Below are 72,089 nucleotides of genomic sequence, written 5' to 3'. Positions count from 1 at the left end.
TGCTCCCTGTAATTAAATAAGCAATAAATGAATTAAATGATATTCACTATGCATAACGAACTAACTACCTCATTCCAAAATATAAAAAAAAACTGAAAATTCAGGAAGCATCACTAAATAAAATACCTCAGAGTCATCCCTCTGTTGTGATGCATTTACCTCCGCCACTGCACGAGCTAGCTCCTCAGGATCTAGAGCTCCCAGATGGCCTCCTAGTATACGAAGAAGCCACGGATCTCGACATATAGCCCCCACACAGTCAACCGGAGTATGAATCGATGGATGGCTCGATGACTGTGTGCTAAATGAGGAGCCATAGATGGATATGCATCATCATTGTCCTTGACCTCTAGCATAATTCTTTTTCACTTTATCTGCCTTGTCCCACAAATCCTGATCAAAATATGGACGCTCAGTACCCTCAGGATAGCGCTCATCAAATAAACGTCGATAATCACCATGTCATCATTTTATCAATTAAAAAAAACTAAATTAGTCCCAAATTAAACATGAATGATGCTAATATTCCTCTACTATAAAATATAAACTAATTAACACATTGTTACTGTAATGAGTAGTTAAAAATAATATTTTTTAGACCTAGAATGAAAAAGGAAATTTACTAAGATTTTTTTAGTTGGTAGGATTCTTGTGTTTTTATATCTGTGTGCACAGAAAATTAAAAAATAACCTATAATGCTTCCTAAGATCACGGTTTCGTAGTTGCTAAGATAGTGGTTTCGTAGTTTCTAAGATAGTCTATATGTCAAAATTTAATTCTTAGTAAGGACAAGTGAAAGGTAACATCCTAAGTTAGAATTATATTTAAGTTACCTAATTTGATTTCAGGCTTTTAGTTTTAGTCTAAACCATACTACTTTACATTACTATTGAATACAATAATTGAAAAAAATAATTCGATTTAGATACAATATAATTAAATTAATTAAAGCTTATTACCGCTATAGTAACGACTTCAGGAATTCCATCACGAGTTGTCACGTACACATCCACCCAATTGACATGACCTTGAGACTCAGACTCCTACACAAGATATATTTCCAAAAATACAATGTAATAAATATGTGATATTCTAGAATTTATGATTATAATATATTTAAACTATTCATTCATACCCTGATAGCAATATGTTGCAACTTGGAGATATTGTCGCACTTGTAGGTACCTTTGACCTTCTCGACGCTTGCAACTCTGTTACTTGAAGCAATCTTTCCTTTCTTCGGCCATTTTTCGTCTTTCCATTGGTTACACATTGCCTTCCATATATCAGCGGTGCACCACCAGGGGCTATACTTTTGCATGTGTTCCATTACATCCTCGTCTTCATAGTCAATTGCAGCATTATGCAAGGATTTCCCACGATCTTTGGCAAGGTTATCTTTCGTCCGAACGACACATTTCTGCCAAAAAAAAGTAGATATAACATCCCCCTGTTCGTCCTCCTGAAAGAGATGTGTCCTAATTCCAATCATGTATGATAATTTAGGAATAACTTTTATGCAATCTATTTTAATTTCAGTTATATTAATAAAAGACTTATTTTGTTTTATTACGGGCTTTATCTTTTTAAGTGTTTAAATAAGATATACCATAGTTTAGAGTAAAGTTTTTTATGGATTATGATGAGATCATAATAATGAGACTTAAAAGATGATAACTCTGAACTTAAATAGTTCCTGGTTGTAGGATTACTAACCGGTAATTAGTAATCTGCAAAGATTGGTACATACTATGCTTGCTTTATTATGAAGGATGTCTGTTCTCATAAATATTTGTGTGGTGACACTATAGCTAGTATGTAGGTGCTTATTATAGAATAAGTTTACTGAACATGACTCACACAGCTGAACAACTGATGGAGTTCACTCACGTGTCAACAGTTGATCACATAGTGATAGTTGTACAAGTGTCCTTAGACTTGAGGTCATCATAGTCATCTTGGGTACACCGAACTATACTTTGGTTTAGTTCTTAGTCTCCAGGGACAATAATAAGGGCTCTTCTGGGTGTAGGAATTTGTACACGAAGATAGTGAATGACCAATAAAGGATCTGCTCCTTCTAGTGAAAGAATAGAATGTCCTATGCCATTCCACTTATGCTAGTTCAGGAATATCTGACCAGAGTGAATGAAATTAGAAAGAAGTTTCTAATTTGCATTAAACAAAACTAGGCATATTGAAGAGGAAAATATATGATTAAATTAGATAGGCTTGACACGCGATCTATGTCTTATTTTTTAATCGGGACATTATAGGACAAAAGGAATTTATTGTATGGTAACTATTTACTGAATAAGTTCTTGGTATTCTAAGCAGTGAATTCATATTATCCGGATAGTCGCGATATGTTGAGAAGTATCCCTCACGATGTAGAATAAATATGATTAATTTATTAATTATATTTAATAAATTAAAGAACTCATATAAATAATAATAAAATGGTTTTATTATTATTTATTTCTACTACTGGCTTTAATATTGAGCCTACAAGGTCATACCATAAAGAGAATAATTTATTGGTGGAGGAGTTAAATTAATAATAGCTGGTCATTATTTATTTATGAAATAAATAAAATAATTGATTAGCAATTTTTTATAATTAATTAATGTGATTTAATTTATTATAAAATAATTAAGATGCTTTCTTAATACTATTAATTAAAAATTTAATTTGTGAAATTAAATTATGGAGAGAATTATTTTTCTAAATAGTTTAGAAAAAGAATTAATGATTAAAAGAGTTTTAATTATTAATTAATGGATTAATCAAAACATGGAGTTAATAATAATAATTTCATGGAAAAAAAATTCAGCTGAAATTTTCTCTATAAATACATTATTAAAAACCATATGTGCCTAACCCTAATTTCACAAAGAAAATAAAGAAGGAGGCAACTCTAAAATTCTCTCTCGGCCTCTTCCTCCCTCAATTCCTTCGTTCTCTTGGTGAATACAGATAGAGTACTTCACACTTGAGGAGCAGCTGCTAGGAGTCTCTATACTTCATCCTTGGATCAGTTTTAAAGGTTAGTAATCCATCCATAACTATATTCACGAATTGTTTGTGTATTATATTGGTTTTATGTGATTTAATAGTTAACCATGCTTCCGTGTATGTTATAAAACTCAACACCTCCCACCAGTAACGTTTTTGCAAATAGTTTTTCCAAGGGATGTGGTTACAAATTAGTTTACCATTTACAAAGAAATATGACAGCTTATTACATCAAATGATGACATATTCATAACATATTTTATACTTAAAATTCAGCCCAAACTGCATTCTTGTGGACGAGAGGTGTGTTGGCCCACATTATCGCAGGAGTAGGCCAATTTTGAAGGCACGACTGAGAGATGCACTTCACGATTTTATGATCCGCAAAATCCCTGTAATATAAAACATTAAATATAAGATTAATTGTGTACCACAAAGAAAATATGTCAGTCCTTGTAAAAATAAAGTAAAATTTATGAAAATCTGATCATTAATAAATCTGATATAGTTATTAATAAATTTGATTAGAACTCACTTCTGAGTTCTGGAATGAGTTTTTCACGTAAAAAACCAGTGAACTATCTCATTGGTAGCATAAAAACCATTGATGATTTTTTTTGGCACATTAACCCAATCAATTATGTAAAATACTTGTAAAAATATAAAAGATAATCATGATTGAGTTAAACAATCATATGTGCTATTTAAAAATTAAAAAAAATCAATAATATATGCCATATATCCATGTCACCATGTTTTGGCATACACGTGACATGTGACCCGACCCAAAACCTACAACTTCATGTACACAAGACACTATTCTATCTAACACTTTCATAAGTTTACACGAGAGTAAAACCCTAACAAGATTTGTTAATTTATCCTCGAATATCTTGATTGATATAACATCTCTTTTCTTCACTATGGAATCCTGGGGTGAGTCCTTTTCTTGACTTGTTATTGAATTTTTTAAATTCATCTTTTCATTTTTATTGTTTTTATGTTATTAGTATGATTTTGGTTTAATATTTTTGGATTTGTGTATTTGATTTTGTCCTTTTTGTTTGATATTTTGATTTTAAAGATGCACCAAGAAGTGACGATGATGATGATGATGATGATGATGTTAGCATATGTTTTGATGATGATAAGTACAATTCTGAAGACGAGAATAGGATGTGTTGGGATGAGATTGAAGAACTTGGCGAATTTGGTGAGATCACTGTAAGTGCGAGAGAAAGGGATATATATTATATGTCAAAGACACCAGGTGCCCAAATTGAGTTTTGTATTGGGATGAAGTTTGCTGATCATAAAGAGTTGCGGCATGCAGTTAAGTGTCAGGCAATTGCTAATGGTTATTCCATTAATTTTGAAAAAAGTGAGAAAAACAGAGTGTTGGCTATATGTAAACAAAAAGAAATGTGTAAATGGAGGCTTTGGGCTACTTCCATGAAAACTGAGGATAGCTTTCAAATCAAATCATTAGTTAACAATCATACATGTGTAAGGAGTCATGATGCCTACATGGTTGATAGTACGTGGTTGGCAAAAGAATATGGTCAGAGATTTAGCGATAATCCAAAATGGAGGTTAAAAGACATGCAATTGGAAGTTAACGAGAAGCTTGGATTGATGGTAAGCACAAGTCAATGCTGGAGAGCAAAGAAAAAGGCAATTGGAGAGATCAAAGTGGATTTGATCAAACATTATAAATTGCTCTATGACTATGCTGAGGAAATTATGAAGACACATCCTGGTAGTAGAATAGCCATTGATTATACTACGACTGAGGTGGGCGATAAAATTTTTAAGAGGCTTTATGTATGTTTTTCTGGAATTAAAAGAGCGCGGAAAGAGCATTGTAGACATGTTATTGGTCTTGATGGGTGTTTCTTGAAGGGAAGATGCAAAGGGGAATTGCTTAGTGCTATTGGGAGAGATGCCAATAATCAAATATTTCCTATTTGCTGGGCAGTTGTAGAAGGTGAAAATACTAATAGTTGGACATGGTTTGTTGAACATATGATGATGGATATAGGACCTGATGGTGTCTTTAGCACTGGAAAAGGCTGGACAATTATTTCCGACCAGCAAAAGGTAATATTCATTATAAGTTGATCTTTTTAGTTTTAATTTTATCAAAAAGGTAATATGAATGTCTTTTTTTACAGGGATTATTACAAGCAATTAATAGACTTTTACCCGATGCGGAACATAGAAATTGTGCTAGGCATATTTATGCCAATTTTAGCAATAGATTCAAAGGGACATTATATAGAAAATATTTTTGGAAAGCGACAAAGAGTTCTACCAGAGAAGAATTTTCTAAGGTCATGACAAAGGTAAAGAATCTATCTATCACAGCCTATGACTGGTTAATCGCGCATGATCCAAATGTATGGTCTAAAGCGTTCTTCGAGTGTACTACTAAATGCGTGAATGTGGACAATAACATGTCTGAAGTATTTAATGGTAGTATAACTATTGCCAGGGAGAAGTTGATTATTGACATGTTAGAGGATATTAGACAAGCCTTACTGAATAGAATGATGAAAAATGTGCCTAACGTCTTAAAAAACGCGGTTGATCTGTTATGCCCAAATATTAGAAAGAAGTTGGAGGATAACAGAACACAATATAGGTTCTGGTCTGTTAGGCATAATATGCAAAAAAAATATGAAATAAGTCTAGAAAAGGATATCGCGTACATTGTGGATATGCAACAATACACATGTAGTTGCAGGATGTGGCAACTCTCTGGAATCCCTTGTTTGCACTCAATTAGTGCTATTTATCACCTAAATGTAAATCCTGACAATTTCGTTGATAAAGTGTATTTTAAGTACACTTACAAAGCAACATATGAGAATATGTTAGAAACTATGAGTGGTAGACAAATGTGGCCAAGCAGTACAGTGCCTCCTTGTCTCCCACCAGCAGATGTGAGAATGCCCGGAAGACCCAAAAAGGCTAGAAGAAAAGAGTGGCATGAAGAAAAGGCAGGCAGTTCAACAGTATTGTCTAAAAAAGGTGTTCAAATGAAATGTAGTAATTATGGAATAGCAGGACACAACAAGAGAGGTTGTAACGAACCAGTCAAAGAAGTACTCGTTGAAGTTGGAGACAAGCCAAAAAACAAAGGTGGTAGACCTAGAAAAGAAAATTCGGATGCAGCAACACAAGCAAAGCCAAAAAAGAAAAAGAAAAAGATAGGAATGGGAGAAGGATACTATGTTGATCCATCAACCGGAAATGAATACTTGAATGTGATTTTTAAGTTTATATAAACTAAAATTGTTGATGTCTTGTTCTATAATATTGTAACTTGTTTTATTCTGAAAATAGGGATATGCATTACAAAAATATCGACGAGTACATGGAACGCTGAAGCTATGCAGAATGATATGCAAACTGATGAACATCTCATTCAGGATAATATTGCTAAGAGCACTCAGTCGACACAATGTAATACTCCCACAGGAACAAGCTTAACATCACAGGTACTTGCAAATAATTCAGTAGACTATTACTAGGAACCCACTAGTTATAAACACTTAACAAGTTTATTTGTGTTATTACAGCTTATAGACCTATATCAGAGAATTCAAACACCAGTGGGAAAAATGAAGAATCAGCACTCAAGAGCCAAAAATATGATATTTTATGAATAAATTAGAAATATTTTTTTTTGAAAATTTGTTAAATTTGAAAGTACTGTGTTAGAACACATAATGTACCCTGATTTAAATTTGAGTCATTTACATTGATTTTCTCATTAAAATTTTCTTTTAGAAGAAAGTATATTGTTGGCAAAGGTTCATGACCAATATTAGAATTATAGTACAGAGGAACTTCAGTCATTCAAATTATGTCTTGATTAAGTGATTAATCACATATTTTTGGTGCTATCCAGGGAACCTAATTTAATAATGCTAAGATTTATATTTCACGATTTGAGAGAGAAATGTTCATTAGGTATATAGTAGACATATTAAAATAGTTAAAAAATATATATAACTATAACATTTTTCTTATAATTAAAATAAAAACAAATACATGGTAAAAAATGATATTCAGATTGGTTTGACACCTCAATTTCCACATTGGCACATACTTAATATTTTATTATATCTAATGACACATATGATATTATAACTTAATCATGGTTAAATTTTTCATTATTTTCTATATTTTACATAGTTGATTGTGTTAATATGCCAAAAAAATTGATCGATGGCTTTTTTGCTAGCAATAGAATAGTTAGATGGTTTTTTACGTGATTAACTCTTCTGGAATTAATAAATCTTCAGGTAAGTTCATTTATAGAATTTCCTGGAATGCTCAATTATTTAAACTGCTAATTTCAGTTGTTCAAGTATAACTAGAAGCCTATAATAGGGATATCCAAAACTTTGTGCACCCTAGGAGACAATAGTGTATTGTATTAGAGCTAGATAAGACAAGACAAGCTAAGTACTACTTAAGCTATGAACAACCAAAGTGATCTTCCTTCGTTAAAATCATTGAGCTATTCTGTAAATTTAGACCATTAGTTTCTCACACAATCGATATAATACAAATCTTTCTACAACTGTTATTTTTCTATAAAACACTGAATTTCAAATAAACATGCTTAAATTTCCCTAATAAAGCCAATGCATAACTTGAAAATAAGAGGCAAAATCACTTGCCAAAGAATTATGTACCAAAGAGATGATTTATCAAAGATGAAGTTGCATAAGCATTAGTTATCTACCAAATAAAAGAGTGGTACACCCTTCCTTAGCTTCGTAAAAATAAATAGGCATACGACATATAATAATATATTGAAGAAAGCGCAACATAATTTTTTTTTCCAGTTGTATTTTCCAGCTAAAGAACATATACCAAGGGACATCTGTAGAATGCTCAATAAATTTTGTTAATTTAATACTTCCAATCTACAAAAGAACTAGCAGCAAAAAAATTCAGATGCACATTATCAAAGTGAAGAATTTATTTTGGTTATGATTTGGTAGCAAGCAACGGAAGTGAAGAATGCAGAAGGTAGACCAATTTTTATGTTGTTTTTGTATTTCTGTTTAATGGTAAAACTTTTTCCAAGAGGATATACTTGGTCAGCACAAGAGGATATACTTGGTCAGCACAAGAGGATATACTTGGTCGGAAGGATATATCTGTTGATAATGTTTATAACTTGACAAATAGTTGGCAAAATGCTGAGGGTGTCATCAGTCACCAAGTACTACTCCTAGTATGTTGAATAAATTAATACTTGTAATCTTTCATGAATTTGATTATCTATTAATGTAATTTATCATTTGGTGTACGGATGATCTTGGAGAGAAAACATATGTAGATGTGATCCCTCTTCTTTTGGAGAGAAAATATAAATCTGCAACTTGTATTTGTTTGATGCACCCAGACTTCATATCTAAATGATTTTATATGTAGTTGAAAATAATTTACTGATAGATTCGCCACAGTTGGAAGTTAAGAAAGCTAATGATCTAAAAAAGTCAGCTCAGAAAGCTACTTCTGAAGTTGTTGACAATATGAACCAGCTTATAGATGACATAATTGCATATCAGTACCACTATTCATCAACTAAAAGACATAACTATGTAAATACAAACACACACACACACATACTTTCTAGAATGAATCCAGAATTTTACATTAATTCTATGGTTAAGTGGCAATGTTAAGCATACCATTGCAATGCCATGTGTTGGTAGTATTAATGGTAGTTTCTTCATTACAATCATTTTTCTATATAAGAAACTACATTATGATGCAAAAAACTACATCATTATATTTGTAGTGATAGTGATTTGGAACTATATTAAGCAAAATTTGGCCACAAATCTTGCAACTTAGCTTGTTGAAGGAATAATTTAAATCAACGATGTATTTACATACAAGCAATGGAACTTCTATACCCCTTCCTTGAACATCCAGACAGGCTTCCCTCAGAGGAAAAAACTCAAAAAAACTAAAGCATAAAAAGAAGACGGCCAAAGCCAAAACCAGCATTAGCATCACCCCGTCGTCAAATCTCTAGAAATCCAAGAAACACCAGACCTCACCAACAAAATAAAAGCTACCCTCCCCTGCTTGTTCGTCCAAAACCAGAAAAAAATACACCAACACTTACTCAATTTCGAATTCAGCCTATAGAATAAAAACAAGCACTCACCAGAACGACCAAGCTCAAAGAAAAATAACCTTGCTGCAGCAGCAAAGCTTCTAGCATAGACATAATTCCCGAAATGAACACGAAAAAAACAACAGACTGGGGAAATGATGAAAACAACCATATATTTAAACTTACCCTCCTCTAGAGAACGCTGGACCTAAACGAAAACAAACAACCACCACTTCCCTCCTATCCCTACCAATAAAAAGAGATGCCACCTCTGAAGAGATCACTGCCAAACAAGCTAAGACCCAAATTCACTTCACACCAACAAAACATTGGAACTAAAAATAACCCTCCCACAGACACAATCAATAGCTACTGATTTTGCGGTCGCTGATAAACTTGATTGCAAATAGGCATTTTTCTTGTAGTGAGATAATAAGGAAGGACACTCGAAGGCATGAACGTGTAATAATTGGTTTTTGTCGTTGGCCATGGTCAAGATGCTGACTTGCTACTTGGATTGGGAGAGTTACGAAATATTTTATAATCTAGCTTTGATTATCTTTTTCTGTTTTGGGTTTTCCATCAGATATTAAGTTTTATATGGAATAAGTTGGATTTTGTGATTTGAACATTGCACTGTAAAATCTAAATGTTACTTCAATGAATTTTGCAACTTAATTATATGAGTTGTTTGAAATGTTAGATTCCATTTATTAAAAAATGGATATTTGTTTGATCGCTATTTATGTATATAAAAATACATTTTGATTTATTTTTATAGAAAAATGACTACACGGTATGGACGAGGTGGAAACAATAACAACAACAACAACGGAAATAGTGGGGTTGTTGATTAGCTAGCACAATATATGGTTGTTCTATTAGGGAACCAATAGTCGAGGCAACCAAACATAGTTTCGAAGTCAAAAGACTTAACCCTCCTAGTTTTGATGGGCCGATGAATTTGGAGATAGTTAAGAATGGGTTCAAAAGATGGCGAAGGCCTTTGAATTATTTGGCAGAAACGATGAGCAAAAAGTGACACTTGGGGTTTACCAACTTCAAGGGAACGCCTTTGACTGGTGGCTTATTGAAAAAAGGAAAATTATGGCAAATAAGAGGTAAATCAAGAACCATATACATTGAAAATGTTTAAAAAAGCTTTAGAGGATAAGTACTTTCCAGGGAGAGTGCGCTTATAGAAAGAAAAAGACTTTATTAGGCTAGAACAAAGTGGAATGTCAGTTACCGAGTATGAAACAGAGATTGTGAAACTTGTTAAGTACCCAAGTTGAGCATGGATGTTGGAGGAAGGATTTTTGTGGCACCCTCCAAACCCGGGTCAAAAGTTTGGGGTCCATAACACATACACACGCCATATATAAACCTGTTTACGAAAATAATACATATATAATGACCCTACTTACCATAACCACGGATCGCAACAGCTTAAGTTATAACCACAAGCCACAACCCAATTGTTATGGATCAAAAACTAAAATATAATAACTGCTATATTTATTACTAAGGAACGTGAGCTTCGAGGCTTGATTTGACTGCTCTTATGTTTCGTGACTCGATCTGTGTAACACCCCCAAATCCGGGGTCAGGGATCCGGGTTGTCACGAGTTCCATTTTCCTTAATAATACGTAATCGTAATAATCAACCAACTATTGCATACTGTGACCCCACTATACACACACCACAAGTTATAGTCTCAGAGATGAATACCAAAAATAACACAAGTCATTTTATTCCACAATTATAAGTCATTACACCTCAAAAGGGTTTCTGAATAAATTTACATATTCTTTTCCATTATTACAATTCATAATATACATAAGTCTGTTTTAAGGCGGAAATACGCGCTAAAATACACACAAGTATACGCGATCGCAAGTAATATAGAATACTTGTTCGTTCCCACAGAGACTCAGACTAATTATTATTTAATTAAACTCACACACCAATGTATGATTACTTCTCAATGTTAAGACACTAACACTTGAAATTGTTGACTAAATATTAACTACAATTAATTACTTAGTTTATCACTTAAATAACACTTCAATTAACAATATTAAAACACTCATGAGATCATAACTTCATTACTACTTTCTTCAATAGTTATTGTTATTACCTTTAGCATGTGACAGTGATGATATTAATCGAATAACACGAAACTGATAAAAGCCAACTTTCATTGTACTCATACCATTCTACCAAGCATCCATAATTAAGATAGAAGTTGAATAGGCATCAATTATGTTGAGTTCCTATATGTCTACAGAAATTGACAACACAACGAATTAAGCACAAGTTATTCCTTTTGATTACACAGGGCGAATAAAACTGTTAGAGTTACCCACTAATCATGCACATCATACATGAACCTATGCTAGCATGGCAAGTTCTAAATCTCAAGATCCACCGTCGCTTCATAAGAGATTAACACCCTATCTTATATGTTCGCGACGCACATAAGATGAATACGCACAACTAATACTAGATATCATACAATCATCACACACTAAAGTATTAAACAATTAACTAAAGAATTCCATAGTAAATCCGTTGCGACCCCATGATCACGATTAGCCCATAATAGCACTTATCGTCATCATGGGTTCATATGAAATCATGATAAACAAACACAAGAAAATAATAACTAAACTAATTATATTAAATCAGAGTACGTCACAAGAGTAATTAAGTTCAAAGTAAGAAAACTAGCATCCAACGTTATAACGAAATAAGAATTACAAGAAAATATGCTTCCTCTTCGTTGCTGTATGCTAAAACGGTCTTCTTCCTTATCTCCTTCGCTCCTTTCTTAATACCACCATCCAATCTCCTGAAAACATCTCTAAATTTACTTATATAATAGTCCCATAAAACTCAGATTACATAGAAGTGGAAGCCAAACAGAAGTAGAAGTCCTAAAATAATTTATCTTTTTTCCTAACACTGCTCGGCCGCTCAGCTTAGCTAAGAGGGCGCTCAGCTTTCTGCGCGGCCGCTCAGCATAGCTGAGCGGGCGCTCAGGACCCTACTGGAAAAATCCTGAGTTTGCTCCATTTCTTCGCCGTAATCTGCCCCTTTCTTTCCTCTCACAATGGTGAATACATGCCAAGGCTTATTCTTGATGATTACTCCTCCGAAATGCAACTAATACCCTGAAATGCATAAACACTAGAAAAACGCATCAAATACACAAAATACTTGATTTCAAGGTACCAATTTAAGCCATTTTTAGATGTTCTAAGTGGTATAAAATGCCACTTATCACACCCCCAAACTTAAATCGATGTTTGTCCTCAAGCCTCACAGACTCAAAGACAAATAAAAACATGCATGAATGCAATCTATATGAAATGCAGCGATCCCCCTTACTACGAACAAACCAACCAAATTACAACATCTTAACAAATGCAGTTAGGCGACTAAAGATCAATAAACTCATGCAAACGAACATACATCCAGAAACGTGGTGGGTGCAGATGCTTAACAGATATGCTTCGGAACTAGACCAATTATTATGACTCAACTATCATCAAAGCAATCACATGATTATACAAAGAATAAAAATTCTAGGCACAAAGTGACATATAACACTACAACAATTCTGGAGCTTATTACGGAATCATGCTTTTTATTCACGACAACAATGCTTATTTGACCGTGCAATGAGTGAGGTCCACAAAAGACTTATATAATGGTATCCATGTAGCGAGCGTTTGGTTAGCGGATCCCAGACTCTAAAAGCCTTAGGTCACTAGGCATAAAGTCCCCTAAGAACTTAATAACTCGAATACCAAAGAGCCCACTCGTGATCAATTATGCATAAACACAACAAATTTTTTTTCTTTTTTTCTCTTTTTTTTTTCTATTTTTTTTCAAAATTTCTGAGCAAGTGCGTTTCGCTCCATCTTGCTCAACCCTAGACTACTCGCATAACATGCGAGCCGGCTACTAGCCATTTGACGCCTAGCCACAACTAGCAACAAATTCCATTTTTACTCCATTTTTTTTCTTTTTCATGCCTTTACTACTAAGAACCTATTATCAAATTCTAAGCATAATAAATAGATTAACCTCGAAAACAATCAGATCATAACAACAATCTAGCCCTTAAGCATTCTCTAAGACTTAGTGAAAATACAAGTGCTTCTAGCATGCATATCAACCTACACGACTCAATATCACTTTAATGCTATCACTACACTTGCATCAATATTACACATCAATCGATAAATCATCGCAAAAGGGATCATGGTATATGCATGAGCTATATGATATGACAAACAAATAAAGCTATATATAAAAAAACTATATGACAAAAATTATGCAACTATATGAACTAACTAACATGAATATGCAGCTATATGACATACACATATGACAAAAATTATGCAACTATATGAACTAACTAACATGAATATGCAGGTATATGACACACACAAAATATTCCTTAACTACCACCCCCGAACTTAAAATCTTCACTGTCCCCAGTGAAGGTAGTAGAAAGGAACACAGGGTATACCTACTCGGAGTCATCATCATCATCACCCTAAGTGGGTGGAGTATCAGGCGGCGGGTATGCAGAGTCCTCACCAAAAACTGGCCACTGGATATCAGCTCCAAGGCCCCGAAAAGCAGTCCCTAACGCAAGGGTGAGCTCCTGAGCAAACCTGCTCTGTGTCTCGTACATGGCATCCATCCGCCGTGAAAGCCTCCTATACTGGGCATTAGCCATCCCAGCACCCTCCTGAGCTCTCGAAGAACCAGCCTCATCACGCCTAGTCCTAGCCATAGTAGCACCTCGTGTGCATGCGAAGAAGGCAAAATATTAGCACAAATAAACGCATTCCATGCACGGGCATACCTGTTCATAGCAATCGCCGGGAAGTGACGATACTCATTAGTGCCAGTCTTGAAGGTCCAAACTGTGCCCGGCCTACAGAGAGTAGCACAAATCAAATCCAAGTCGAAATCCTCAGCAGTCTTCTCATTCCAGTTCTCCTCCTCGGGCTTCCTCTCTCGCTGCCCAATCACACGGCGAATCGCCGCTGGGTGATAATCAACCGTCAGCCCTCGGACCACAGAAAACCCATTCTTCTCGGCCTTCGCGTTCGCATAGAACTTGCGAACCACGCTCATCGGCACTGCTTCGGGCGACTCACAAAAAGCTATCCACCCCTTCTCTGCAATCATAGGTAGCAACTCACCATCCCTCCCCGATGGTAAAAACCCTCTCTCCTTCAGAATCGGCTTCCCCAAAAGCCTAGTGTACTCCTCCTCCGCAGCTCTGTCATTCAACCGAGGCCTTGCAGCAGTACCCCTCGATGAATCAGCAGTAGGGACTGTGCTGCTGCTATCAATAGTTCGTGCTCTCTTGGGTGCCATTGAATCTTGAATAAAAGTGTTTAAGAACTGAGTTTTTGTGTTTGGGAGAGAGTTTGAGTGTAGAAAGTTTGTGGGGGATGTGTAGGATAGGTGTATGTATATATAGGGTGTGGGTTAGGTTAAAATTAGATAAAGAGTGTGGTTGAGGGATGAAATCATGGGGTATTAGGAAAAGGAGTCGTGGGTTTATGGGCTGTGTTTGGTTTTTTTTAATTTTCTAATGTTTTTGGTTTTTTTTCTTAACTTAAAAATAATTCTGGCAGTTGACCCCTGAGTGGTCGCTCAGCAAAGCCAAGCGGGTGCTCAGTAGAGCTGAGCGGGCGCTCAGGGGGTCACTGGAAAAAAAAAATCCAGTCCCGTTTTTCTGATTTTTTTGTGTTTTTGGATAGGTTATTAACTTCTAAGGGTTCCTGTAACAACAAATCATGGGTTGCCTCCCACGCAACGCTTCTTTTTCGTCATTAGCTTGACGTTGCGTACCTTTCTCAAGTAGTCAATAAAATGGCACTAACCACTTCTCGGTTTTCCATGTCCCCATAGTAGTGCTTCAAACGCTGACCATTAACCTTGAATGCTTGGTCCGGATCATTCTCAAAAATTTCCACCGCTCCATATGGAAACACAGTTTTGACAATAAAAGGTCCAAACCACCTTGATTTCAACTTCCCAGGAAAAAGTCGGAGACAAGAGTTGAATAAGAGAACTTGTTGCCCCGACACGAATAACTTAGGATGTAGCTTCCTACCGTGCCACCTCTTCACCTTTTCCTTCCATATTTTGTTATTCTCGTACGCTTGAAGTCAGAATTCATCAAGTTCATTAAGCTGAAGCATTCTCTTCTTACCAGCTGCATCTAAATCCAGGTTCAACTTTTTCAACGCCCAGTAGGCCTTATGCTCAAGCTCCGCAGGTAAATGACATCCCTTACCGTACACCAACTGAAACGGGGACATACCAAGTGGTGTTTTGTATGTTATTCTGTAAGCCCAAACAGCTTCATCGAGCTTTAAAGATCAATCCTTCCTTGACGGACAAACAACCTTCTCTAGAATGCGCTTGATCTCTCTATTAGATACTTCCACTTGACCATTTGTTTACGGATGATAGGCAGTAGCAATTCGATGATTCACATTATAACGCTGCATCATAGAAGTGAACTTACGGTTGTAGAAATGCGACCCTTCATCACTTATGATTACCCGAGGTGTTCCAAACCTTGTGAAAATCTGCTTATGAAGAAAATTCAGCACTGCCTTTGCATCATTTGTCGGTAGAGCTTTGACTTCTACCCATTTTGAGACATAATCGACTGCCAGCAAGATGTACTGATTATTGCAGGACGAGATAAAAGGCCCCATAAAATCGATTCCCCAAATATCAAACACCTCGACTTCAAACATCACATTTAACGGCATCTCATCCTTTCTCGTCAAATTTCCCACTCTTTGGCAACGATCACACCTTAAAACAAACTGATGAGCATCCTTAAACAAAGTAGGCCAGAAAAAACCTGCTTGCAGAATACGAGCTGCCGTCTTCTCACCACCATAGTGTCCACCATAAACTATGGAGTGGCAGTCTCGTAATATCCCCTCCGTCTCACAGAACGAGATACATCTCCTGATGATCTGGTCAGCTCCCTGTCGAAACAAATATGGTTCATCCCACATATACCACTTCACCTCATGCAGAAACTTCTTCTTTTGATCTGAGGTCAGATTAGGAGGCATTATATTGCTGACAAGATAGTTTACAATATCTGCAAACCATGGCTCTTCCTCCTGAACTGCGAACAACTGCTCATCCGGAAAAGATTCATTGATCAATGTCTTATCTTGTGAAGTAGACTCGGGGTTCTCCAACCTAGAGAGATGGTTAGCTACTTGATTCTCAGTACCTTTTCGATCCTTGATCTCTAACTCAAATTCCTGAAGTAAGAGCACCCAACGAATGAGTCTCGGCTTCGAATCCTTCTTGGAAACCAAATAGCGAATGGCCGCATGATCAGTGAATACTGTCACTTTAGTCCCAAGCAGATAAGATCGAAATTTCTCGAAACCAAAGACTATAGCCAAGAGCTCCTTCTCCGTAGTGGTGTAGTTCATTTGGGCCCCATTTAAGGTCTTACTCGCATAGTAGACCACATGAAAGAGATTAGTCTTGCGCTGCCCTAGGACTGCACCTACCGCATAATCACTCGCATCACACATCATCTCAAATGGCTCTGTCCAATCTGGTGCTGTAATAACTGGTACAGTGATCAAACTCTTCTTGAGAGTCTCGAATGCCGCCAAACATTCATCATCAAATTTGAAATACACATCTTTCTCAAGCAAATTGCACAACGACTTAGATATCTTCGAAAAGTCCTTGATGAACCGCCGATAAAAACCCGCATGACCAAGAAAACTACAGATTCCTTTCACAGAAATAGGTGGTGGAAGATTTTCAGTGACTCCCACCTTGGGCTTGTCCACCTCTAGACCCTTGCTAGAGACCTTATGTCGAAGAATAATGCCTTCACACATCATAAAATGACATTTCTCCCAATTGAGCACCAAATTAGTTTCCACGCACCTTTTGAGTATGGCATGAAGATTATTCAAACATTCATCATACGAATGTCCAAAGACGGAGAAGTCGTCCATGAACACCTCAACATTATTTCCAATCATGTCAGAGAATATAGCCATCATACATCTCTGAAAAGTGGCCGGGGCGCCACATAACCCAAACGAAACTCTGCGAAAAGCAAACGTGCCAAATGGACAAGTGAAGGTAGTCTTTTCCTGATCCTCTGGTGCAATACAAGTATGATTATACCCTGAATAGCCATCCAGAAGACAATAATACTCATGACCAGCCAACCTGTCAAGCATCTGATCAATGAATGGAAGAGGGAAGTGATCCTTCCTCGTGGCTTTGTTCAACTTTTGATAATCCATGCATACTCTCCATCCTGTTACTGTTCGAGTGGGGATGAGCTCGTTCTTCTCATTTGCTACCACAATAATACCTCCTTTCTTAGGCACACATTATACGGGGTTCACCCAAGAACTGTCAGAAATAGGATAAATGATGCCTGCATCTAACCATTTCATAATTTCTTTCTTCACCACTTCCTTCATGATAGGATTAAGTCTGCGCTGCTGCTCAACAGTCGGCTTACTACCTTTCTCTAGCAGAATTTTATGCATACAATATGAAGGGCTGATCCCCTTGATGTATGCTATGGTCCATCCAATAGCTGATTTGAATTCTCTCAAAATCTTTAAGAGCTTGTCTTCCTCACTACCTGAAAGGTTAGATGCAATAATAACAGGTAAAGTAGATGCATCACCTAAAAAAGCATACCTCAAGTGTTCAGGTAATGGCTTGAGCTCCAAGGTAGATGCTTTCTCTATTGATGGTTTGAGCTTTCCTTCAGCATTCTTGAGGTCAGAAGTACCAAGAGATTCAAATGGCATGTCCATCTTTCGCTTCCAGAGAGAAGTATTCAGATATTGTAATTGCTCGTTGCCATCTTCATCATCACTGTCAAAATCCCCCACTAAGGCATTTTCCAATGTATCAGACATTAGCATGCGATCGAGTTCTGAAGTAACCGCAGAATCAATCACATCCACTTTTAAGCACTCCTCATCTTCTGTAGGGAATTTCATTTCCTTGAACACGTTGAAGGTCACATCCTAATCTTGTACCCGCATATTAAGTTCACCTTTCTGCACATCTATCAAGGTACGGCCAGTAGCCAAGAAAGGTCTTCCCAAGATTATGGGAATCTTCTTATCTTCCTCAAAATCCAGGATAACAAAATCTGCAGTAAAGAAGAGCTTATCCACCTTGACTAGCACATCCTCCACTATGCCCCTTGGGTAAGTAATAGAACGATCAGCCAATTGTAGAGACATGTAGGTGGGTTTTGGATCAGTCAAATCCAACTTTTTAAAGATCGACAATGGCATCAGATTGATGCTTGCTCCTAAATCACAAAGGCACTTGTCAAAAGTCAACTTGCCAATGGTGCAAGGAATGGTGAAGCTACCTGGATCTTTAAGCTTTGGAGGTAACTTTTGCTGCAGAATAGTGCTGCATTCTTCCGTTAGAGCAACGGTCTCAAGGTCATCCAGTTTCACCTTCCTTGAAAGAATACTCTTCATAAACTTCGCATAACTAGGCATTTGCTCCAGAGCCTCAGCGAAAGGTATATTGATGTGAAGTTTCTTGAACACCTCCAGAAACTTACCGAACTGTTTATCCAGCTTTTGTTGCTGCAATCTCTTAGGGAAAGGTGGTGGAGGATAGAGCTGTTTCTCCCCTGTATTACCCTCAGGCAGAGTGTGTTCAACAGTAGTCTTCCTTGGTTCTGCCGCTTTCTCCTTTTGCTTAGCTTCTTCATCTCTAACTTCAGCTTCTCCTTCTTTTGCCTTTTCAGCATCAGCAACTTTCCCAGACCTTAAGGTAATAGCCTTGACTTGCTCTTTAGCTTCCTTTCTGCCTGGTACTTCCGTGTTACTGGGAAGTGTGTCAGGTTGATGATTTAGCACTGCATTGGCTATTTGACCGATTTGATTTTCCAAGGTCTTGATAGCAACAGCCTGACTCTTGCATAACAACTTAAGTTCATCAAAATCAGCACTAGTAGGTGCAGCTGCACTTCCCTGTTGAGGATATGATTGCCTTTGAGCATACTGCTGTGGTTGTTGGAATCCAGGTGGATTAAACTGTTTACTCACACCTTGCTGATATGGTGGCTGAATAGCATTCTGATTATTACCCCAGCTGAAATTTGGATGATTTCTGTTGTTAGGATGATAAGTAGCTGGCACAGGCTGCTGTTGTCGCTGATAATTATTCACATACTGAACAGATTCGTTGACAAGAGAACACTGATCCGTAGCATGAGAACCTGCACAAAGCTCACAAACCATAGCTATTTGATTAACTTCATATGTAGCTAGAGAATCAACCTTCATGACAGAGCCTGGAGCTGCGCTGCAATAGCGGTGGCTGCATCGACTTCCAGAATACCTGCTACCTTCCCAGACATCATCCTCTGAGTTGGGTTTTGATGCTCATTTACAGCCATAGTCTCGATAAGATTATAAGCTTCAGTATAGCTTTTGCCCATAAGGCGCCTCCAGCTGCTGCATCGAGCATGGGCCGAGATTGGGCCCCCAAACCATTATAGAAACCAGTGATCACCATCCAATCGGGCATTCCATGATGTGGACACTTTCTCAACATTTCCTTGTAGTGTTCCCAAGCTTCACACATAGATTCTGTAGGTTGCTGCACAAACTGAGTAAGAGCACTCCTCATAGCAGCAGTCTTTGCCACCGGATAAAACTTCACCAGAAACTTGTGCGCAAGATCTTGCCAAGTAGTGATGAACCCAGCTGGTTCAGAATGTAACCAGTCCTTAGCTTTGTCCCTCAGTGAGAATGGGAAAAGCCTCAGCTTAATAGCCTCATCAGTCACGCCATTATACTTGAAAGTGCTGCAGATCTCGACAAAATTCCTTATGTGCATGTTGGGGTCTTCAGTCGCAGCTCCTCCAAAAGAAACAGAATTCTGCACCATCTGAATAGTGCCCGGCTTGATTTCAAAGGTGTTAGCTTGAATAGCCGGATGAAGAATGCTTGACTGAATGTCATCAATTTTAGGCCGAGAAAAGTCCATAAGAGCTGGATCAGCATGAACAATACGATCACCCATGATTACTGGTTCTTTCTGCTCAGTTCCTGAATCCGAATCTTCAAAATCTATCTTCTCCGGAATATCAAGAACTTTGTCTGTCTCCTCAGCTGTATCTAAAGTCCTCTTGCGAGTACGAGAACGAGTTTGCATAAACGCTCGCTAAAGTACCTGAAACACAACCAGAAATAATAAGTAACAACTACGTCCTAATCACTGAGTCCTAATGACCAATGATGGTAAGTACATAAACTAAACAAATATGCCGAGTCCCCGGCAGCGGCGCCAAAAACTTGTTAAGGCGGAAATACGCGCTAAAATACACGCAAGTATACGCGTTCGCAAGTAATATAGAATATTTTCTAGTTCGTTCCCACAGAGACTCAGACTAATTATTGTTTAATTAAACTCACACACCAACGTATGATTACTTCTCAATGTTAAGACACTAACACTTAGAATTGTTGACTAAATATTAACTACAATTAATTACTTAGTTTATCACTTAAATAACACTTCAATTAACAATATTAAAACACTCATGAGATCATAACTTCATTACTACTTACTTCAATAGTTATTGTTATTACCTTTAGCATGTGACAGTGATGATATTAATCGAATAACACGAAACTGATAAAAGCCAACTTTCATTGTACTCATACCATTCTACCAAGCATCCACAATTAAGATAGAAGTTGAATAGACATCAATTATGTTGAGTTCCTATATGTCTACAGAAATTGACAACACAACGAATTAAGCACAAGTTATTCCTTTTGATTACACAGGGCGAATAAAACTGTTAGAGTTACCCACTAATCATGCACATCATACATGAACCTATGCTAGCATGGCAAGTTCTAAATCTCAAGATCCACCGTCGCTTCACAAGAGATTAACACCCCATCTTATATGTTCGCGACGCACATAAGACGAATACGCACAACCAATACTAGATATCATACAATCATCACATACTAAAGTATTAAACAATTAACTAAAAAATTCTATAGTAAATCCGTTGCGACCCCATGATCACGATTAGCCCATAATACACTTATCGTCATCATGGGTTCATATGAAATCATGATAAACAAACACAAGAAAATAATAACTAAACTAATTATATTAAATCAGAGTACGTCACAAGAGTAATTAAGTTCAAAGTAAGAAAACTAGCATCCAACGTTACAACGAAATAAGAATCACAAGAAAATATGCTTCCTCTTCGTTGCTGTGTGCTAAAACGGTCTTCTTCCTTATCTCCTTCGCTCCTTGCTTAATACCACCATCCAACCTCCTGCAAACGTCTATAAATATACTTATATAATAGTCCCACAAAACTCAGATTACATGGAAGTGGAAGCCAAACAGAAGTAGAAGTCTTAAAATAATTTATCTTTTTGCTCGACCCTGCGCGGCCGCTCAGCATAGCTGAGCGGGCGCTCAGCTTTCTGCGCGGCCGCTCAGCATAACTGAGCGGGCGCTCAGGACCCTACTGGAAAAATCCTGAGTTTGCTCCGTTTCTTCGCCGTAATCTGCCCCTTTCTTTCCTCTCGCAATGGTGAACACATGCCAAGGCTTATTCTTAATGATTACTCCTCCGAAATGCAACTAATACCCTGAAATGCATAAACAATAGAAAAACGCATCAAATACACAAAATACTTGATTTCAAGGCACCAATTTAAGCCATTTGAAGATGTTCTAAGTGGTATAAAATGCCACTTATCAGTCTGGTACATCAATAGTTGAAAACCTAGCCTATTGGTAGATCCTACCTCAGCTATAACGGCATCAACACCTACAGGAAACTGCGAAACATTTCCTATCTGCTCACGAATTGGGAGCTTGGTCCTGTTCATCTTGTCTATCTGTTGTTGTGTGATGAAAAAAGAAAGCAAGGGTGAGCAACAAGCCCACCAAAATAATATGGAGAATAATTAACAATATATGAGCATGCTCATAGTACTCATGAAAGTCTTGGTCGAAAGAAATGAACCAAGTTTGATCTCTTATGCGACCAAGTTGCAAAATATTCAGTATATATACATATATACTTTTCACAATCTTTGAAATCCTCTGACCTGTATAGTATACACAGAGTTCCAGTTTATAACTGTATAAAATATCGTTGCAAGGTTATCTCATATATCTAACCTTGTCTTAACATTTTTCTGAAAATCTTTGTCATGCATAAGATAATCAATAACCAGATATAAGTTGAAAAGATGAAGTAACAAGATACCCCAATATACTTATATCTTTTCCGGATACTACTTGAACTACCACCGTTCAAGGTATCATCAGTTTCAAAAGTTCATCACATAGGTGAGACTATAAGAAAAGACTTGAATATATTCAATCTTTGAAATATCATTATAAATAATGAATTTACGAGATACTTCATTAAGTACCGATATATATACACCTATATATATACATTTCATACACTCCTTGAAAACCTCTGTTATGAAAATTATAAACAGAGTTGCAATATCCAATGAATTTGGAAAGGAGAAAAGAATTTTGGCATAAACCCGATATCTTGCTAATTAGGCAAAGATACCAATAAGCAACCTTTTCTACTGTAGATGGATGAATTTCTCACCGGTCATCACCCAGGCCGCATTAGGACCTCGTGCTAGACCATTACCCAGCCACTCACGCGTGGATGGACTGTCACCCAGCCTCTTACACCTTCATAGACCGTACCCCGGCATGTCGCTTATGCCGACTCAATTAGATGGACTTACTTCCCGAACATTGGGCAAGTAATCAAATTGTTTTCTCAAAACAGCAACCTCGTTACGAATATAAAATACACCACAGAGCCGGATCCCTAAGATTTTTGAGCGAATATTCAAGTCTCCTTCGAAAGGAAGATCTTAAATCTGGAAATGAGTTTTTGGGATCCGCTCTAACTTTTAAAATCATTTTGAAGACTCGAAAATATTTTTAAGAATGTTTGGAGTAATGCTGATTTAATGAAATAAATCAGTCCCGATATATTAGAAAATATCTTAATATTATTATTTAAATAATATTCCCATAAGGATAATCCTTATAAAAATAATTGAAGTAAAAGTTTTAAAACTCATACTTGAAATGAATAATAAATAACCAAAGATATACTTATACGAAAGTACGATCTTTATTTGAATAATCGAAAATAAGTTTGATTATGGAAATATTATTCTTTAATAAAATAAAGAATATTATTTAATAAAAGAAGCGGAGTCATAAGTCCTCGAATGAATATTCAAATATAATATTCATTAAATAAAATAAGCGGAGTCATAAGTCCTCGAATGAATATTCAAAATAATATTTATTAAATAAAATAAGCGGAGTCATAAGTCCTCGAATGAATATTCAAAATAATATTCATTAAATAAAATAAGCGGAATCATAAGTCCTCGAATGAATATTCAAAATAATATTCATTAAATAAAATAAGCGGAGTCATAAGTCCTCGAATGAATATTCAAAATAATATTCATTGAATAAAATAAAGTTATCAAATAAACCTTATTCGATTAATAGTTTTGAAAACTATATCTATATATATATAAATAAATAAATAAATAAATATATATATATATATATATATATATATTATACTCGGGAACATCGACTCCCGGTTTAGAAAAATGTTCACCTTTGGGTCCCCTATACTAAGGGTATACGCAACTACTACTTATCTCTAGCATAGGTATTATGCAACTATAAGCATTGAAATTAACAGATAGATAACCAGATTACGAAACAGACATGCATATATATACCATATCAGCATGCTTCAATATATCGCAAAATTTGCTAATTAACCAACATACATCTATCACAAGATAATGCATATACATATATACATCACAACAACAGTATAACGGGTAGAAAACTTGCCTGAGTTTTCCCGGATATACTTAAGCTTAGAGTGGGTCCGATAACCTATGAACAACAACATAAGTCGGAATTAATCCCCGGTCGCTTAAGAAACTAGACTTTAACCAATTAGACCCCTAACGTTCGCTTTCGCGCTTAATGATTCATTTAAGTCACTCGAGTACCCTCGGCTCCACCATTTTTAATAAATTAACTATTAAGAGTTTTAAGGCGATTCTTTCGCGAGTACCTTACCAACTGTCTAATCCACTTAACATAATTGTTTCATACCCTAATTAGTCATTTAAAGTCCTTAACCAAGGTTTCAAAGTAAGGCGAGGGGTAATGGTTCGGTCGCGAAGCGCCGTTACTTAAAACGGTCGTTTCTCCTAAACCGTACATCGGATTCAAACGAACCACATATCAAAATGAAGCTTGTAACATGAACTATATAATCATGGCAATGTTCAAAACCTAATAGTGAGTTCACGGGTCCTGATGTTAAGAAAAAAAACAGTCTAAAGTAAATCGGGTATTACGACGGCTATGTTTACGCGATTACCAAATTTTATACTACTCCAATTCAATCCACAATCAACCCACAGTCATTGTTACAACCAAACTTCATCCATATACTACTACAACAGCCCCAACATCTCAAGGTTTCCACTTTATACTACTTCTCAATCATGAACTAAAAGCTTACTTAAGTTCATTAACTAATTACCAAGATTTACCATTCCAAAAACATCACAAAACCAACCAATCTTTAAATACACAACAACCATGCCTCTCATGAACCATAACAAACAAAACCAAACCTAATGCTCAAAGTAAAGTTAGGGTTTGGAGGGGTTATACCTTCCTTGGAGTGATTAGAGTAGCTAGGAAGCCTTAAGAAGCCTTGATCTAACCTCCTACAAGCTTGATCTTTCAAAGAAATTAAGAACACAAAAATTAATTACAAGAAAGTACTATTCACCATCTTCTTGAATGATTTATAGGAAATGCTAGGAAAGGATTTTGAAGCTAAGATTCCTAGGAAGCATGTAACTTAACTAGGAGAAGCTAGGATAATTACCTTGTAAATTAGCAAGTGGAGGAGCTTGGACTTCCCATTTCTTAAGAAAGAAGCCGAGAGCTTCTTGAAGAAAATGGGAGTCAAATTGTGTTTTTTTGTGTTTTTGATTTGTTTGGCTTGGTTGATCCACTTTTTTTTTTGATTTATTACCTTTTAACCATGGTGAATTTTTGTGTGGTTTATAATCAACCAACATTTCTTCCTTTTTGGTCATGCTTATGTCATCCTCCCATGTCATCCACCCACACTTGTCCTCTTCTTGTTGGTGTGGTGACATCATCATCACTAACCTCTTTGATTAGCTCCTAATTACTTGGCTAATGACCGCTGATCTGTTATACGGTTCGCTTAACTTTCGTTTTCGTTTATCGTTTGAGGGATCATACCCGGGATCTTATTACTTGGGTCTCCTTAACCTTTCTCCATACATTATATTTCTTTTATGATCCTCTCTTATAATCCTTGAATTTTAATCATTTTTATCCTGTTACCTTATACTCAATTCTTTCGGTATCTGGTGGATTTTCGGGAAATATCAAAGTATTCGAATTTGGAATCTGACGATCTTTACATACACTTATATACAATATAGAGTACTAATAAGATCTCAGAATAACAATAAAAGAACCCCTACATAGTGTGGCATGAAAAGTTTTCTTATTCAGCATAATCAGCAAAAACACTATTCATAAGGGTTACAAAAAGTTCAAAATTTTGGGGTTATTACAGTCTCCCCTCCTTAAAAGGATTCCGTTCCGGAATCAGATAGAAAATGAATAGGGATACTCTCTTAGCATTGCACTTTCTAACTCTCACGCAATTTTCCCACATTGTGGTTCTACCATCAAACTCTGACTAGTTTGATAACACTTCTCCTAAGTACTTGTTCTTTGTCGATCTATAACCCTTCCCGGTTGCTCCATATAGGTTATGTCTGGTTGCATGTCTATGCGCTCATATGCCCCTATTTGTCTGGCATCCGGATTACACTTCCTTAACATTGATACATGGGACACGTTCTAGCTCATATCTTAACTTCCCAATACGTCTTAATACCTCAAAGGGTCCAACAATTCGTAGGCTTAGCTTTCCTTTCTTTTTGAACCCCATCCATCCTTTCCAAGGGAATACCTATAACATCACTAGGTCCCCTACTTCCTACTCTTTGTCATTTCATGTCAAATCAACATACTTTGTGTGTCCATATTGGGCTACTACCAGCCATCCTCTGATTAGATCAATTATATCCTTGGTCCTTTGGACTACTGCGGGTCCGAGCATCTTGCGCTCTACAACTTCATCCTAACATAAGGGAGATCAACATTGTCTTCCCTCAAGGATCTCATAAGGCGATACCTCGATAATGACATATGATCTATTATCGTAAGAAAACTCAATCCGCGATAAGTGATCATTCCAAATTCTTTCAAGTCTATTGCACAGACTCTCATCATAGCTTCTAGCATTATAGCTTTTGCTTCTCAATACTTCTTCTTTTGGAATGGTAAATCTTGGTAATTAGTTAATGAACTTAAGTAAGCTTTTAGTTCATGATTGAGAAGTAGTATAAAGTGGAAACCTTGAGATGTTGGGGCTGTTGCAGTAGTATATGGATGAAGTTTGGTTGTAACAATGATTGTGGGTTGATTGTGGATTGAATTGGAGTAGTATAAAATTTGGTAATCGCGTAAATATAGCCGTCGTAATGCCCGATTTACTTTAGACTGTTTTTGTTCTTAACATCAGGACCCGTGAACTCACTGTTAGGTTTTGAACATTGCCATGATTAGATAGTTCATGTTATGAGCTTCGTTTTGATATGTGGTTCGTTTGAATCCGATGTACGGTTTAGGAGAAACGACCGTTTTAAGTAATGGCGCTTCGCGACCGAATCATTACCCCTCGCCTTACTTTGAAACCTTTGTTAAGGACTTTAAATGACTAATTGGGGTACGAAACAATTATGTTAAGTGGATTAGGCAGTTGGAAAGATACTCGCGAAAGAGTCGCCTTAAAAAACTTAATGGTTAATTTATTAAAAATGGTGGAGCCGAGGGTACTCGAGCGACTTAAGTCAATCCTTAAGCGCGAAAGCGAACGTTAGGGGTCTAATTGGTTAAAGTCTAGTTTCTTAAGCGACCGGGGATTAATTCCGACCTATGTTGTTGTTCATTAGTTATCGGACTCACCTAATAATTCTAATGGACCTTCTTAGCGGAACTTCCAGGCCATTTTGGGCCAATATAAAAGGGCTGGGCCGGCGCCACTCGACCACTTACGCCACTCCTAGTTCAGATGAAATCCATGACTCTGAAATGTAAAGCTCGTCCCCCCTTTCCCCAAGTAGAAACTTGTTGATACGGCTCCACCAAGAAGTCGTATCTAGTTGGAAAGGAAAACTCACCGATATTTCCCAGGCGATGCCTGTTAATGGATTAACTTGTTCCAAGAATTTTACTTCCCGAGTATTGGGTAAGTAATCAAAAACTCTTTTATCAAGACAGCAACCTTGTTGCGAATATAAAACACACCACAGAGACGGATCCCTCAAGTCTTGAGTGAGTATTTAAATCTTCTTCGAAAGGAGGATCTTAAATATAAAAATGAGTTTTGGGATCCGCTCTAACTTTTAAAATCATTTTGAAGACTCGCAAAACATTTTTAAGAATGTTCGGAGTGATGCTGATTTGGTAAAATAAATCAGTCCCAATATATTAGAAAATATCTGAATATTATTATTTAAATAATATTCCCATAAAGAATAATCTTTATAAAAATAATTGAAGTAGAAGTTGTAAAACTTATACTTGAAATGAATCTTAAATAATCAAAGATGTACTTATACGAAAGTAATATCTTTATTTGAATAATCAAAAGTAAGTTTGATTATTGACACATTATTCTTTAATAAAATAAAGAATATTAATTAGTAAATAATCGGAGTCATAAGTCCTCGAATGAATATTCAAAATAATATTCATTAATAAAATAAAGTTATCGAATAAACCTTATTTGATTCATAGTTTAAAAAAAACTATTCATATATATATAAATATATATATATATTATACTCGGGAGCCTCGACTCCCGGTTTTAGAAAAAGTTCACCTTTTGATCCCCTATACTAAGGGTAACTCAAATACCGCTTATCTCAAGCATAGGTTTTATGCAACTGATAAGCATTTTAACCAACAGATATATAATTCAAGAATATGAAACAGGCATGCATATATACCATATCACATGCTACAATATATCGCAAAAATTTGCTAATAACCAATATGCATTTATCGCAAGATCATGCATATACACATATACATCACAACAACAGTTATATGGGTAGAAAACTTGCCTGAATGCTCCCGGATAGGCTTAAGCTTAGAGTGGGTCCGATAACCTATGAACAACAACATAAGTCGGAATTAAACCCCCGTCGCTTAAGAAACTAGACTTTAACCATTTAGAGTCCTAACGTTCACTTTCGCGCTTAACAACTTACTTAAGTCGCTCGAGTACCCTCGGCTCCACCATTTTTAATAAATTAACCATTACGAGTTTTAAGACAATTCTTTCGCAAGTGTCTTACCAACTGCCTATTACACCTTACATAAATGTTTCATACTTTAATTAGTCTTTTAAGGTCTTTAACCTATGTTTCAAAGTAAGGTGAGGGGTAATGATTCGTTCGCGAAACGTCGTTACTTAAAACGGCCGTTTCTCCTAAACCGTACATCGGAATCAAACGAACCACATATCAAAACGAAGCTCCTAACATGAACTATCTAAACATGGCAATGGTAAAAACCTAACAGTGAGTTCAAGGGTTCTGATGTTATGAACAAAAGCAGTCTAAAGTAAATCGGACATTACGACGGCTATGTTTACGCGATTTCCCAAATTTAAACCATTCCAAAACAACCACCAATCAATCCCAATTCATAACCCAATCAAAACTCCATCCATACTACATTATAACAGCCCCAATCAACTCAACATTAACAATTTATACTTATTCTTAAACTTGAATTTAAGCTATACTTAAGTTCATTAATCAATACTCCAAGAATTACAACTCCAAAACATTACAAAACCAACTATCCTCTACAACTCAACCAAACTTTAAACAAACAAGCATCATGCTTCACATATCCTATATCAATCATAACCATTCCTAAATACTCAAAACTAAAGCTAGGGTTTGGAGATGATATACCTTCCTTGAAGCTTTTAATCAATGAAAGATCCTTGGAATGCCCATGGAAGTCTTGATCTATGCTTAAGCTACCTTGAACTTTCATAAAAAATCAAGAAAACCAAAGTTATTTCTTGAAGGTTACTATTCACCATCTTCTTCCTTGATTTATTTGAAGAGATTGTGAAGGAATTAGAAGCTTAAACTTATAGGATATCCATATCTATGTACAAGGAACCTTAGATAATTACCTCACTAATTAACAAGCCTTGGATCTTGAATTTTGGAAATTTCTTCTTTGAAAAAGAAGAAAAGCCGAGAGCAAGCTTGGAAGAAAGAGAGATTTTTGTGTTTTTTGCTTTGATTTGTTTTTTGGTTGGTTATTTTTGTTTAGATTTTGGTTAATTACCTTAATAACCTTGAACTTTGTTTGGTTATAATTCGTCCACACCTCCTTCCCTCCTATGTCATGCTTACATCACCTTATTGTGTCATCATCCCTTACTTGTCCTCTCCTTATTGGTTGGATGACCTCATCATCCTTAACCTCCTTGATTAACTTCCTAATTGTTTGCCTAATGACCGCTGATCTATTATACGGTTCGCTTAACTTTCATTTTCGTTTATCGTTTGAGGGATCATACCCGGGATCTTATTACTTGGGTTTCCTTAACCTTTCTCAATACATTATATTCCTTTTATGATCCTCTCTTATAATCCTTTAATTTAAATCCTTTTTATCCTGTTACCTTATACTCAATTCTTTCCGTATCTAGTGGATTTCCGGGAAAAATCAAAGTGTTCGGAATTGGATTCTGACGATCTTTACATACACTTATATACCACATAGAGTACTAATAATATCCCAGAAGATCAATAACAGAACCCCTACATAGTGTGGCATGAAAAGTTTTCTCATTCAGCATAATCTGCAAAATCACTATTCATAAGGGTTTCAAAAATTTTCAAAAATTGGGGTTATTACAGTCTCCCCTCCTTAAAAGGATTCCGTCCCGGAATCAGATAGAAAATGAATAAGGATACTTTCTTAACATTGCAATTTCTAACTCTCGAGTAAATTTTCCCACATTGTGGTTCTTCCATCAAACTCTGAATAGTTTGATAACCCTTCTCCTAAGCACTTGTTCCTTTTCACTCTATAACCCTTCCTGGTTGCTCCATATAGGTTACGTCGGGTTGCATGTCTATGCGCTCATATGCCCCTATTTATCTGGCATCCGAATTACACTTCCTTAACATTGATACATGGAACACGTTATGAACTTGCTACAGGTTCGGGGGTAGGGCTAGCTCGTATGCTAACTTCCCAATATGTTTTAGTATATCCAAGGGTCCGACAAATTGTGGACTTAGCTTTCCTTTCTTTCTGAATCTCATCAATCCTTTCCAAGGGTTTCCAAGGGGGTACCTTTAAAAACACTAGGTCCCCTACTTCCTATTCTTTGTCCTTTCGTGTCAAATCAACATACTTCTTATGTCCATCTTGGGCTACTACCAGCCGTCCTCTGATTAGATCTATTATATCCTTGGTCATTTGGACTACTGCGGGTCCGAGCATCTTGCGCTCTACAACTTCATCCTAACATAAGGGAGATCGACATTGTCTTCCCTCAAGGATCTCATAAGGCGACATCTCGATAATGACATATGATCTATTGTCGTAAGAAAACTCAATCCGTGTTAAGTGATCATTCCAATTTCTTTCAAGTCTATTCCACAGACTCTCATTATAGCTTTTAGCATTAGAGCTTTTGCTTCTCAATACCCATTCTTTTCCAGTTCGTAATCGCTACTACCTTCCGTTCCTAATATTATACTGGTTATACTTTTGCTCGTTAGCGTTCTATAACCTTTTAATAACCACGTCAACCTTAGTATCACGAATGTGTTTCCATTCCGAATACCACCACAACTTTACTACTCCTTTTTCAGCTGTTTCTATTTCCCAAAGTTTGATGAATCATATAGAAGTAAAGAAATTTGTTGAGAGATCACTATGATCATGAACACTTGTTATATCGCATAGTTAGTATAGAAGGTGGCCAGTCTTTAGTACTTGACAAGCAATTAAATAATAGATGGTATCCTACTAGGCTTCTATCACACAGATAGATAGTCATTCGGCAATACCTCCCCTTCTGGAAGGGTTGTTCTTCTCAGCTTACATGAAATGAAAAGAAGAGAAAAGAACGAACTGAAGAGGATTGTATATTCGTAAAAAAAATTTATTGCCATAAAATATCTGGCTTGGAATCTACCTCTGAACTATAGAGGTTTGTCATAGGAGAACAAAACATATATGTATTTATATCAACATCAAGTATTATAGCATCGTATTTCACATGCCTAAATATTTTTTCTATTCCGTCCATCATTCTATGGACCCATGCTCTTCCTCGAGCTTATACACAATCACCTTTGAAACTCCCTCGACATTGAAAATCGAATCTGGGATCTCATTCTAGACATCATCGTTACTAGAATTCTATGCTTGCATCGCAACCTTCCTCGTATAGTCATACGACCCTCTATTGATAAGGAAGAATAAATATTCAATAGGTAAATAATCTACTTAATTAGTCTATTCAATGATAACTTATACATCACCACGACCCGATTAGTGGTACTCAATCTCAACATCCATTCCAATACAACTCTCACGGTTGTAATCAGCTCATTACTCGCAGAATCATTGCTGCACTACTATGGTCCACTACTGACCTACTGTCGTCATTCACTTTCCATGAAATCTTAATATCTAACCATACGGAGTCCATACATGTCGTATAGAATTCTCGTAAGGAGGTAACATAATTACCATTCATGATTCATGAAGAACACTCTAGATCCTGATGTACATACATGACATGAAGCAGATAAAATTATAGAAGAGTTTCAATCAAAGCAACGATAGCAGGTTAATCTCATTCTTAATCATATACCTTCAATAGAAGACTTAACTCGAAGGTTCGTCTAGTCCTTTTTGAAACATGGTCCTGGCTTATCTCAAGATAGTACCTTCTGAGATAGATAGCCCGCTCATGGCGATTACACGAATTAAACCTTTACCAACTACTATTACGGTTGGGTATTGCACAGTCATCAGAAGGAATGTCAATCTTCCAAACAATAATACAACCTTCACAGCTTTAACCATCATCACTGTATTCCTTTGGCATAAGCGCCTATAATTATCCTCTTACCTTTAAAGTGTCGGCCACCTCTTTGGCCTTTCCTGATAGTAAAATTTCCTTACAGTCAATGTCATTTTAACCACCTCCAAATAAATTTTCTACCTCATCTCAATCACTACTTATGTGAAGATGTTTTCCTAAAAATCTGATGAGTTAAAAAAACAATATCACCATTTTTCCATAAGTTATTGCCTCAGTCTTTAGAGGTTAATCACTGTCACGACTGACTCTCAATCATACCTAGAACATCTTTAATCTTAGGCCCTAATTGCCCTGAACAACTTCGACCATTACTGGTTCGATCCATACTTTCTCGGGGTTTAACACGTGCCCCACTTGGCATCATTATAATTACGTCATATTTCCTTTATCAACATTTTTATTCTTGAGAATTTTGAATATTACCTTTCTCCTTGTAAAACCTCTAAGGTTATCCTTGAATCGTTCCTCCTGTATTCCCTAGATACAGGGCATATCAAAATACCATATACTAATACTAGAATCATTGTCTATATACTTTTGAAAAATTTCTCCACTGATTCTTTAAAGGTTGTTGTTACCTTAATCCTTTCCAATTCATACTGTTAAAACTCATGATGTCCCTATTAAGGGTGAAATGCCAACCTTTATGCATTCCCCTAGGATTCATTTTAAGTTACCGATGTTCTATTCTTAATTCCACCTTTAAAAAGGTACATGCATCCTTCCATGGATAAATCAAGTCATATATTCCTGATAAGGGTGTCTTATTCAATCATTTCCACCTCGATAGTATATGCCTAATTTCACAATAACATCTGTATTCAAAATGAGGTCAATTAATATGGCCTCCAAAAGATAACAACGGTTATCCGCTTTTCTTGCCTAATTTGGTAACGATAACAAGGATGTTCTGGAAGATATTGGTCGTGTTCAACGTGAACTTCTTCTTAATAATTCCTTATTTACTTTTGTTGTTTATCTCAACAGTCACCTTGATGCTGGGATATCTTTCATACCTGGCGTCTCCCTTTCTGGGTATCAAGCCACCGGTCTTACACTTCACATTCTCGAAGGTCACTTCCTTCATCCACTTTTCCTAATTTCTTACTTCCTTGCCTCCTCAGTCTATCCGCGTCTCATTATTTATCCTTTGAACTATCTCAAGGTTTCCTTGAATCCTCCCAACTTAAAGGGGGTACAATATATGTATCTCTTATGCCTTCAACCAGCAATTTAACTCATGGTGAATCACCCTCATCCTAACGATTACATACTTCTCTATTTCTATTGCTACGAGTCTTTAGGGTTTCCTCATACCCAACTCCCTTATCATTCCTCAAACTCTATTGCCTTTATATTCCTTTCCACTTCAATTCCTTTTTATTTTCCTTTCTCTTATCATTATTTCATGAACCAACACAACATAAGCATTGATTTCGAACATCCCGTCATTCTGGATTCGTGTCCTCAGAACGAATCTTGACAACTTTTACAACTTAGGTTCATAATTCATCATACTCGTCCGCTTTTGTTCTGGCTTTAAAGCTTTTACACTACCTCCATAACCTTGGGAAGTACTTTCCCGAAAACAATTGTCTGAACTTTAATCAATTTATTATGACCGATGGCTCCGTGCCTTTCTTGGTCTTTCACCAGTGGGTGGTCTCTCTCTTAGGAGGGTAAGTGACAAAAACAGTCTTTTGTGATTCGTCAATCATTTAGAATCTCTAATGATTCCTGTATTTCCTTTAGCCAGGCTCTTGCCTCGACTTGGTCAACCTGTTCCTTGGAACTCTGAGAGCTTAGAGACTTAAAGGTCCTGAAAGAATTTCCTACCGCATTGTTTCCTCAAGGTGGTGGTTGGGGATAATAGTCTAAGTTCTGTCTAGACAGGTCCATAAATTGCCGTATAGGAGTACCGTCTCGGGTCTCCTTTCCTTACTCGACTTTCTGTTTCCTTAGTATGAAATGTTTCAACCTTCTCCCATAATCGGGGTTATCTTATACATTAAAAACCTTGTTTTCCACTCTATTATGTTATGGGTTCTTTCTTTCTTGATGGCAACCTCCCTGACTATCACATTCAGGGTTTGCCCTAATCTTATTCCTCAAACTATGGCTCTCATCTAAGTTCTCATCCTTAAGCTCTTGAACTTTTAGAACCCAATTTCTGTAGGAACACCTCACTATCCCCTTATCATCTTTCTCGGTATCGATCTCTTCTCCAGTCATTGACTCTCTGCCTTCATTCATCACTTTTTCTGGCACAATATGTTCTTTTCCAAAAATTCGGTCTGTATTACAATCTCAAACAGCTTTTCGGTACCGGCTCCGGTTACCTTCACTTCTATTTCCATTTTCTCAAAATCTCTTATAAACTCTCCCAAAGACATTATTATCTTGAGTCTCTCCTTTTTACTAAGGGCATCAGCCACCACATCGGCTTTCCCTGAATGATAAAGAATCTCCCAATCATAATTCTTGATTAGCTCTAACCACCTCATTTGGCGCATGTTGAGCTCTTTCTGCGTGAAAATATACTAGAGCACTTATGGCTTGTGTAAATCTCGCACTTTTCTCCATACAAGTAGTGCCTCCAATCTTTAGGGCAAAACTATTTCCATGAGCCCAAGCTCATGGGTGGGGATATCGAATTTTATATTCCCTTAATTGTCTTGACGCGTACGCGATTACCTTGCTGTGCTGTATAAGAAGCACCCTAATTCCTTATGCGAAGCGTCACTACACTTCACAAAATCTCATTTTCCATCCGGCAACGCCAACATAGGGAACGTCACCAACCTTTGCTTCGGTTCTTAAAAGTTGTTCTCGCATTTCTCTGTCCATTCGAACTTCTCAGTCTTACGAGTAAGCCGCGTTAAAGGGGCTACTATCTTTACAAACTTGAACGAACCTCTGGTAGTGACCGGCCAATCCTACCTCTGGGAGTTGACCTAACCATGATCATCGATTCCTCAGTGGTCCTTTATTCATTCTTGTCAGGATCCTTCACGGAATCCTCCTCAGCAACAATCCCTTCTAGGACAACATCCTCAACCGCTACATCCTCAATATCAACATCATCCGGTCCTGCGTTAGGACGCTCTATCGGATCCACAATCCGATCTCCAATTAGTAATAAAACATCATCGCGATGTTACTCCTCAACCTCATGGTTCGGAGTCCCGCTACCATATATGATAACGAATTACGCTTCTATCACGATATTTATAAGGGTTCCCATAAAGGTTTTAACTGTCAGTACTACGTTAGGTAGCCCGACTATGAACTTGGCAAGAGTTCTTATTATCTTAGTTATTATCTTAACGTCACATCATCTCTGAGGTTTATAACGCTTGGCTCTGATACCATTTCTGTAACACCCCCAAATCCGGGGTCGGGGATCCGGGCTATCACGAGTTCCATTTCCCTTAATAACACCCAATCTTAATAAATAATCAACTACTCTGTACTGTGACCCCACAATAAACACACACCACAAGTTATAGTCTCAGAGATGAATATCCAAAAATAATCACAAGTCATTTTATTCCACAATTATATGCCAATACACCTTAAAAGGGTTTCTGAATAAATTTACATTTCTTTGCCATTATTACAATTCATAAATATACATAAATCTGGTACATCAAAAGTTGAAGCCTAGCCTATTGGTAGTTCCTACCTCAGCTACAGCGACATCAATGCCTATAGGAAACTGCGGAACGTTTCCTATCCACTCGCGAATTGGGAGCTTGGTCCTGTTCATCTTTTCTATCTGTTGTTGTGTGATGAAAGAAGAAAGCAAGGGTGAGCAGCAAACCCACCAAAATAATATGTATAATGATTTACAGTATATGAGCCTTCTCATAGTACTCATGAAAGTCTTGGTCAAAAGAAATGAACCAAGTTTGATATCTTAATGCGATGAAGTCGCAAAATATTCAGTATATGTACATATATACTTTTCACAATCTTTGAAATCCTCTGACGTGTATAATATACACAGAGTTCCAGTTTATAACTGTATAAAAATATCATTGCAAGGTGATCTCATATATCTAACCTTGTCTCAACATTTTTCCGAAAATCTTTGACATGCACAAGATAATCATTTACTAGATATAAGTTTAAAAGATGAAGTTACAAGATACTCCAATATACTTATATCTTTTCCGAATACTACTTGAACTATTACCGTTCAATGTATAAATAGTTCATCCTATAGATTAAGCTACAAGACAAAACTTGTATAGAATCAATCTTTAAAATATCATCAAAATAAAATGAAGTTATGAGATACTTCATTTGATGCACACATCATTTTAAAAACTTGACCCTGCCAACACTCAACAATCGCCCAACCGTAGCCTTTCTATCGAAGTGCTCTGGGTAGTGTTGCAGAAATATCCAATTGGATGATGAACTCATTACGGAAGTTTGCCGCGCCAGGAAGACCACTTACGATGATCAGTCGTAGTAGTTCAACCCCATATTTTCTACATGTAGAGGAGAACCTGTCGGATTTACTTGTCAACCGAACACTGGACTCCTAAGGAATGGACCGTCTTAGCGGAACTTCCAGGCCATTTTGGGCCAATATAATTAGGCTGGGCCGGCGCCACTCGACCACTTACGCCACTCCTAGTTCAGATTAAATCCATGACTCTGAAACGTAAAGCTCGTCCCCCCTTTCCCCAAGTGGAAACTTGTTGATACGGCTCCACCAAGAAGTCGTATCTAGTTGGAAAGGAAAACTCACCGATATTTCCCAGGCGATGCCTGTTAATGGATTAACTTGTTCCAAGAATTTACTTCTCGAGTATTGGGTAAGTAATCAAAAACTCTTTTATCAAGACAGCAACCTTGTTGCGAATATAAAACACACCACAGAGCCGGATCCCTCAGGTTTTGAGCGAGTATTTAAATCTCCTTCGAAAGGAGGATCTTAAATATAAAAATGAGTTTTGGGATCCGCTCTAACTTTTAAAATCATTTTGAAGACTCGCAAAACATTTTTAAGAATGTTCAGAGTGATGCTGATTTGGTAAAATAAATCAGTCCCAATATATTAGAAAATATCTGAATATTATTATTTAAATAATATTCCCATAAAGAATAATCTTTATAAAAATAATTGAAGTAGAAGTTGTAAAACTTATACTTGAAATAAATCTTAAAATATCAAAGATGTACTTATACGAAAGTAATATCTTTATTTGAATAATCAAAAGTAAGTTTGATTATTGACACATTATTCTTTAATAAAATAAAGAATATTAATTAGTAAATAATCGGAGTCATAAGTCCTCGAATGAATATTCAAAATAATATTCATTAATAAAATAAAGTTATCGAATAAACCTTATTTGATTCATAGTTTAAAAAAAACTATTCATATATATATAAATATATATATATATATATATATTATACTCGGGAGCCTCGACTCCCGGTTTTAGAAAAAGTTCACCTTTTGATCCCCTATACTAAGGGTAACTCAAATACCGCTTATCTCAAGCATAGGTTTTATGCAACTGATAAGCATTTTAACCAACAGATATATAATTCAAGAAAATGAAACAGGCATGCATATATACCATATCACATGCTACAATATATCGCAAGAATTTGCTAATAACCAATATGCATTTATCGCAAGATCATGCATATACACATATACATCACAACAACAGTTATACGGGTAGAAAACTTGCCTGAGTGCTCCCGGATAGACTTAAGCTTAGAGTGGGTCCGATAACCTATGAACAACAACATAAGTCGGAATTAAACCCCGGTCGCTTAAGAAACTAGACTTTAACCATTTAGAGTCCTAACGTTCACTTTCGCGCTTAACGACTTACTTAAGTTGCTCGATTACCCTCGGCTCCACCATTTTTAATAAATTAACCATTACGAGTTTTAAGACAATTCTTTCGCAAGTGTCTTACCAACTGCCTATTACACCTTACATAAATGTTTCATACTTTAATTAGTCTTTTAAGGTCTTTAACCTATGTTTCAAAGTAAGGTGAGGGGTAATGATTCGTTCGCGAAACGTCGTTACTTAAAACGGCCGTTTCTCCTAAACCGTACATCGGAATCAAACGAACCACATATCAAAACGAAGCTCCTAACATGAACTATCTAAAAATGGCAATGGTAGAAACCTAACAGTGAGTTCAAGGGTTCTGATGATATGAACAAATGCAGTCTAAAGTAAATCGGACATTACGACGGCTATGTTTACGCGATTTCCCAAATTTAAACCATTCCAAAACAACCACCAATCAATCCCAATTCACAACCCAATCAAAACTCCATCCATACTACATCATAACAGCCCCAATCAAATCAACATTAACAATTTATACTTATTCTTAAACTTGAATTTAAGCTATACTTAAGTTCATTAATCAATACTCCAAGAATTACAACTCCAAAACATTACAAAACCAACTATCCTCTACAACTCAAACAAACTTTAAACAAACAAGCATCATGCTTCACATATCCTATATCAATCATAACCATTCCTAAATACTCAAAACTAAAGCTAGGGTTTGGAGATGATATACCTTCCTTGAAGCTTTTAATCAATGAAAGATCCTTGGAATGCCCATGGAAGCCTTGATCTATGCTTAAGCTACCTTGAACTTTCATAAAAAATCAAGAAAACCAAAGTTATTTCTTGAAGGTTACTATTCACCATCTTCTTCCTTGATTTATTGGAAGAGATTGTGAAGGAATTAGAAGCTTAAACTTATAGGATATTCATATCTATGTACAAGGAACCTTAGATAATTACCTCACTAATTAACAAGCCTTGGATCTTAAATTTTGGAAATTTCTTCTTTGAAAAAGAAGAAAAGCCGAGAGCAAGCTTGGAAGAAAGAGAGATTTTTGTGTTTTTTTCTTTGATTTGTTTTTTGGTTGGGTGTTTTTGTTTAGATTTTGGTTAATTACCTTAATAACCTTGAACTTTGTGTGGTTATCATTCGTCCACACCTCCTTCCCTCCTATGTCATGCTTACATCACCTTATTGTGTCATCATCCCTTACTTGTCCTCTCCTTATTGGTTGGATGACCTCATCATCCCTAACCTCCTTGATTAACTTCCTAATTGTTTCCCTAATGACCGCTGATCTGTTATACGGTTCGCTTAACTTTCGTTTATTTTTATCATTTGAGGGATCATACCCGGGATCTTATTACTTGGGTTTCCTTAACCTTTCTGAATACATTATATTCCTTTTATGATCCTCTCTTATAATCCTTTAATTTAAATCCTTTTTATCCTGTTACCTTATACTCAATTCTTTCCGTATCTAGTGGATTTCCGGGAAAAATCAAAGTGTTCAGAATTGGATTCTGACGATCTTTACACACACCTATATACCACATAGAGTACTAATAATATCCCAGAAGATCAATAACAGAACCCCTACATAGTGTGGCATGAAAAGTTTTCTCATTCAGCATAATCTGCAAAATCACTATTCATAAGGGTTTCAAAAATTTCCAAAAATTGGGGTTATTACAATATGAAAAGCTGAGAGTCAAAACAGATCACTTACAGAAAGAACCCCATCTTTAAGTCAAAGATCCACAAACTCAGGGGGAGTTTCCTTGAATCAAAACTTAGTCACACATCAAGCCAACAATGAGGCCTCTTTATCAAGAGCTAATCTACCACAACAGAGAAAATGGACTAGAGATCACCCTTTTGAACTCATTATTGGTGATGCATCTTCTAGAGTTCAAACAAGGAAAGCAACTCAAGAAGAATGTCTGTATAGGAAGAACCAAAGAAGGTAGAAGAAGCTTTGTTGGATCCTGATTGGGTTTTAGCTATGTAGGAAGAGCTAAACCAATTTGAAAGGAACAAGGTATGGAAGATGGTACCCAAGCCTAAGGGAAAGAATCTATCTGACACAAAGTGGGTATTCAAAAATAAGATGGATGAAAATGGCATAGTTGTCAGGAATAAAGCTAGACTGGTTGCTAAGGGCTACTATCAACAAGAACGAATATATTTTGATGAAACTTTTGCTCCTTTTGCAAGACTTAAAGCCATCAGAATTTTCCTAGCCTATGCAGCCCATGCCAATTTCAAAGTCTATCAAATGGATGTAAAAAGTGCCTATCTGAATGGAGATTTGGAGGAGGAAGTCTATGTTAGTAAGCCTCTTGGTTTTGAAGATCCAAATTTTCCAGAATATGTCTACTATCTTTTGAAAGCACTTTATGGATTGAAGCAAGCACCCAGAGCTTGGTATGACACTTTATCAAAGTTTCTCTTAAAAAATCACTTCACAAGAGGTACTATTAATAAAACTTTATTCTTTAGAAATGTTAATGGCTCTAGTATACTTGTTCAAATTTATATAGATGATATTATATTTGGCTCTACAGATGAAAAAGTTTGCAAAAAGTTTGCCAAACTGATGCAAAGTAAGTATCAAATGAGCATGATGGGAGAACTAACTTACTTTCTTGGTTTACAAGTTAAGCAAGTTAGTGATGGAATATTCATTAGTCAAACCAAATACATTTTTGTTCTTTTAAAGAAGTTTGATCTAATGGATTGCACATCTACAAAAACTCACATGGCCACTGCAACTAAGCTTGAATTTAACACTACTGAAAAGTCTATGGATATTTCAAGCTACAGAGGCATGGTTGGCTCACTTCTGTACTTAACAGCTAGTAGGCTAAATATAATGTTTCCTACTTGTCTTTGTACTAGATTTTAGGCTGATCCTAGAGAATCTCACTTAGTAGCTATTAAGAGAATTTTCAGATATCTCAAGGGAACACCAAAACTTGGCATTTGGAACCCTAGAGATTCTGGTTTTGATCTAACTGGTTATTCAGATGCAGATTATGCAGGTTGTAAAATAGATAGAAAAAGTACAACATGGACTAATCAATTTCTAGGAAACAAGCTTGTGTCCTGGTTCAGTAAAAAGTAAAATTCAGTTTCTACTTCTACAGCTGAAGCTGAATATATTGTTGCTGGTAGTTGCTGTGCACATATTTTATAGATGAAAAACCAACTGTTGGACTATGATCTACAAGTGGACAAAATTCCTATTTTCTGTGATAACACAAGTGCAATTGCCATCAGTGAAATCCAGTATAACATTCAAGAACAAAGCACATAGACATCAAATACCACTTCATTAGGGAACATGTGATGAATGATACTGTGGAATTTATTTTGTTCCAAGTGAAAAGCAGCTTGCAGATATCTTTACCAAGCCACTTGATGAATCCACCTTCTCTAGGTTGGTAAGTGAGTTAGGTATGCTTAATTATTCTTAAATCTTTTCGGATATTTTTGCAAGTTGAAATGCAGCCAGAAACTTAATTGATTTTTCTGTTTTAGATGAAATTTTGGCTAAGTCAAAATTTACATCTCGACGGATGCTCATTATCCATCGAGTTTTATCATCCGTCGGAATAGAATTTCTTAATAAAAATCAATTGCTTCTTTGTATTATTTTATGCCCGACGGATAACTGTTTTATCCTCATTCGTCAAATTGCCTTCATCCCAGCCGTTAAAAATACTGAACATTATCCATTGGATATACTTATAGTCTATAAGTATGTTACGACGGATAATTGACATAATTTTGACAGTTTATTTTATTTTAAACGGCTATTTTAGGCAATTTTGATTGGTTACTTTATTTTACTTTATTACTTTTAACAGTTTAATTTTAGAGATAGTATAAAAGCTAAATCCATTTTCATTCTTTTCTTTTATCTTTCTCTACTGTAATTGACTACTCTCTTCTTCTTCAAAGCAAAACCCTCTCTCTTTCTGCAAGATATCTTACTCTAACAATGGCACCAGTAGTCAAAATCATGTCTCAGTCAGGATTTATCTGTGAGAAGAACAATTTTTTGGCACTTGTGAACAAAGGGATTCCAGCATCTGGAGATTATCAGAAAATGATGGATTTTGTGAAAGGATGCAAGCTTAATTATGCTATGCTGGAATCATCCATAATCTACTGCGAAGTTGTGGAGGAGATGTGGATAATTGTTGTTTATCAGGCCAATGACAAAACCATCACTCTCTCCATCAAAGGTAAGGAACACTGCATTAACTGTGACGTTATCAAAGCATGCTTTAAAATTCCTGATAACACCACTACTAATCCACACAGATGCTGATATAGTTAATTTGCTTAACTCCATGGGCTATGCACTTTCTACTACTAAATTAAGTGAGATTAGGAGGCTAGGTCTTAGGAAAGAATGGAGTTTCTTGTGTGATGTAGTTACCAAAGTGTTTTCTGATAAGATAAGTAACTTTGATTCTGTCAATACTACTATGCTTAAAATGCTTTACATGCTTCTTACTGATAAGTACTTTAATTTCAGTGATGTTGTTATGTTTGAGTTAGGATATAAGTTAGGAGAGGTTAATAAGAGATCTAAACATATCTATTATGCTAGATTTCTTATGATTATTGCTAACCATATATGTGAAGATCTTGTAATTGAGAACCCAGCCAACTAATTAGTTGGGTTCAAGAAAGATGGGTAATTGCAGACTTGAATAGAGCAGATCACCACAAGGAGGTGCCCGTGGTTTATTTTCCAATCATGGAGGGCCCTCAGGTAAGTAAGGTAAGCACCACTGTCTCTACTATTCCAATCTCACAAATTTCTTTGCCTTTGAGTGTAGCTATGGCATCTGTGTCAATGACCCAATAGATGCCTACCCAAGCTACCAAAACAAAAACTTCAAAATCTAAAACAAAGAAAACCCCGTCTGGTTTCTCTCAAAAGAAACCAGTTGCAAAATCTACCAAAACTAAAGAGGAGAGTGTGAAGGGTAGTGAGATAGGTGAGAGACGGGATGAACTCAAAGAAACCCCAAGGATAAGGATGGAGAGGCAAGTGTACCTAAACCTATCCATACCACAGTTTCTCAATAAACTGTGGTGATTAATAAGGAAATCACCTCACTTCTAGTTTCATCCTCCTAAAAGGATGTCACTATTGAACCAAGCTCCCAACCAGGAGCACAGACCAAGAGGGGAAGAGACACAAGCTCATCTGAAACTTATGCCAGAAAGAAGAGATCTAAAATCATTGGTGATGCACAGGGAACACACACAGTGCAAACTGAAGCTAAAGACTCAGTCACTGCACCATCTCAAAGTCAATTTGATGTGGCTCCAATAAATGTGGAGTCACAGCCAAAATCTTTAGTAATAGAAGCACCACAAACACCAAACTCTCCAACAAATTCTCTGGATGTGGAAATGATCAATACATCAATTCTTGATTCCCCTTATTTAACTTTGTTGGGGAAGCCAAAATCTAGTGCAAGTGAGCATCATCTTTTGGATGATTTGTTGGCTCACTTTCCAATTCTTTCAGGAACTATTGAGACATATGTGCCCAAATTTTCATCAATTTGCACAGAGTCTACAATAGTATCCACTCCAAACTCATTCATTTTTTCTATTCCGATGCATATCGTTCATCCGTCTGTTAGTGATTGTATCCTGATGGATGTGCCTAACAGCAGTCATCCGTCGGCTAGCCTAACTACTATCCCGATGGACGTTCCTCATCCGCCGGTACTCTCTACACACACTGAAATTTCAACAATTATTACAAGTGTAGATGAGTTAGTAGTTGTACAATCACTCTAAGGACTAAGGGAAGGGAGTGAAATGAGTGAGAGGCTGGGTTGCTCCCAGGAAAAAGGAGAGGAAATGAGTGAACTCATGCAGGTTATTTCTTCCAGCCTGACAAACGAGAGTGAGAGGAGTTCCACCTTAGAAGGTGAAGGTGAGGGGGTGAGGGTGGTGAGCCAAGGGGAACCCTTGATGCAAGAACATAGAGAAAATGAGAGATATGCAGGTAAAAGAGAAATAAGGATGGACATCTGATAAGTTGATTTTATATCCACTTGGAATGCTTTATTACAAGCTTAAATTGGTATTTTGGACTCAAGTTGTTGGTATTTTGATGTGTTTTCGTGTTATTGCATTTCAGGTATCAGTTAAATGAAGAAATGAGTTTTGAAAGAAAATATGATAGAAAGTGATCAGATTTGGAAGCCAAGGCCATTTTCAAGTTGTAGAGAATCTCGTTAGCTTCGCGTGGGCAATTGAATCGCCTAATTCTGACGAGTAGAACTCAAGTTATGGCCAAAACAAGATTCATCAGAATTTTTTCCAGAAGCTGTCTGAGCGGCCGCCCAGAGAGCTGAGCGCCCGCTCAGGAGAGCTGAGCGGCCGCCCAAGGCGCGGTTGGTCACTGATTTCGCTGAAAAAACCTTTTTTGAGTGGAATTTGACGATTTTAAGGGTCCAGGTCCACTAGGGGTGTATATATACTTAAAAAAAAGGTTTTCATCATCCGGGAAGATTGGGATACCAAGGAGAAGACCTAGAAGCACAAAACAACTTCGAAAAAGAAGATCTTATTTTCAACTTATGATTCTTTGAGTTAGTTGTAACTTTGGATGCTCATTTTCGTTCTTGTTGAACCTAGATCTCGTTTATTCGTACTTTAATTATTATTCAGTTTGTTAAGGCCTTGTTTTATACCATACTTTCATTGGAACCCATGGTAACGATGAGTTCGATTATGGGATAATCGTTATCATGGGGTTCTAGTGGATTTACTTATGGATTTCAATAGTTAATTATTTTGATATCTTGGTGTGTGGTGATTGATTGATATCCTAGTATTGGTTGTGCTTATTCGTCTTATGTGCGTAGTTAATATATAAGATAGCGTGTTAATCTCTATTGAAGCGACAGTGAATATAGAGGTTTAGAACTTGCCATGCTAGCATAGGTTCATGTATTTATTATACATGATTCATAGGTAACTCTAACTGTTTTACTTGCCCTATGTAATCAAGATAGATAACTTATGCTTAAACCATTATGTTGACAAATCTATAGATATATAGGGTGTCAATATTGGTGCCTATTTAGCTTCTATCTCTTTTGTGGATGTCTGGTAGAATGGTACTCGTGCAACGAAAGTTGGCATTTATCAGTTTTGTGTTATCTGATTAGAGTCATCACCATCACATGCTAAGGTTAAGAACAATAAGGCTATTGAGTGAAGTAGTAATGAAGTTAGAATCCCATGTTTGTCATATATAGTAATTCAACCTCAATTCTCGTAGTTAATGTTATTTCGTATAATCTCTTTGTTTAATAAAAACCCAATTTGTTATTTGTCTTAGCATTGAGCGATAATCATATATTATTGCATAGGTGCATAAATTGAACTTAACCTAAACCAGTCTCTGTGGGAATGAATCTGATTTATATCTTATACTACTTGCGAACGCGTATACTTGCGTGAATATTAGCGCGTGTTTTCACCCTAACAAGTTTTTGGCGCCGCTGTCGGGGACTCAGTGTTAATTTTTAGTTTAAGTGCTTGTCATCAGTGGTCGTTAAAGTTCACTGACTTAGATTCTTTTACTTTCACGGTTTATTTGTTTGTGTTTCAGGTACTCATTACAATGGGAGATCCAGCAGCACGAACGAAAGCCTTGATGAATTTTTCTCAACCCAAGATCAATGACATTCAATCTAGCATTGTCAGGCCTGCTATCACCGCTAATACCTTTGAGATCAAGCCTAGCATAATTCAATGGGTGCAGAATTTAATCCAGTTTTGGGGTTCTCCAACGGAAGATCCCAATATTCACATTAGGGATTTCATTGAGATCTGCGACACCTTCAAGTTCAACGGTGTTTCCGAAGATGCTGTGAAGCTGAGACTATTTCCATTCTCTCTGAGGAACAAGGCTAAGAGCAGGTTACACTCTCTACCAGCTGGTTCGATTACTACTTGGGAAGATCTTGCTCAGAAGTTTCTTACTAAATTCTTCCCTATGGCGAAGACAGCTGTAATCAGGAATGCTCTTACTCAATTTGCGCAGCAATCAGGAGAATCTTTATATGAAGCTTGGGAGCGTTACAAGGAGATGCTTAGGAAGTGTCCTCATCATGGAATGCCTGATTGGATGATTATCAATTGTTTTTACAATGGGTTGGGAGCACAATCCAGACCCATGCTCGATGCAGCAACATGTGGAGCATCATGGGCAAAGAGCTATGAGGAAGCTTATGATCTAATTGAACTGATGACTGCTAATGAATATCAGTATCCAACCCAGAAATTTCCACAAGGCAAGGTAGCAGGAGTTCTTGAAGTGGATACAGCTACGGCTATCACTGCTCAACTAAAGGCATTGTCTATGAAGATCGATTCTCTGGCTAACTATGGTGTTAAGCAGATAATTAATGTTTGTGAGCTGTGTGCAGGTTCGCATGCGACGGAGCAATGCACTATATCTAGTGACTCAACTCAGTTTGTGAGCAACTTTCAGAGATCGCAGCAACCAGTTCCAGACACTTATCATCCTGACAACTGGAATCAACCTAACTTCAGCTGGAGCAATAATCAGAATGCGATGCAACAGCCGTTCCAGCAGTTTGGAAATAAGCTATTCAACCCTCCTGGTTTTCAGCAACAAATTGCACCAAAACAACAACTCCAACTTCAACAACAAACTCATGATGCAGGTCTATCTTCGAATGAAAAATCTGAATTGGAGGAGTTGAGGCTTATGTACAATAACCAGGCTCTTATATGCCAAAGCCAGGTTGTTTCTATCCAGAATCTGGAGAACCAAATAGGGCAAATTGCTAACGCCTTATTGAATCGACCACCAGGAACGCTTCCTAGTGATACAGAAACAAATCCAGGCAAGAGAAAAGTTGAAGAACAGGTGAACGCCATCACCTTAAGGTCTGGAAAGGTCGCAAGCCCCCAAGTTCAGCAAGACGAAGAGCCTGAAAAATCTCAAGTTTCAGAAAATACAGTTGTGGCTGAAGAAGAAGTGCAGATGGAAGCAGAGGTGGAACCAAGGAAGACTACTGTGGAACACACTCCTCCTGGGGGTAATACAGGGGAGAAACAGATCTATCCACCACCTCCTTTTCCTAAGAGGTTGCAGAAGAAAAAGCTGGATAAGCAGTTTGAGAAGTTTCTGGAGGTGTTCAAGAAACTTCATATCAACATACCTTTCGCTGAAGCTCTTGAACAGATGCCTAGCTATGCGAGGTTTATGAAAGGTATTCTCTCTCGGAAAGTGAAGCTCGATGACTTAGAGACCGTTGCTCTAACAGAGGAATGCAGTGTTGTGCTGCAACAGAAGTTGCCTCCGAAGCTTAAAGATCCTGGAAGCTTCACTATTCCTTGCACCAGCGGAAACTTGTCGTTCGACAAGTGTTTATGTGATTTAGGAGCTAGCATCAATTTAATGCCCTTATCTATCTTCAAGAAGCTTGGTCTTCCTGATCCGAAACCAACATACATGTTATTGCAACTAGCTGATCGTTCCATCGCTTATCCACGAGGTATAGTGGAGGATTTCTTGGTCTAGGTGGATAAACTCTTCTTGCCTACTGACTTTGTAATTCTTGATTTTGAGGAAGATAAGAAGATTCCCATCATCCTGGGAAGACCATTCTTGGCTACAGGCCAAACTATGATCGATGTGCAAAAAGGAGAACTTTCGATGAAGGTTCACAATCAAAAGGTCACTTTTAATGTGTTCAAGGAAAGAAAGTTACCCTCAGCTAAAGAGGAGTGCTTTAAAGTAGAGCAAATTCAGGTTTTGAATGCACCTCCGTGGAAGAGGAAGTTGGATTTGCCATTCGATTCTCTTGGGTTAGCAGAGCTGAAAATTTCTCAGGAGCGTTTTGAACCATTTATTCAAGAAGCTCCCACACTTGAGCTCAACCGAAAGGCAGATCACTTGAGTTATTCATTCTTAGGTGCACCCCATGATAAGGGGTTGGGATATATTTTTGATGATGTAGAGAGTGGCTGGACAGATCTTCCAGTGCCTATAGAGGGTTCTTGTAATAACCCCAAAATTTTCAACTTTTTGTAACCCTTGTGAATAGTGTTTTAGCTGAATGAGAAAACTTTTCACGCCACACTATGTAGGGGTTCTGTTATGGATATTCTGGGATATTATTAGTACTCTATGTAGTATATAAGTGTATGTAAAGATCGTCAGAATCCAATTCCGAACACTTTGGTTTTTCCCGGAAATCCACAAGATACGGAGAGAATTGAGTATAAGGTAACAGGATAAAAAGGATTTAAATTAAAGGATTATAATAGAGGATCATAAAAAAGGAATATAATGTATTGAGAAAGGTTAAAGGAACCTAAGTAATAAGATCCCGGGTATGATCCTTCAAACGATAAACGAAAACGAAAGTTAAGCGAACCGTATAACAGATCAGCGGTCATTAGGCAAACGATTAGGAAGTTAATCAAAGGGATTAGTGGGAATGATGTCATCCAACCAATAGAAAGAGGACAAGGAAGGGAGGATGACATCATGAGGATGACATAAGCATGACATGGGAATGAAGGAGGTGTGGTGGCTTTGTAACCACACAAATTCAAGGGTAAGAAGGTAATTGACTAAATCAAACACAAAACTACAACCAACCAAGCCAAATAATTCATTCTTCATCAAAACAAAAAGAAACCAAGGCATTAGTTCTTCATTGCTCTCGGCTTTTTCACTTTTTAAAGGCAAGATTTTTCAAAATCCAAGATCCAAGCTTCCTAAATTGGTAAGATAATTCCCTAATCATCTTCATGCTTAGTTAGGACTATATCATGAGTTTAAGCCATTAATTCCTTCTCAATCTTCTTCATTTAATCAAAGAAGAAGACAATGAATAGTGTTTTCAAGTTTTTAACTTGAAGTTTTTCTTGTTTTTCTTGAAGATCCAAGCATTCTTAAGACTTCTCAAAGCTTCTTAAGGCTTCCTAGCTCCTCCCACCACTTCAAGGAAGGTATACCATCTCCAAACCCTAGATTCCTATATATTATAAGATGATTTTCATTAGTAGGATGATATTGTAGCTTGTTGTTGTGATTTAGAGTTTGGGATTTGAAATGGTAGTGAAATGGAATGGTAAATGTTGTGGTTTTGATTATAAGAACTTAAGTATGATTAAAGTTAAGTTTAGGCATAAGTATGAATGATTAAATTGAATTGGTTGGGGTTGTTATGATGTGATAAGGATGGATGTTGGTTGTATGTTGGATTTGAGGTTGATTTGGGATGGTTTTGAATGGTTTAAAATATTGGAAATCGCGTAAACATAGCCGTCGTAACGTCCGATTTTCTTTGGACTGTTTTTGTGCATAGCATTAGGACCCGAGAACCCCCTGCTAGATTATGACCACTGCCATTTTTAGATAGCTCATGTTACGAGCTTCGTTTTGATATGTAGTTCGTTCGATTACGATGCACGGTTTAGGAGAAACGACCGTTTCAAGTAACGGCGTTTCGCGAACGAAACTTTTCCCCTCGCCTTACTTTGAAACGTAGGTTAAAGACCATAAAGGGTTAATTAATATATGAAACATTTATGGAAATTGTGTTAGGCAGTTGGTAAGACACTCGCGAAGGAATCGCTTTAAAACTCGTAAAGGTTAAATTATTAAAAATGGTGGAGCCGAGAGTACCCGAGTGACTTAAGCAAATCAGTGAGCGCAAAACAAGCGTTAGAGTCTAAGTTAGTTAAAGTATAGATTTACAAGTGATTTTGGTTTAATTCCAACTTACTTGTTGTTTATAGGTTACCAGACTCGTCCCGAGCCTTTTATCACCCCGAGTCGCTCAGGCAAGTTTTCTACCCGTTATACTGTTGTTGTGATGAATATATGTATATGCATTATCTTGTGATAGATGCATGTTGGTTAATTAGCAAATTTTGCGATATATTGAAGCATGCTGATATGGTATATATATGCATGCCTGTTTCGTATTCTTTCCATATATATCTGTTGATTCAGTTGATAATACCTATGCTAGAGGATAGCGGTAACTTGCATATACCCTTAGTATAGGGACCCAAAGGTGAAAATATTTTCTAAAACCGGGAGTCGAGGATCCCGAGTAGATTTTGTATATATGGATATGGATATATATATATATTTTTATATATATATGGTTATAGTTTTCCAAACTATTAATCGAATAAGGTTTATTCGATAACTTTAAGTTTATTTTATTATTTGAATATTATTTGAATATTCATTCGAGGGCTTATGACTCAGTTTATATTATTATTGAATATTACTTGGATATTCAATCGAGGATGTATGACTCCTTTATTTTATGAATATTATTTATAATATTCATTCGAGGTATTATGACTCCGCTTATTACTAAATTATATTCTTTATTTTATTAAAGAATAAGGTGTTAATAATCAAACTTATTTTCGATTATTCAAAAAAAGATAATACTTTCATATAAGTATATCTTTGGTTATTTAATACTCGTTTCAAGTATAAGTTTTAATACTTCTACTTCAATTATTTTTATAAAGATTATTCTTTATGGGAATATTATTTAAATAATAATATTCAGACATTTACTAAATATTCTGGGGACTGATTTACTTCATTAAATCAGCTTTACTCCAAACACTCTATAAAATATTTTCGAGTCTTCAAAATGATTTTTAAAAGTTAGAGCGGATCCCAAAACTCATTTTTATATTTAAGATCTTCCTTTTTAAGGGGATTTAAATACTCGCTCAAAACCTGAGGGATCCGGCTCTGTGGTGTATTTTATATTCGCAACACGGTTGCAGTTTTGGTAAATGAATTGATTACTTACCCAACGTTCGGGAAGTAAGTCCATCTAATTGAGTCGGCATAAGCGACAGGCCGGGGTACGGTCTATCAAAGTGTAAGTGGCTGGGTGGCAGTCCATCAACGCGTAAGAGGCCGGGTGGCGGTCCAGCACAAGGTCCTTATGTGGCCAGGGTGATGACCGGTGGGGGATTCATCCATCTACTAGTAGAAAAGGTTACTTATTGGTATATTTGCCTGATCAGCAAGATATCTGGTTTATGCCAAAATTCTTTTCCTTTCCAAAATTCATTGGATGTTTCAAACTCTGTTCATACTTTACATAACAGAGGTTCCAGGAAATGTTTAAGAGATATATATGTGGATATATATATATCGGGACTAAATAAAGTATCTCGTAACTTTTTTTCATTCAATAATATTTCAAAGATTGAATCTATTCAAGTCTTAACTTGTGGTCTCATCTATGGGATGTTTTTCTTAAAACTTATAATACTTTGAACGGTGGTAGTTCAAGTAGCTTTATAAATGATATAAGTGTAGTGAAGTATTGGTAACTTCATTCCTTGTTTTTACTTATATCTAGTAAGTAATTATCTTACACATGATAGAGATTCTATTAAGTATCCATTTAGATACTTATATTATTGTTATCACTATGTATTATCTTGCGAGCTGTAAGGCTCACTCTTGATTTATTTCTTCATCACACAACAACAGTTAGGAGAGATGGCCAGACTCCAGCAGACCCAGCGCAAGCGCGTGGGAAGCGTCCCGCGTCTTCCCGATGATGTTGTAGTTGCTATAGCTGTAGAGGTAGATCTAATGTAGTTCAGACCATCTACTTTTGGGAATCAAATTATGTATAATTATAACTTGTGGCAGATAATGGCAATTAACTGTAAATTTATCAAGTAATCATTTTGGGTTGTAATAACTTTTAAATTGTGGATTCAAAGACTTGTACTTATTTAAATTTCATCTCTGAGACTATAACGGGTTGTGGTGTGTGTTAGTGTGGGGTCACAGCATAAGGTTATTTATTATTAATTAAGTGAAGTGATATTGTGGAAAAAAAGACCGTGACGACCCGGATCCCCGACCCCGGATCTGGGGGTGTTACAGAAATGGTATCAGAGCTAAGCGTTATAAACCTCAGAGATGATGCGTCGATACAATAACAAACTCACAAGGATAATAAGAACTCTTGCCAAGTTCATTGTCGGACTACTTAAAGTAGTGCTGACAGTTAAAACCCTTACGGGAACCCTTATAAGTATCATGATAGTAACTTAGCTCGTTTAATGTGTAGGCGCCTGAGATAGAGGACCCTGAGATGTTCGAGCGTGAGCATGATGAGGCATTGCTAGATGTTGAGGATCAGGAGGAGCCTGAGATGGAGGAGGATGAGGAGGACCCCTCAGAGGAGCCTGAGACGGAGGTCATTGCTATTTCAGATGAGGAGGACCCCTCAGAGGAGTCAGAGACAGAGGTTATTGCTATTCCAGATGAGGAGGACCCGGATGAGGTCCCAGTAGCTGAGGAGCGTGTTGGACCTATGGTAGTGTATGCTGGTACCCCATTACCCACACTTCCAGTGGTCAGAGCCCCTACCCCTCCACCATTATCTTGGATTCCTGATGATGGCAGCTCAGAGACCCATACTTCCAAGCCTAGGCAGACCGAGGAGGCACCCTCAGCGGCTCCAGATTCACCACCTCTTGACCCTGCCCACAGGCAGTCTTCGTTAGCTCATGGATATGTTCAGGATGTATTGAGGACCTGAGTGGCTGTTGCCGAGGGCCGACTAGATGAGGCCAGGAGGGAGTTGGATGCAGAGAGGGCGGGTAGGCGTACCCGAGCTTATGAGACTAGGGCTTCTATACCCCGATCCTTGAGGAGGGAGCTTACGGGGATAGAGCTCACATCCCGAGCGAGGCTCAGATCGCTCCAGGGGGACAGGCATGGTAGGATCTCCAGGCGGCAGGCCGACTATATCTTCCGTCGTGCGATGGAAAGGGTTTGGGAGCTGACCCGCTCCGGTGTGTGATTCAGGATTGATGATGGAATAGTCTAGTTGTCTAGTTAGCCGAGGCCTTAGTAAGAGCCAATTTTCCGGGATAGTTGACTTGTATATAGCATCCCTTTTTCTGACTAGACAGATAGACTCTTGTGTATCACTTTTGGGACAGATGACTGTATCACTGTTGTACTTTTGACCAGATCAAACTATGTATTTCTCGCATTATGTATATATTTGTTTCCTTTCGGTTCAGTTCCATAGTGACGGGATCACTGTTTTTATCATTATTATTACTGCACTTCGTATTAGAACTTTCTTAAAATAATAGAATTGCGATATACGTTCTCCCCATTATAAGAGCTGTGCAAGGCACAATGTTGTATATGATTGTGACCTAACGTTGAATTTTCCCAATAATTGTTTTTATTATTATCAGAATCATACCGCCAAGAAAGATTGGAACTAGGGCGAACCCTGGATCTGAAGACCAGGGAAGCCATAATCAGGACAATAGAAACCAAGAACACAGTGAAGAGGAAGATGAAGATTATGTAGAACAGGATGACTCCCTGTATGAAGAGGAAGAGGAAACATATGATGTTGAGGGATTTGAGATAGAGGCTGAAGAAGGAGAAACCGAGGTTGAGCAACCAGTACCAAACCCAGGCATGGATCCCATGGGCCAGTTCATGCAACTCCTAAGGCAGAATTTGGAACGTCAACCCAACCCACCCCCTCAAGGAAGTAACAATGTTGTGGCAAACTCTTTCAGGGCTTTTAAGTCCCTTAAGCCCCCTGAGTTCCACGGATCAGCCGACCCAGTTGAGGCAAGGGCATGGTTAAAGGAAATGGAGAAATCTTTTGAGATTTTGAGTACCGAGGAGGCACATAAGACTGTATTTGCTACCTACCTTCTGAAAGGAGAAGCTAACTACTGGTGGGAGGCCAAGAAAAACATGGAGACATATGCTATTATAACCTGGGAGAGATTTAGTCAGTTGTTTCTGGGAAAGTATTTCCCGAGGTTTATGGAAAACCAGATGGAGCTCAAGTTCTTGGAGCTAAAGCAGAATAACTTGTCTGTAGCAGAGTACGAAGCGAAATTTACTGAATTATCAAGGTTTGTGCCGGAGTTTGTGAGCACCGAGGAAAAGAAAGCTAGGAGGTTTCAGCAGGGACTGAAACCGTGGATTCAGAATAGGGTGGCAATCCTTGAGCTTACGGACTATGCCACTCTGGTGCAAAAGGCAACGATTGTAGAAGTTGGAAGTGAACAGATGCAGAAGGAAAGAGAGAAGAAAGGAATAAAGAGGAAAAGTATGAGCATGGGTGGAGGTTTCGCAGGAAGGAGCTTCCCAACTAGATTTAATCGAGGAGCAGTGTCCCTACCAGGAAGGAACACTGGGTTTAAGCGGCCAATGAGTGTGAGTGTGAGCCAGGGCGGCCAGAAGTCAAGAATGTCCTATTCCAACCAGTCTCGACCCCCATTGCCAGCCTGTAACATATGTGGAAGGAATCACACTGGAGAGTGTAAAGGAAATCCAGTAACCTGTTTTAAGTGCGGTCGGGAAGGCCACTACTCAAATAAGTGCCCATCATCACCCCTGCCGTCATTCCAACCGCCACTTGTCATCAGTACGGACGCCCAGGTCATTGGAAGAGGGAATGCCCAATGAACAAACCAGCAGCTTCGGGAGCAAGCAGGGCTGCTTCTAATAAGCCACCCACTGCGAGGACTTTCAACATGACAGTCCAGGATGCTATGAAAGATTCAGATGTGATACCAGGTACCCTTTCTCTAAATTCAGTCAGTGTAAATGTTTTATTTGATTCGGGAGCAACTAAATCTTTTATATCAAAGGACCTTGCGCGTGAGTTAAGACTTAAGGCTGAACCCTTGATAGAACCCTTACAAGTAGAAATAGCCAATCATGAAATTATTCCTGTTAACCAGATTCACCCCGCCTGTGAGATAGGCATAGGGGAGCAATCTTTCAGTGTTGATCTGATTCCTTTTAAATTAGGGGAGTTTGATGTGATTTTGGGAATGGACTGGCTATCTAGCAACGATGCTCAGATAGACTGTATGGGGAAGAAAGTTAAGTTAAATATCCCCGGGAAGAAAGAAGTTATATTTAGAGGAAAGAGGCAGACGCAGAAATTTTTGACCATGGCCTAGGCCAAAAGGATGCTACGAAAAGGAAGTGAGGCTTACCTAGCCTATGTGGTGGACACGCAGAAGGAGGTGCCCAACTTACAAGATATTCCAGTAGTCAACGAATTTGAAGATGTATTCCCACAAGACCTTCCGGGATTACCACCCGATAGAGTGATTGAATTTGCTATTGAGTTGGCCCCAGGGACGGTGCCAGTTTCAAAAGCACCTTACCGGTTAGCCCCGTTAGAAATGAAGGAATTAGCTATCCAATTGCAGGAACTCTTGGATAAGGGTATGATAAGACCTAGTGTGTCTCCGTGGGGAGCACCAGTTTTATTTGTTAAGAAGAAAGATGGGAGCATGAGGTTGTGCATAGACTATCGAGAGTTGAACAAGCTAACCATAAAGAACAGGTACCCATTACCTAGAATAGACGATCTGTTCGACCAGCTAAAGGATGCTGTTTATTTTTCCAAGATCGACCTGAGAACTGGATATCACCAACTAAAGATTAAACCCGAAGATATTTCCAAGACAGCGTTCCGTACCAGGTATGGGCATTATGAGTTCTTGGTAATGTCCTTTGGATTAACCAACGCCCCAGCGGCTTTCATGGATTTAATGAATAGAGTATTTAAGAAGTACTTGGACAAGTGTGTGATAGTTTTTATCGATGATATTTTGATCTACTCAAGGACTAAGGCAGAACATGCAGAGCATTTGAAGATAGCTCTAGGAATACTCAGAGAGGAGCAGTTATATGCCAAATTCTCGAAGTGTGAATTCTGGCGGAATGAAGTACAGTTTTTAGGACATGTGATCAATAAAGAAGGAGTATTGGTCGACCCCTCCAAGATAGAGGCGGTCTCAAATTGGGAAAGGCCAACCACACCCACAGAGGTAAGGAGTTTCATAGGATTGGCCGGCTACTATCGTAGATTTGTTCAGGACTTTGCGAAGATCGCAGCCCCTTTGACACGACTTACTCGTAAGACAGAGAAGTTTGAATGGACGGAGAAATGCGAGAACAGTTTTCAGGAATTAAAGAAAAGGTTGATAACGGCTCCGGTATTGGCATTGCCGGGCGGAAAAGGAGATTTTGTGATATATAGTGACGCGTCGCACAAAGGATTAGGATGTGTGCTTATGCAGCATGGTAAAGTTATTGCGTATGCGTCGAGACAACTGAAGGAATACGAGGTTAGATATCCTACTCATGACCTTGAGCTTGCGGCAATAGTATTTGCTTTAAAAATTTGGAGGCACTACTTGTATGGAGAAAAGTGCGAGATTTTCACAGACCATAAGAGCCTCAAGTACATATTTATGCAGAAAGAGCTCAACATGCGCCAGAGGAGATGGTTAGAACTAATCAAGGACTATGATTGTGAGATTCTCTATCATCTAGGGAAAGCCAATGTGGTGGCTGATGCCCTTAGTAGAAAGGAAAGACTCAGAATGATAACGACTTCGGAAGAGTTGATAAGGGATTTTGAGAGAATGGAAATAGAAGTAAAGGTAACCGGAACCGGAACTGAAAAGCTTTTTGAGATCTCAATGCAGCCAGAGTTATTGGAAAAGATCAGATTGTGCCAGGAGAAAATAATGAATGAAGGCAGAGAGTCAATGACTGGAGAGGAGATCCATACCGAGAAAGATGATAAAGGGATAATGAGGTACTCCTACCGAATTTGGGTTCCGAATGTTCAAGAACTTAAAGATGAGATTTTGGATGAAAGCCATAGTTCAAGGTATTCCATTCACCCGGGAAGTACCAAGATGTATAGGGATTTGAAGGAATATTACTGGTGGCCCAACATGAAGAGGGACGTAGCAGAATGGGTAAACAAGTGTTTGACTTGCCAAAGAGTAAAGGCAGAGCACCAGAGACCCAGTGGACTTTTGCAACCCCTGGAGATTCCCGAATGGAAATGGGAACAGATAGCGATGGATTTTGTTGTAGGCTTTCCAAGGACGAAAGCCAATCACGACGCCATTTGGGTAATTATAGACCGACTGACAAAGTCAGCTCATTTCATTCCTATCAATGAAAGATACACAGTCGATAGACTGGTGGACATTTACCTTAAGGAAATAGTGACGCGACATGGAGTCCCAGCGTCCATTGTCTCAGACCGAGACCCCAGGTTCAACTCCAGATTTTGGAGGAGCTTTCAGGAATGTGCGGGGACCAAGTTAAATATGAGTACCGCGTACCATCCCCAGACGGATGGACAGAGTGAAAGGACCATCCAGACACTAGAGGATATGTTGAGAGTCTGTGCAATAGACCTTAAAGGAAGTTGTGATGATCACTTGCCGTTGATCGAGTTTTCTTATAACAATAGCTTTCATGCTAGCATCGGAATGCCGCCTTATGAGGCCCTGTACGGAAGAAGGTGTCGATCTCCCTTATACTGGGATGAAGTAGGAGAGCGGAAGATGCTCGGACCCGAAGTGGTCCAAAGGACCAAAGATATAGTGGATCTTATCAGAGGGCGACTTGTGGCAGCCCAAGACAGACAGAAGAAATATGCAGACCTAGCCCGAAAGGACAAGGAATATGAAGTAGGGGACTTAGTACTGTTAAAAGTATCCCCTTGGAAGGGATTAATGAGGTTCGGAAAGAAAGGAAAACTAAGCCCAAGATACATTGGACCTTTTGAGATATTAAGACGGATTGGAAAGTTAGCTTACGAGCTAGCCCTACCCCCTAATTTGCAACAAGTTCATAATGTGTTCCATGTGTCAATGCTAAGGAGGTATCATCGGGATGCCAGACACATAGTGGAGTACGAGCAAGTGGATATGCAGCCAGATCTAACTTACGTGGAGAAGCCAGTAAGGATTATGGATAAGAAAGAGCAGGTGCTTCGGAACAAAGTGATCAAGCTAGTCAGAGTACTATGGCAGAATCATAACGTGGAAGAATCAACTTGGGAACTAGAGAGCACAATGCTAGAAAAGTACCCCCATTTGTTTTCTGTTTGATTCCGGGACGGAATCCTTTTAAGGAGGGGAGACTGTAATAACCCCAAAATTTTTAACTTTTTGTAACCCTTGTGAATAGTGTTTTAGCTGAATGAGAAAACTTTTCACGCCACACTATGTAGGGGTTCTGTTATGGATATTCTGGGATATTATTAGTACTCTATGTAGTATATAAGTGTATGTAAAGATCGTCAGAATCCAATTCCGAACACTTTGGTTTTTCCCGGAAATCCACAAGATACGGAGAGAATTGAGTATAAGGTAACAGGATAAAAAGGATTTAAATTAAAGGATTATAATAGAGGATCATAAAAAAAGGAATATAATGTATTGAGAAAGGTTAAAGGAACCTAAGTAATAAGATCCCGGGTATGATCCTTCAAACGATAAACGAAAACGAAAGTTAAGCGAACCGTATAACAGATCAGCGGTCATTAGGCAAACGATTAGGAAGTTAATCAAAGGGATTAGTGAGAATGATGTCATCCAACCAATAGAAAGAGGACAAGGAAGGGAGGATGACATCATGAGGATGACATAAGCATGACATGGGAAGGAAAGAGGTGTGGTGGCTTTGTAACCACACAAATTCAAGGGCAAGAAGGTAATTGACTAAATCAAACACAAAACTACAACCAACCAAGCCAAATAATTCATTCTTCATCAAAACAAAAAGAAACCAAGGCATTAGTTCTTCATTGCTCTCGGCTTTTTAACTTTTTAAAGGCAAGATTTTTCAAAATCCAAGATCCAAGCTTCCTACATTGGTAAGATAATTCCCTAATCATCTTCATGCTTAGTTAGGACTATATCATGAGTTTAAGCCATTAATTCCTTCTCAATCTTCTTCATTTAATCAAAGAAGAAGACAATGAATAGTGTTTTCAAGTTTTTAACTTGAAGTTTTTCTTGTTTTTCTTGAAGATCCAAGCATTCTTAAGTCTTCTCAAAGCTTCTTAAGGCTTCCTAGCTCCTCCCACCACTTCAAGGAAGGTATACCATCTCCAAACCCTAGATTCCTATATATTATAAGATGATTTTGATTAGTAGGATGATATTGTAGCTTGTTGTTGTGATTTAGAGTTTGGGATTTGAAATGGTAGTGAAATGGAATGGTAAATGTTGTGGTTTTGATTAAAAGAACTTAAGTATGATTAAAGTTAAGTTTAGGCATAAGTATGAATGATTAAATTGAATTGGTTGGGGTTGTTATGATGTGATAAGGATGGATGTTGGTTGTATGTTGGATTTGAGGTTGATTTGGGATGGTTTTGAATGGTTTAAAATATTGGAAATCGCGTAAACATAGCCGTCGTAACTTCCGATTTTCTTTGGACTGTTTTTGTGCATAGCATTAGGACCCGAGAACCCCCTGCTAGATTATGACCACTTCCATGTTTAGATAGCTCATGTTACGAGCTTCGTTTTGATATGTAGTTCGTTCGATTCCGATGCACGGTTTAGGAGAAACGACCGTTTCAAGTAACGGCGTTTCGCGAACGAAACTTTTCCCCTCGCCTTACTTTGAAACGTAGGTTAAAGACCAAAAAGGGTTAATTAATGTATGAAACATTTATGGAAAGTGTGTTAGGCAGTTGGTAAGACACTCGCGAAGGAATCGCTTTAAAACTCATAAAGGTTAAATTATTAAAAATGGTGGAGCCGAGGGTACCCGAGTGACTTAAGCAAATCAGTGAGCGCAAAACAAGCGTTAGAGTCTAAGTTAGTTAAAGTATAGATTTACAAGTGATTTTGGTTTAATTCCAACTTACTTGTTGTTTATAGGTTACCAGACTCGTCCCGAGCCTTTTATCACCCCGAGTCGCTTAGACAAGTATTCTACCCGTTATACTGTTGTTGTGATGAATATATGTATATGCATTATCTTGTGATAGATGCATGTTGGTTAATTAGCAAATTTTGCGATATATTGAAGCATGCTGATATGGTATATATATGCATGCCTGTTTCGTATTCTTTCCATATATATCTGTTGATTCAGTTGATAATACCTATGCTAGAGGATAGCGGTAACTTGCATATACCCTTAGTATAGGGACCCAAAGGTGAAAATATTTTCTAAAACCGGGAGTCGAGGATCCCGAGTAGATTTTGTATATATGGATATGGATATATATATATATATATTTTTATATATATATGGTTATAGTTTTCCAAACTATTAATCGAATAAGGTTTATTCGATAACTTTAAGTTTATTTTATTATTCGAATATTATTTGAATATTCATTCGAGGGCTTATGACTCAGTTTATATTATTATTGAATATTACTTGGATATTCAATCGAGGATGTATGACTCCTTTATTTTATGAATATTATTTATAATATTCATTCGAGGTATTATGACTCCGCTTATTACTAAAATATATTCTTTATTTTATTAAGAATAAGGTGTTAATAATCAAACTTATTTTCGATTATTCAAATAAAGATAATACTTTCATATAAGTATATCTTTGGTTATTTAATACTCGTTTCAAGTATAAGTTTTAATACTTCTACTTCAATTATTTTTATAAAGATTATTCTTTATGGGAATATTATTTAAATAATAATATTCAGACATTTACTAAATATTCTGGGGACTGATTTACTTCATTAAATCAGCTTTACTCCAAACACTCTATAAAGTGTTTTCGAGTCTTCAAAATGATTTTTAAAAGTTAGAGCGGATCCCAAAACTCATTTTTATATTTAAGATCTTCCTTTTTAAGGGGATTTAAATACTCGCTCAAAACCTGAGGGATCCGGCTCTGTGGTGTATTTTATATTCGCAACACGGTTGCAGTTTTGGTAAATGAATTGATTACTTACCCAACGTTCGGGAAGTAAGTCCATCTAATTGAGTCGGCATAAGCGACAGGCCGGGGTACGGTCTATCAAAGTGTAAGTGGCTGGGTGGCAGTCCATCAACGCGTAAGAGGCCGGGTGGCGGTCCAGCACAAGGTCCTTATGTGGCCAGGGTGATGACCGGTGGGGGATTCATCCATCTACTAGTAGAAAAGGTTACTTATTGGTATCTTTGCCTGATCAGCAAGATATCTGGTTTATGCCAAAATTCTTTTCCTTTCCAAAATTCATTGGATGTTTCAAACTCTGTTCATACTTTACATAACAGAGGTTCCAGGAAATGTTTAAGAGATATATATGTGGATATATATATATCGGGACTAAATAAAGTATCTCGTAACTTTTTTTCATTCAATAATATTTCAAAGATTGAATCTATTCAAGTCTTAACTTGTGGTCTCATCTATGGGATGTTTTTCTTAAAACTTATAATACTTTGAACGGTGGTAGTTCAAGTAGCTTTATAAATGATATAAGTGTAGTGAAGTATTGGTAACTTCATTCCTTATTTTTACTTATATCTAGTAAGTAATTATCTTACACATGATAGAGATTCTATTAAGTATCCATTTAGATACTTATATTATTGTTATCACTATGTATTATCTTGCGACCTGTAATGCTCACTCTTGCTTTATTTCTTCATCACACAACAACAGTTAGGAGAGATGGCCAGACTCCAGCAGACCCAGCGCAAGCGCGTGGGAAGCGTCCCGCGTCTTCCCGATGATGTTGTAGCTGCTATAGCTGCAGAGGTAGATCTAATGTAGTTCAGACCATCTACTTTTGGGAATCAAATTATGTATAATTATAACTTGTGGCAGATAATGGCAATTAACTGTAAATTTATCAAATAATCATTTTGGGTTGTAATAACTTTTAAATTGTGGATTCAAAGACTTGTACTTATTTAAATTTCATCTCTGAGACTATAACGGGTTGTGGTGTGTGTTAGTGTGGGGTCACAGCATAAGGTTATTTATTATTAATTAAGTGAAGTGATATTGTGGAAAGAAAGACCGTGACGACCCGGATCCCCGACCCCGGATCTGGGGGTGTTACAGTTCTTCTCATACGCCATAGGTAGTTGATAGGACTGGTATTGGTCATGAGTAGTACTGGCGAGTGACTAGTCATATGGAGCCCATGCACGACATTCACCATCATTTTGCTAAAGATTTGACACACGCTTTCGGTACTATTGTCCGAGACACTGGTGGCGAGGTTGATTGACCACCTGATCCTCCACCCGACGAGGGTGACTCTCCCGCTAATTAGGTATGCCTGAAATCCTTATTATTACCTTCAATGAGGACATTGAAAATTTTAAGTTTGGGGGTGATAATGTAAGGATTAGTAGTGTGTGTCCATATAGATTCATATAGATTCATATTGCATGTTTAGTTGTAGTTCATTCATATTTTTGCATGATTGTTCATTTAGGACATATTTATTTGTTTTTATGTGATTTCATATAGTTGCATTTGCATGCATATTAAGCATGATCCCTTATGATGAATTATGATATTTGATAAGTTGATGTTGATTTCAGTATGGTGATGACGAATAGAGGGATGTTTAAGTCTTAATGAATTAATTTGCATGTCAGAAACAAATATTTTCACAAAGTCTTATAGGGTTGCTTTTGATCTAGATCATGATCATACTTGTTTGTTGTTGAGATTTAATCACTTGGTTATATTTAGAATTTGTGATATTCTCGTAATGATGTAAAAACACTGATTTTTTTTATCTGGAGAAAAACTTGGATTTCATTGCTAGTTGTTGTAAAGCTAGGCGTCAAATGGCTAGTAGCTGGCTCGTATTTTTATGAGTAGTCTAGGGTTGAATCAGATGGAGCGAAATGCACTCATTCAGCAATTATTGAAAAAAAAGAAAAAAAAAGAAAAAAGAAAAAAAAGGAAAGAAAAAAGTATGTGTTTATGCATAATTGATCAAGAGTGAGCTCTTTAATACTCGAGTTATTAAGTTCTAGGGGACTTTGTGCCTAGTGACCTAAGGCTTTTATAGTCTGGGATCCGCTAACCTAACGCTCGCTACATGGGTATTATTGCATAAGTCTTTTGGGACCTCATTCATTGCACGGTCAAATAAGCATCTTTGTTATGTGTTCAATAATAGTGTGAATCCTTGTATAACTCTAGTAGAAAGGAGGTGTTGTGATTCATAATGTGTTTATTCTCTATTCTGTTTATAAACTTTTGATTGTTTCGATGATAGATAAGTTATGGTTATTGATCTAGTATCGAGAGTATATTTGTTAAGCATCCACAAACATATGTTTCTAGTTTGTGAGTTGGTTTGTGGGATTTATTCGAGCTCTGTTTAAAGTTATTGCATTCTTAGAGGCATTGTCTTATTCATTTGGCTATGGTTATTCTGAGGGGATCGATTGCATTATCATTTAGTTGCATTCATGCATTAGGTTTGTTTTGTAGTTTTGAGTTTGTTTATGCTTGAGGACAAGCATCGATTCAAGTTTGGGGGTGTGATAAGTGGATTTTATATCCCCTTGGAATACTTTATTACAAGCTTAAATTGGTGTTTTGGACTCAAGTTGTTGGTATTTTGATGTGTTATTGTGTTATTGCATTTCAGGTATCAGTTAAATGAAGAAATGAGCTTTTAAAGAAAATATGATAAAAAGTGATCAGATTTGGAAGCCTAGGCTATTTTCAAGTTGTAGAGAAGCTCGTTAGCTTCGCGTGGGCAGTTGAATCGCCTAATTCTGACGAGTAGAACTCAAGTTATGGCCAAAACAAGATTCATCAGAATTTTTTCCAAAAGCTGTCTGAGCGCCCGCCCAGGAGAGCTGAGCGGCCACCAAGAGAGCTGAGCGCCCGCTCAGGAGAGCTGAGCGGCCGCCCAAGGCGCGGCTGGTCACCGATTTCGCTGAAAAAGCCTTTTTTGAGTGGAATTTGACAATTTTAAGGGTCCAAGTCCACTACGGGCATATATATACTTAAAAAAAGGGTTTTCATCATCCAGGAAGATTGGGATACCAAGGAGAAGACCTAGAAGCACAGAACAACTCCGAAAAAGAAGATCTTGTTTTCAACTTGTGATTCTTTGAGTTAGTTGTAACTTTGGATGCTCGTTTTCGTTCTTGTTGAACCTAGATCTCGTTTATTCGTACTTTAATTATTATTCAGTTTATTAAGGCCTTGTTTTATACCATGCTTTCATTGGAACCCATGGTGATGAAGAGTTCGATTATGGGCTAATCGTTATCATGGGGTTCTAGCGGATTTACTTATGGATTTCAATAGTTAATTATTTTGATATCTTGGTGTGTGGTGATTGATTGATATCCTACTATTGGTTGTGCTTATTCGTCTTATGTGCGTAGCTAACATATAAGATAGCGTGTTAATCTCTATTGAAGTGACAGTGAATATAGAGGTTTAGAACTTGCCATGCTAGCATAGGTTCATGTATTTATTATGCATGTTTCGTAGGTAACTCTAACCGTTTTACTTCCCCTATGTAATCAAGATAGATAACTTATACTTAAACCGTTATGTTGTCAAATTCTATGGACATATAGGGTCTCAATATAATTGGTGCCTATTCAGCTTCTATCTCTTTTGTGGATGTCTGGTAGAATGGTACTCGTGCAATGAAAGTTGGTGTTTATCAGGTTCGTGTTATCTGATTAGTGTCATCACCATCACATGCTAAGGTTAAGAACAATAAGGCTATTGAGTGAAGTAGTAATGAAGTTAGAATCCCATGTTTGTCATATATAGTAATTCAACCTCAATTCTCTTAGTTAATGTTATTTAGTATAATCTTTTAGTTTAATAAAAACCCAATTTGTTATTTGTCTTAGCATTGAGAGACAATCATACATTATTGTATAGGTGCATAAATTGAACTTAACCTAAACTAGTCTCTGTGGGAACGAATCTGATTTATATCTTATACTACTTGCGAACGCGTATACTTGCGTGAATATTAGCGCGTATTTTTGCCCTAACAACATCATTGTTAGTGAGTCAACGAATACCAATGATGCAGATAGAGAGAAACTATTTCAGCATGATCAAGCTGTCATAGATTCCATCTCTTTGGATGCTGAGATATTTACTCATCCTGTTCCAGCATATCAACTTTTGGCTGGACAGGGCAATGAGATTGCAAAAAAGGATGCTTAACTTGGTTCATACAACTAAATTAATGCAAAGAGCAAATGATGCCATCACAGCCATGCCACCTAAAGCTGGTGATAATGTTGACTATGGTACTGGTGAGTCTGAAGACTTCTTTGGAGATGAGGATGGTGATGGAAAAGAGTTCATGGACATAGGGGGAGAAACAGGCCCTATCTCTAGATCAAACATCCCTCCTTAGATATTTTCTAAGGAGTGTGATGATCAGTATTTCAAGACAACTTTTTTTCACATCATTCAACAGACACACAATGCTCTTCAAGCCACTACCAATGCTAGCACCAAGCAGCTTCTCTAGGCACACCTCAATTCTCTACAACTACATCAAATCCAAGATCTTCAACACAACCAAGATGTCACTTCAATCAAAACAGAGATTGACCAAGTCAAGAAGGATGTCTCTGATAGATTGGATGCTAAATTTCCAGATACAACAGTGTTTGACATCAACAGATAGTTGAGGAAGAATTCTAATCTTGCAACTAAAGTAGATTCATTGGACACAAGACTGAGAGTAGTAGAAGCCTCTCTCATATCTATTCATCTACATCAAGCACAGCAGACTCAATTGCTATAAAAGCTGGTGGCTACATAAACTTCCACCTCCACTCTACTTAATGACAAAAAAGGGGGAGAAAGATCCAAACATCCCAATTAATCAAGGAGAGCCAACCAGTGAGGGGGAGCATGTGATAAATGTTCAAATCAATCAAGTAATAGTTCCATAAATTACTCTGCCAAAGCCACCAGTATTGGACAACATTGATCTGATCCAAATAGCAGCTGCTCAACTTGATTCAAAGACAAATCCCAAGATGCTTGATGTTGCAGCAGTTGAGAAGGAACTAGATGAAAAATGGAAGAAGATTGATGCAGATATTCAGAAGAAATTTGGTCAGCTATAGAAACCATACAAGACTTTAATCACCATTTTCATGTCAAGCAAATCTCAGTGAATGAAATGAGTCTAGGTAGCTTGGAAAAAGGGCAAACTTCATGCATCAAATCTCCAAAAAAAATCTGATTTTGAAGCCAAAAAGGAACTATCCAAAGTCATTAGACAAGAATCCCTTGGATCTCATGTTTGAGACTCCAAAACCAGATGAAAAGAAGCTGTTGGCAAGGTCCATAGTATTTTACAAAGATCCATCTGATTCAGTACAAAAGAAGAGAATTGCCAAGATTTAAAAGAATGGTAAGGAAATCTGTGTGGTGGCTGGACATCCTCAGTTTGTAGAAGCTAAGAAGAAAAAAAAAAGAAAGGATCAAGCAAGAAAAGAAGCAGGCTGCTTTAGATGCTAAGAAGCTCAAACAAAAGAAGAAGCAAGCTGCTATCTTGGCCAAACTTCAAGCTGTGAAAGCTACAACTGAGATTTCTAAAAAACCACCTGTGATTACTGAAGCTCAGGATCAGCAAATACAAAATGAACCTCCACAAAAAAGAAAATTCAGATACAAACTACATTCGAAAAGGAAATTGAACTTCAGTGATGAGGAAATGGAAGACTACATTCCCAAACAGTCTACAACTTCAACTCAAACATCCAAGCCCTCAGTGGTACATGAGGATTTTAAGGCAGATCCAATAAAGAATTTTTATGGTGAATCTATAATTCCTAAGGATGAGCCAATAGACTGAGAAAGTTTGCCAATTCTTGAGTTTAATTTACCTATCTTCAACAAGCCAAAGAAAACAAAGATAAGAGCAACCAAGTAGGTCAAGCCTGTGACTCTCATAACCAAGTCCCTAACCAAATCTCAACCTACAGTCAACAAGGGAGATCTTTTATAAATATGTGACATCAAGGAGTTTTAAGATATAAACCTCTACTTGTATGAATTGGAAGAAGTAAGATGGATTGATGCTTATAGACATCTTCCCGAAAGGTTGGTTTTTAAGTACAAGGGAGGGAAAGAAATCACATGGCCACTTTACAGGATTCTTCAAGAAATCCAATCTATACTGATAAAGGTCTTCTCATCCTTCAAGAAAAGCTTTGGTTTCAATGTAACTGCTAGGAAATTGGTCCTAATGAAGATAGAAGATCTACGGAGTGATAAAGCCAAGAATGCACTTCCAAAAACTCTAACAATTCCCTTCACAGGAAGAAGAGTGCATTTGAGGCCTTATTGGCTGATAGAATTCATGGACAACAAGGGTGTTAGAAGATTCTTCAGATTGGATGACCAATTGAGTATCTCTAGCAATGAGACTCTATTGGAAATGCAAGAAAAGCTGGATATATCTGAAGCTAATGAACATGAATTCCACAGACAACTTCAGAATCAAATAATAGAGAATGACAGGAAGCTTTGGAAGAAATCCAGATAATCAAGGAAGTAGAAATCATCTGCTCAGACTAGAGGAGCACCTTGATAATGGTTGTGAGAACTCTTTATACACTTTGCTTTACTCAATTTTTAATAATCTTGTAGCCCTTATCAGTTTTATCTACTATCTTTTAATCTGTATATTTAGGGTGTTTTGTTATCATCAAGTTTCTCTTAATTTATGGCTACAATTCCATTAGACATAAATTGGGGGATATTTTTAGAAATATGTTGTGAACTTGATGATAAGTTAAACAAAACACCTTAGTAGATTTGACTTAGTGAATTTTGTAGCTCTCAACGGATGATCTAATATAGTCCCAACAGATGAACTTTATAGTCCCGACAGATGACAATTTGACATCCATCGAGAGTGTAGCTTATGTAACAAATAAGTAATGTATCATATTTCTGCAAACATGTATTAGTTTGGTAGACTGTGTAGGGTTATCTAAGTCATGTTGACTACTAGATTGATATGCATAATAGGTTGACTAATTGTAAATATGAGATGTCTTGTAATTCTGTATAAGTGACATAGAGTCAAGTCACAAATAGACTCCCGACGGACGATCTACAAGGCTCCCGACGGATGATCAACATATTCCCGACGAATGTTCAACTTACTCCCGACGGATGATCATATTCAAAATAGGTGTTGATAGTGACAACATAGTCACGTGCATCGGGTGTTTGCAAAAGGAATGTGGCAGCCTGTTAAGAAGGATTTTGAGAACAAAGAAGCATTACTATTTCCATGCTAATGTGATGATATTCAAAGATGCTGGAATAGAGTAATGAAGTAGCATGGAGTTAGACTAGATATAGTTTTATTTTATTATCTTGTCTTACCATCATGTAACTTGGTAATATATAAACCAAATGTAGCAAGTGGAACATTCAACTAAGCAAGCTTATTTTCGGAGAAACATATCAAGTTGTATTATGTAAGAGTTTCTCTGTAGTTTTGTTTGTTCAACTTGTAAAGCAGCTGTGAGCTATTCAAAGCTTTACAGAGTTCTGAATCTGATATATATATATATATATATCTGGTGGATACTTTCAAATGCACCAAAAAGATTTAGAACCTGTGTTTTATTACTTAATGTTTTGATTTCTATTACTCTTTCATTCCGTACTATTGCAAATCAAACATTGTTATATATATTAAGTTAGAACAATTTTTAAATCTCAAAAAGTAGTCTGAATTACATTCAACCCCCTTTCTATAATTCTTGTTGTATTGTTAGGGAATAACAGTAAATTATATGTTTTACTGTTTCTTTATGATTATACGAATACAATAAAATAAGAAAAAGGCTATTTATACTTATGGAATATTAATATCCCATTGGATCATATCGGATCCGAAAATAGATTACTTAACCGCTAAGTAACTATAAAATTGATCCGATTTGATATCAGTTTTAGATAATTATCAAAACCGGGCTTCTTTTAAAACACTCTACGTGAAAATAATTTAATAATATCTTGTCTCTTGAGAATACGGGTTTTATTGATCTATCAAAATGACTATCATATCGAAAATTTTACGCCGAAACTCGTACGGGTCAAACCGTACTCTGGATTGAAAAAGTCAAAACATGGAAAATGTTCAAAATAATCAGATTAAGTTAGGAAGGAGTTTTTTGAAGAGTTTCGGGTTGTAAAAATGCAAAAACGGTTGAAGTTGTACGATTCCCAATTTTATAAAATAATTTATAGCTATTCAGAAAATAATTATTAAATCTATAAATGCTTTATAAAATCATATATCAACCTAAAAATTACCAGAAGAATATCACAATTATCTATACTTTATTCTGGACATATTAAAATTGAAATACTCACATTGTATCACATATAAACATCTAAATATCAATACCAATCATCAGATAATTCACTAGAAATCACATAATAATCACATAATAATTATTTATTGATAAAAATAAATACACGATATATCTCGGATATTACACCCTTTCCCCTTAAAAGGATTTTGTCCTCAGAATCTCCTAAGTAAACAAATGAGGGTACTTTTCTCGCATATCACTTTCTAATTACCTAGTTGATTCTTCAACCCTAGGGTTTCTCCATAATACTCTTACTAAATTTACAACTTTATTTCTTAATACTTTCTCTTTCCTTTCTAGAATCTCTATCGAATTCTCTACATAAGATAAATCTGCCTGAAATTCTATCGGCTCATACTCGATTACATGCCTAGAGTCTGGATTATACTTCTTAAGCATCGCTACGTGAAATACATCATGTTTATCAAATATTGAATGTACATGCCTAGAGTCTATTAGATGCTTCAAGACCAGCTTTCAAAGCAGCATCATCAGGATTATCATCATCAGAGTCATCAGAATTATCTTGATCACCAGAATATCTCGATGGAATATCAGAATCATAAGAATCAAGAACGATGCCTTTGAGTTTAAATCAAGATTTGACTTAGAAGGCTTAATTACATGTGTACTCCTATAAGAAAAGAACCATGAGTACCGAAATCTCTCTTTTCTTCTAAAGTGATCTCATCACCTCTCACTCCACTCATCTCATGACTTTTAAGAGACAGAGCTTCCTCACAAGGATTAACTAAATTCTGTTTCTCTCTAAATATTTTCTCTCAGTCTCACATGAAAGGCTCAGAAAAGTCTGTCTTATAGAAATAAGAGGTGGCTGAGAAGAGTTGTATATGATCATATAACTAGAGGTATTGCTTTGTAAAGGGCTAATCATAGTCATATCAGTAGATAAAGTAGTGTGTAGAGAATTTGTATCCTGTGGAATATCAACCATTTATATAGCCTTGAGTGGTTGTACCAAGATTGCTTCAATCTTGTCTTGAGAAGTGATCAGTATATTTGTTGAATCAGTAAAAGCTTCATCAGGAATTGTCCTTGTGTGACGAATGTGCTGCTTGTCAGAAACTGATCCTGTAACGACTGAGAAATTACGTTTGTATTATATAGTAATACATATAAATTATGTTTTTTATTATGTCATTTATGTGTAATTAAGTATAAAACCCTAACTGCTATATACTACGTGTGTTCTGTATTGTCAGACTATTTTTCGGGTATTTATTGGATATTTTATTTCGTAATAAAAGCTTTCGTATCAAAAGTTATATGACCCGAACTATGTTTTAATAGCTAATATTTTAAATAAAATAATTGGCTTGATTTTTCCCAGAATGGCTTGTACCATTGTGCTATTCTGAACATCTAATTATTTTATAAATTTTTTCCTTTCGTGAAAAATGACTTTTCTGGGCCCCTTTGGGTGTTAAAAATCCCACAAAATCATATTTTTATTTTTATAAAATTATGGGACTTTCAATTATACCATTTATTTGTATTTTTGAATTATTCATAATTTTTGGGAATTTTTGGCATATATATTGTATATATTAAATATTTTAAAATTAAAAATTAATATTCAAAAATTATAAAATTAGGGTCCAATTAATTTTATTAGATGTATAATTATGGCCTTATTTTTAATTAGGATGTAAAGCATAATGTAATGTAACATGTAATCGAGGAATTATAACTTAACATGAAACAGGAAACAGATAAACAATATAAAACTGTGAAGCACAGGAACCCTAAACATGAAGACATGATACATACAAAGAATCAAAAGATGCAAATGACTCTCTAAGTACACACTCAGGTCATGGGAAGAAATTCATTAACATTTTGAAGCCTCTATGAAGAATAAGACATCAAAGGACTTCCAATATCAATTATATAGTTTGATTTGAAGTATTGAAGATCAGGGGTTCAGTGATTGAAGCTAGAAATAACCTTCCAAGATGTATTAGCTTTGCAGTGCAAAAGGAATTGAATTATATCAACTCATGTGAGTTGTTTGTGAACCAGACTAGTGCACTAAATATCAACAATTTAAAAGAGATTTAATTCAGCAACACTGGAAAAATAGAATTGATACAACTATTGAAGACAAAGAAATTCACTAAGGAAAATGTTAGTCGCTGTAATATTCTGAAAAATTATGTGAATATTTTGTGTTAAATAAATAAATATAATGTGATTTATGAGTTTAAAATGATTATTGCGATGATATTACGTGTTATAATTGATATATGTGTTCCCGTGTGGACTAGTAAGTTTTTCGATTAATTGTTATGTGTTTAAATTGCAT

General features: G+C 36.8%; 1 protein-coding gene and 2 non-coding genes across 3 annotated transcripts; 2 read left to right on the top strand and 1 right to left on the bottom strand.

Annotated features, from left to right (window-relative positions):
* The first annotated feature begins 3,940 nt into the window (after nt 1–3,940).
* On the top strand, nt 3,941–6,307 carry LOC141679500 (uncharacterized). Its single transcript, XM_074485987.1, has 3 exons — nt 3,941–3,953; nt 4,102–5,117; nt 5,192–6,307. Exons 1-3 carry the CDS (start codon nt 3,941–3,943, stop codon nt 6,305–6,307), a joined length of 2,145 nt encoding a protein of 714 aa, XP_074342088.1.
* A 13,486-nt stretch (nt 6,308–19,793) lies between these two features.
* Nucleotides 19,794–19,900, top strand: LOC141681436 (small nucleolar RNA R71). The gene has a single exon (XR_012558871.1). It is a non-coding gene; the product is annotated as a small nucleolar RNA R71 (small nucleolar RNA).
* Nucleotides 19,901–46,544: 26,644 nt separating this feature from the next.
* LOC141682058 (small nucleolar RNA R71) lies at nt 46,545–46,651 on the bottom strand. The gene has a single exon (XR_012559463.1). It is a non-coding gene; the product is annotated as a small nucleolar RNA R71 (small nucleolar RNA).
* Nucleotides 46,652–72,089: the final 25,438 nt, after the last annotated feature.

This window comes from Apium graveolens, chromosome 8 (assembly GCF_009905375.1).
Source record: "Apium graveolens cultivar Ventura chromosome 8, ASM990537v1, whole genome shotgun sequence".
NCBI classification, from domain to species: Eukaryota; Viridiplantae; Streptophyta; class Magnoliopsida; order Apiales; family Apiaceae; genus Apium; species Apium graveolens.
Note: the sequence above shows the minus strand (reverse complement) of the source record. Positions and strands in the feature narration are given on the sequence as shown.

Excerpts from the sequence above, each read along its gene's own strand:
- LOC141679500 (XM_074485987.1), top strand. Across the intron at positions 5,118-5,191 it reads TTATTTCCGACCAGCAAAAG|GGATTATTACAAGCAATTAA; the intron begins GTAATATTCATT and ends CTTTTTTTACAG.